This window comes from Pezoporus occidentalis, unplaced genomic scaffold (genome assembly GCF_034315485.1).
Source record: "Pezoporus occidentalis ecotype Australia unplaced genomic scaffold, CSIRO_AGI_Poc_V1 ctg235, whole genome shotgun sequence".
NCBI classification, from domain to species: Eukaryota; Metazoa; Chordata; class Aves; order Psittaciformes; family Psittacidae; genus Pezoporus; species Pezoporus occidentalis.
The window spans coordinates 481,757-547,183 of NW_026914233.1; the positions used below are offsets into that span (position 1 = coordinate 481,757).

Here is a 65,427-nt window from a genome sequence, read left to right on the forward strand (position 1 = left end):
TACTATAGGATGGAATAGAGGAACAAAAATATTTGCTGTGGGCAAACAGTGCATTTGTTGCTTCTAATCACATCTGTGACTCGGCTGCAGTGTCTATACATGCATGCTTGTGCATGGCCAGACACATGCACTCAGCTACTGGTCTCCAGAAGTCTTTGCAAGAAAGGGTAAGTTGTTTTGCTGTGTTGTATAGAAACATCTGATGTTTGCTTGCTTCAGATTCTGACATCTCTGATCTGTAACAAATTTTTCTTCCCTCAGGGTTTGTCACTCATGGAACACAAGTCTGTCTTTAAAGTTCTTTTGCTGGGAAAACAGAGCCAGGTCAGATGTGTGCTCTTCTTGAACTTCAGTGGAAGTGAGGCTGTGGAATATCAAACATGATACGCTCATTCTGGCGATTACCTTGCAGTAATGAAAGTTCATATCCACCTTGTTCTTTGTAAGAATCACAAGTGAGTTAATTTCCAACTTCTGAAAATAATGCATTTGCTGCTGTAGTGCCTTAGAGGTACATTTAGGCCTAGAATATCTTCACTGAGCACATATAAATATGAAAATAGGTGTATTCCTCCCCTAAAGAACAAGCAAAAGCAACCTATTAACAAAAAGACCTAATCTGGTTTATCTGACTTTCCCCTTTCAGTCTTTTATGCTCTACAGCATTAAATTACATGTATTTGTCACCTCTTTACCATGTTACAAGAAGAACATTGCACAGTAGACAAACTATTCATGTTTTTAAAATGATTTCCTAGGGTGAACATTTAAATCATGAGAACAAAAGCAAACATAGGTTTTCTGTCAATGTTCCAATTATATGAAATATTCTATACTAGATTATAAATTATTACAAATGGCCCTCAGTGATTTACATAATTTGGCTAAATTATAGAGGTCGCTAATATTTGATCTAAGCAGTCTTCTTCTTTTCATTATTTTTAAAGAGGCATACCTGGGGCTTTCTGTTTTGTGCTGCTTATGAATTGTGAGGGTGTTTCCCTAAGAGGCATCCTTCCTTTGAGCTCACCAGCGTTAAAAAGCATGTCTAGCTTCAACTTGAAAAGGATGGCAGAAGTGCATACTTGCAGTAGGAGACATAACAGTGATGATCTGATGGAACAGTTTCATTCTTGGAGCTGCAGCATGATTGTGTTACATTGAAGGAAACAGAAATGACTGGTGTGAGACAAATAATGAGGGAGAAGGCAATGAAGAAGTATATTTTCTAGTAGCTAGTGCAGTAGTTGGACAGAAGACAGTTCCCACAATGACTTCTGTTGATCTTCTGCTGCATACCAGGTTGAAAAATGCCAGTAATAGTTGTAAAACTGCATTAGTTTGCTCCTATAATTGAACAAGTGTTTCTTCACTAACTTATTTCTTTTCTTCTCAAGGATAGTCTCCTTTCTGACCACAGCAGTGTGCCTGTGACAGGTTCTATCACCATAGAAATTGCTGTTACGTGCTGTTCTGCAATAGGAGCAGCCTTCCACATGGCCAGCTACTCAACCCTCCCAAGCTACTTGACCCAAGCAAGAATGAGAAGGAACAAATATCTCTGAAGTATTGCCCCTTTCTGAAGTCCTCACAGTTGAAACCTTTGTGATTCCACAAGGTACGTGACCCCTTTTCCCTGTGTCAGTTAGGACCCCTCTGATCATCTGATCTTGTTCACAGCAGCTCTATAGTAATTTTCAGCTTCTTGTAGCCTATTTTGTGTCACTACAATGCACATCCCAAAGCACCAGCTAGACCTCTGATAGCTTTTCAGAAGAGACCTATGTTCTCTTAAAAAGTGCAGTTCCCAGAAGGTGGACTAAATAACATCAGTAGTTGTCTGCTAGAGACTTACATGGGCCTTTTATCCACACCAAGACTTATGTACTTTTCACATCATCTCTGATATGTGGCTTGAGGTAACAAACCTATGTTTGTGTAGCTAAACTAACACTACACTAAGCATCCAGGTCATTGTTCCATGCACCATCCTTCTCTAGAAGATCACTTAATACAAGATGATCCCCCTCCACAGCTTTGTGTTGCTAACTTTCAATTACATACTCTGAAAGATGTAGCTGCCTGTGCAGTAACTCCACAAGCTAGCGTGGTCTAAGGAGAATGGGAGGATCAGGAGGTTACTTTAGTACAACTCAATGGTATTGCCTCTCTAGTCTCTGATTTTCTGGTGAAAAAGAAAAATGTTAAGAGTACATCTTCCCTTGTTCCATTCTACTCCTCTGGGCATCCTCTGTGTTTTAGTCTACCTCAATGACACTTCTGGTTCCTGCCTTCAGTTTCCCAGCTGATTGGCTCAACAGGCCAGGTTTTCACGTGAGATGAAACTAACACATTTGCAGCATCTGCGCAGAGCCACAACAGCCATTGTGCCTTTGCTCTTTTGCTTTCTCTCTCTTTGTTATTTGCCTTGAAATATAAACTCTCATATCATGTTATCTGTGTGGATATATGTAGTCGCCAGTATTGGTTGATAACTTGAGGGCAGAGAGAATGGACACATAGCATTTTGTTATTTCCGGGCAATGTTTAAGGAGAATCCAGGGAACGCTGAGGGAGCTTTTATTGTTAATCTCCAGGCAGGGACTCGGGAAAACTCAGACAGAATAATGACAGATCCTGGCTTTTTTTTTTTGCAGATTTTAGCAAAAGGTGTGAAATGAAAATATCCAGACAAATAAGTATGACAACCAGAAAAGACTCCATCACAGACCAGCCTTTTTTAAAGGTATAGCAGGACAGTCAACACTTTTGGCCAGAGTGTCAAGAAAAAAGAAGTATTCAGTGCCTATAAATGAGTTAGTACAGATTTGTCTGCTTCAGCCTCATAATCCTTGCATCTAACTGATACTCAGTCTCTCCCCCTGTATAAGGACATTTAAGATCTGTTGCTGAGTGCTTGCATATATCTTTGTATTCAGAAAAGGCATTGCAGTACTTCCTAGCTCATGTTTGGCTGTCATGTGGAAATATTTCAGCTTCACTGAGCTATTTTATCTGTATTCATCATTGTTTCAAAGTCTTTTTTCTCTTTGTTTGTTGATCCTATTAGCATATTTTTACAGCTGAAAACCATCAAACAGTTACTATATGAAGGTCAGGGTATGATTATTGTGCTGTAGACATGGTCTCCTTCCTTATTGAATTGTGATGTGCTGTTTGTCCTTGATTTTGAAGTATTAGCCAACTGGTAATTTGGCAGTCCCTGTACTGCATTTCTAATCGGGTGATAGTACAATGGATATGTAGTGGGGGGGTTTTATGGCCACTGATACTATTTTCAAGCTTCCCAGCAGCTACTAACTGAAGCTTTCTCTCTTGAGAAAGGACATAATTATTCCACGTTGTGAGTAAATACAGTTTTCATTAAACAAATAACAGCTTGGTCCTCCCCCTCACACCCCTGAGAATAGAAACCTGGGAAGGGGTATAACTGCAGCACCTCTGTAACATTCCTATATGAGCTTTTGAAAAGCTTTACAACTGGTAATCACATCAGGATTGTCAGATTCCTGTTACACATACATCAGTTCCAGCTTACTCATGCGGAAATCAAGGCAAGAGGGGAGGTGACTTGTTCATGGATTAGCAGGAAATGAGAAAAAGATGAGATTTCAAAGCCAGCTTTGTTGCCTCCGAGTCCTCTCTCCAATCACAAAGGCTGTGGTGTGGAAGCCAGTCTACTTTTTCTACTACTTTTTTTCCCTTTTAAAGATATCCATGCTTTCACTTGCTGGGAATATGACTTGTGTTCAGTCCTGTGATGACTGATCCTGCACCAGACAGAGGCCAAAAGTTTAATAATATTTTAATAAGGAGGTATGTCTACTGTTTTATGGTTATAGGGTAATACTGGGTTTCTCATGATTACCTCTTACCCATCCTGTGCTTTTTAGATTGGTTACATTGACTGAATGCTCCATCCCTGGCAGTGTTCAAGGCCAGGTTGGACAGAGCCTTGGGCAACATGGTCTAGTGTGAGGTGTCCCTGCCCATGGCAAGGGGTTGGAACTGGATGATCTTAAGGTCCTTTCCAACCCCAACCATTCTGTGGTTCTATGATTCTAGACTGTCACACTAGGTAACTGGATTAGTTTGTTCCAGTTAAACACTGTTACAGTGTTAATTTTACCCTACTGAGCAGTTCCTCTGGAATTGTTAGAAGATACCGCTAAAGTAGTAAATAGGAAACTAAGTCAGGAATTCACATTCATCTGTTATAAATCTGCACAAATGCTGAAGAGCAGCCTGGAGCTGACCTTGCCTTGCTTTCTGGGCCCATAGTTAGTATTTTATTTATCCTTTGGCAGAAAAAGGCGACCCACTGTCAATAAATATTCTATGGGGAAAGTGTGACAAGAATAGGGTTTCTATCTCAGAGTTTTCTGTTGGAAGGGATGACATTGTGAAAATAATTATTGCTGTTTGTGGGTGAATTATGGCATATAAAATCAAGGTATAATGAAGCAAAAATGGTCATGGAGAAAGGCTGGGCTTGTGTAAGAGAAAGAGCTTAAGGAGAGTCAACACCAGAAGTGTTAATGGTGATGAGAGTTTATTGTTACTGAGCACAGAAGACCTGTGGGAAACACTGGTGCCAAAAAAAAGTGTCTCCAAGAAGTCAAAAGAGGATACAGAATTAGTATTGATTATTTGAAAATCCTTATTTACATGAAATAGAATGAAATAATATCTACATGAAAACTCCTAGTATTGGTTAGAACCTAATAGAAAAGAAAGAGAGAGAAGTTTTAACAGTGGCTAGACTGTTTCCAAATTGTCCTTCTTTTCTCTAATATATTCCCCAAAGGGCCTGCTTCTCTTCAGGGTTTCTTAACAGATACACAGACTAGGGTTTTTGTAGGGAGTGTTGGAATAACTGATCCTGTGTCTTGTCCAGTTTTACTCTTCACCAGAAATGTCAGTGCCAACATGTGCTGGTATCTCTGTCTCGCGCTCTACTAGTAGGAGTTGAATAAAAAACGCCCATTTCTGCAAGCAGCTTTATTTGGAACGCTTGAAAGGTTCTCTTCTTTTCTTTTTCTGGATTTTGTTATCTCCACAGAAATACAGTTATCAATGGCAAGACCCAAAGAGCTCACTGAGTAGTAGCAAGCCAGTAGCAAGCTTCCACTCCTAATTCTCACCAAAAAGAAAGGAAGAAGAGGCTTGATGGAGGAAAAAGGAGAAAAGTGGCATTGACAGCTGAGCATTTATTAGGTACTGCTTGCTCAGCCAGTGCTCATTTGGGAATACACTGGTTTACCACACTGAATCATCCTAAAACACACAAGCCAGGAAAATGGATCATCTTGATGCTGAGAAGGCCTATTTCATGTGAATGTAGTATCCTAACTATCAATACTCACAGAAAATGAAGCAGCTCTTCTCTACCATCAATTAACTCTTCTTTTTGCTCAGAATTAACTCTTCTTTTCTTCTTTTTGTACAGAGGTGCAGTTCGCCTAGTCATCCGCTGTGGACATATCTAAGGATATGCTTCTCATCCTTTATATTATAAAATAATCTATTGGCAGCGAGGTTTGAAATGCTTTACCCAACTTCTGCCATAAGGAAAAATTCCGTCTTCTCACCTCCTGCTTGACTGCTAAGGTGAGAGCTTTGAAGGCAGTGGAAACCAAGCAACACTGTGGGATTCTGGTCTGAGAAATGTTAGTTCCTTTAAATCAGCTAGCCCAGACGTCTGACAGGTACTGGTGGAAGTCTTGAGGAACTCCTTTTGCAGGGTGGCACCCTGGAACACCAGGTTTTGAGATGGATTTCTGCCCAAGATCAGAAATCCTGCAGTTCTCACCAAGGCTCACAAACTTGCTTCAGCAGAGATGAGGTGCTGCGCCAGCTGAGATTGAAGCTTCTGGGGATTTCACACACAGTAGTATGGCAGGACCACAGGCATTTCCAAGGCTTAGGTCACTCTATCTTATGGTGTGTCCCAGGTTAGTGACTATGAAGCCCATTGCATAGCCAGGGAATCCCACTTTTGATTTGCCTGAAGTTCACTATCCAAGACACTCTGGCAAAACACTGAAGTATCACCCAAGCAGCAATTTTAGAAGTGAAATTCTGTTTCACACACACAAAAGTAACAATAACAACTACAACCAGCTAGGTCTATGGTGGAGAGAGCTGCTGGTAACAGATGATGAGGGTCCCAATACCTCTGACAGTACTAAGGGTGGTAGAGTGAGGAGAAAAATAAGAAAGGTGTAGGCTGACCAGTCCTGCTCTTTTTTTTTGCAAAGAACTAAAATGTAACATATATTTCCAGTAGTTGATCTTTATCTTCCCTTTTGGGATAACCTACAGTGTTTTCCATACAGGTCTTTTCTGGCTGAACTCTAGCATCCTTGGTCATCCCAGAGTCTCTGTATATAGGACACGCATGAATAATCTCAGAACCATTTTTAATGCCAAAATCTGGCCAGAGGAGTTCAGTGAAAAAAAAACATGTGTTTTTTACTGTGTCTGAATTTGTCTCATAACACATTAGAGTAATGTCCCTTCAAGAAAGAGCTGGTGGGAAGCTTTGTTCTGCTTTGCTGCTGTTCTTCTTTCTGACATCAAATTACTCGGGGAAGATGTTTCATTTGAATATCTATGGTATAAATTACCAGTGTTGTTCTTCCCTACCATTTGCTTGACAAACTAATTACCAATAGTTTTGTGCAGCCTGTGCATTTGCAAGGCTGTGTAAGGTGGCAGCTGAGGGTTCTGCTTGTGTGAGTTAATCATAGGTGCAATTGACCTTGTGTGAGAGTGGCTGTGGCACATATAAGATTAAGAGCTGCTGTGTTAGGCTGCCAATCTGAAGCACCTGCTCATAGGGTGCTTTGTAGCACCCTATGATTTCTGATTGAGTCAGTGCAATGAGCAGGATTGTATCTAATATGCATGTGATATCTTCCTCTGGGAATCAGGAGAACAAGAGAAGGGAGGTAATGTGGGAAGAAACTGCATCTCAGGAACCTCTGCTACCTGATACCCATATGTAGAGGGGGTTATGCTCCAATTTTATTCCCATAGGGTGATGCATTTAATGGCATTCTGGAGATGTTAGGACTAGCCTGAGCTGCTGTGAGGGATGGCAGTGCTACATTGGAGTTGTGCTAGCTTTGCACTTGTGGGTGACATGCACTAGTTGATGGTACCCATGAAGCCTACTTAGCTCTCCTGATGTATCTGCCATGTAGGAAGGAGTCTTTTGGTCAAGGAAATTCAGAAAAGTAGAGGGGACAACGTAGCTCAGTACTGACTTCAGAGAGGCATGCATTGAAAGGAGCGTAACCAGCAGGTGGAAGGAGGTGATCCTGCCCCTCTGCTCGGCTCTTGTGAGACCCCACTTGCAGCACTGTGTGCAGCTCTGGTGTCTTCAACATAAGAAGGACATGGAGCTGTTGGAGCAAGTCCAGAGGAGGCCATGAGGATGCTCAGGAGCTGGAGCACCTCCCATATGGAGACAGGCTGAGAGCATTGGGGCTGCAGCCTGGACAAGAGAAGCTGTGTGGAGACCTCAGAGCAGCTTCCAGTGTCTGAAGGGGGCTACAAGGATGCTGGAGAGGGACTCTTCATCAGGGACTGTAGTGACAGGACAAGGGGTGATGGGTTCAAACTGGAACAGGGCAAGTTCATGTTAGATCTAAGGCAGAAGTTCTTCCCTGAGGCACTGTCACAGGTTGCCCTGAGGTGGTGAGGTGCTGACACAGGTTGCCCAAGGAAATGGTGAATGCCCCATCCCTGGCAGTGTTCAAGGCCAGGTTGGACAGAGTCTTGGGTGACATGGTCTAGTGTGAGGTGTCCCTGCCCATTGCAGGGGGTTGGAACTGAATGATCTCAAGATCCTTTCCAACCCAAACCATTCTGTGATTCTGTAATTATATGATCATCATATTGTCTAGATACTGCAGTACTTTGCTGAATAGGACTATCATCTGTCTACTTGTTTTTCAGAATGAGTTTGGAAAGGGTTACATGTATAGTTTTCCTGCTGTTCTGTTTTTTAGCTGGAATGGGGGAAGGTTTTCAAGGATGCTTTTTTTTTTTTCCCTGCAGGTTTCATCATCTCCTGCTTATTCCTCAACAGAAAGAATAATCTCTGAAATCAGTTGGTTGCTGCAGGAATGATTACACACCTTGGGATGATTGTGATTTCAGGTAGGGGATAAATGAAAGAGTCAGACACTTCTGAAAGAATAAGTAGCTTGTAAAATTTCAGATGTCCTTGGCAAAAATACATGGATAGTGCCCTAATTTCTAAGTGTGGCAGTGCCTTCTAAGTGTTACACAGGGCAGAATTACAAATACAGACATGAAAATTGTATGCATAAGCTTTACAGTAAGACCTGAAGCGCTGAACAGTGCTGAGGCAAGTGCCAGTTCCATGCTGTGGGGATGATGCTTTATGGAAAAACTTGGACAATTCGCTTGACTGGATGTGATTTCTAGCTACATCAGCATCAGCTGGAGTCAGGTACCTGGAGACAGTGGCAAGGGCAGTTCACTGGTGCTGAGTGAGGTGTGAAGTGAGAAGTTCATCTTTCATGTATAAGGAACTCTGCATAGTTTTTCCTGTTCTTCCTTCTCAGTCTGAGGAAATTCTCTTCTCACTCCAGTTTTTTCTCTTTTCTTTACGTCTTCCTTCTGGATTCCTATTCCTGGGCAAATGAGTATGACCCCTAAAGTAAGATGAAGCTCCTCTGCTGTTGCATGGATGATTGGTACAGAGGAACGTCCTTAAACAAAAAGACATTGCCCAGGTCTTGTTAGGGCCCTCAAAGCACTAACAGACTCTACTGGCTCTGAGCAACCTCACCCAGGGCTTCCACCCACACCCACTGATGCCTAATTTAAGCTCAGCCTTGGGCCTTTGGTCCATTCCCAAGCTATGCTGTAGGTTTGTCTGCCTCCTGGCTGGACCTTTGCCATGTACTGCAGGTAGGTTGTCTCTTGGATGAACCCCTTGGATGTATCTTGAAGCCTTATCTCTGGCCCTATCTTCTTTTGCTCCGGAACAGAGCCCCTGCTTGAAGCTTGCTCCTCATTAATCACTTTCTGGGGCTACTGAAGGGCCCTTTTACCAGTCATGGTCTGCCTGGTGTCATCAGACCCAGATGGTAAGAGCATGTCCTGCACTGGGATCGCCATCAACTCCTGGCTCCATTTCCCTGGCACTTGCTGCTCCCTGATGCTACTGGGGAAAGAGAAAGTCAACATCTAAATTAAATCAAAGCTGACTACTCCTTAAATTGTTTCCTGTGCCTGGATCTGGTTCCCCTGGTCATTTCCTATTACTCTGTTTGGAGAGGACATTAATTGGCAGAAATAGATTTATAACTGTTCCCATGTGAATATCCTTGTGCTGATCTTTCTCCCAGATGTGTTCGTATGTCAGTTCCAGACTCTAAACATTTGCAAATATTCAAGTGCCAGAAATCTCTGATAGGAATGTTCATAGGAAAAGAAGAACATGCTAACTCCTTTGAGAACTGTGTTGTGGTTTCCATGCACATGTGGAAAGGAAACCCAGGGATTATTCTGATATATGCACTGTGTTTCTCAACTGAACAATAATGTGAATGTTCAGAAGCAACATCCTCAGTTCCCAGTTGTTTGGTGCTGCCCTGGAGGAGGATGTTACAGTAGGTACTTGTCCAAAGGTAAGTGCTGAGCAAATGTGAATTCTGTGGAGTTTGGCATGGCTGATGCTCATTTGTTCTGATGTGTTGCTAATTTTTGTCACAGAAGTGCATGGTTTGGGTGATTCTGGGCTCTTTCCAGTTAACAGGACTGTTAGATCAGTATTTTATCTTCCCAGTATGTGGAAAGCCAAAAAGTTCGGGAAGCCCAGATGTTGTTTAGCAAAAACACCAAACCCACCAGCTTTGTACTGCTGGTTTATAGCAACCACGTTGAGTGAACTTCTGTCTAAACAGCATGCGGAGATGCTGGAAGAGCAGGCGATGAAGGTTTGCCAAAGCTGGGTTTGCATAGATGGGCAGTGTGTCAGTCGTTAAATCACCAGAGTTGAGGTTGTACTTCCGAATGAGTTTGGAAGTGCATTGGGGTGTGCAGATTTCTTAGGGGTGTGCAGGTCTAGATTTTCATATAAACTGAACATGGGGTTTGTACAAGGGAAGGAAATCTGTGTGATTTCCATATGAAAGGCCACATCAGCGATAAATAAGCCCTTCAAAATCAAGATACGTTTTGTGGCTTATTCTCAAAATGCTGATTTGTAAAACATGACATGTTGAAGAAAATGTTTGGAGGAAGTTTTATTTTCCTCCTGTCCTTCTTTGAAGGGCTGCAATTTCTGTGTCCAGATTTGTACCTACTAATTGTAAATCTATGTGCATGTATATACAGTAATATATACAATGCAATGCGTGGAGGTACTGTGAAACAGTAGTATGGATCCTAGAGTTGGGTTTATGACCCTTGTTCTCTGGGTTCTGGTGGTAACCATGGTTTTGCATGAGGTGACTTAGAGTTGTCTGGCCTCTGTTATCTGTCCTATTGCCTCTGGGGATTTTTCTTTCCAGAAGCACATGGCAATGAGTATTGGTTACCCAAACCTGAGGCATTCACTGGTCATTATTACTGGTGGTGGTTCATTTCTATCTTCTCTTTCTCAGGTCTTCTTGACCTTCTGTGAGAACTGAATTTGCTGTCTATGGCCGGCCTTTATTTTAGCTGCAAGCTCTTAAGCTGATGTAGCAGTGTACTTCTGTTTAGCATAGATTCTAGTCCTTTCCCATTTTGGAAAGAGAGATACTCGGGAATTTGGTGAGGTGAGAAGAGGGGTATTTGACATCTTTTCCTGTGTCCTATTCCACTAAAGAATGGGACTGTTTGAAAGGCCTCAAAAGTAGTAGTAAAAATTACTGACATTCAAGGGTTTGGGCTTTTTTCTTCTTATAAATCTCCAATTATACAACAGAAAAGGTTATTTTTAAGTATGATAACCACTTGGATAATATTTTTGAGATTGATCATGAAAAAAAACCCAAAACTTCTTTTCTTAAATTGAAATAGAGAATGTAATTTTGAGAAAAATGAATTTTTGTCTAAAGATTTGTTTGAATAACAGGGTGATGCCTTTTTTTACCCATGTGAAAAGCTTGCCTTGGGAAATTCTTGCCATTGCCCCCAGGATATAGATACACTCTGGCCTTACGCCTGGGATATGTGACTTTCCACCTTGGACCGTCTCTGCTGTTTTCATGCCCTTGTGTGCCCATGAGGAGGTGAGCAGCCCTGATTACAGCTCCACTTTAAAAAGTTAGTTCTATACAGCCCTGTTCACAAACTGGTTTTAACTCTTGAAATATTCTCTTGTTGACTCTGTTCCTTCTTTTTCCAGTGAAAGCTATTTAGTGCTGAATCTTTAGTAAGGTAGTGCTTTGTCAGGAATTTCTTCCCTTGCAGACAGTAAGTTCTTCATATTCTTCATTGCTTCTCTGTGCATGTTCAGTCTATTGGTCAGGGAATAGGGATTTTAATGTTCTTTCTTGGCTATTTCAATCATGGTCTCTTTAGATAATTGAACTTCACTCTTGTGGGAGAAGCTTATGAAATCACAGATGGTATTCTCCTGATAAGATCTATGCTTCACCAAGAGCTATGTGTAAAGTAATTGATGAAAATCTCTTTTGGGATAGCTTAGTGATCTCACGTCATCAGCCTCTTCATTTAATTCTGTGAATGAATTAATTAATAGACTGCCAATAATTCATTTGCAGGTGTTATGCTGCTGTCAGGTAGGCTCTGCGTACAATACGTAACTGGGTATAGAAGAATCTCTCTCAATGGAAAAGTGAAACCTCCACCTAGAAATCAAAATCCCCAGATATCTCAGTGATGAACTACTGAGGTTCACAGTGATTTAGAAGAACTGTTGGTTCTTTTTACTAAATCAAGGACGACATCATTATTTGGATTCAGACAGGAATGGGAGAGATCGATGAACTCTTAATGTCTTCCAGTAAAAATGACTTATTGTAGATGGTGTAATAATTGATGATCATCAGATGTCTTAGGGCAGTATTTCTATGGATGTCTGTGATAGTCCCTGTGCCATCTAACAATGCCTCTGACCATGAAGTGTCACTGGAATTCATGACAAATACACAAAGGAAGGCATTTAATAGTGTTTCACTATTGTTTTTTAAGGAGTTTTGTTCTGAGAGCAGCATGGAGCGCTGCCACTGGGTATTTATAACCTTGTGGCCAGTTGCCAGTAATGATAAGTTACCAGCAAAGAAAGGCTGGGAAGTTTAGCATTTGGTAAGAGTTAAGTAATGAGAGGACAGATAATAACATTGGTATGTCGGGACACAGATCTGGAATTGTAGCCAGGCCCAAATCTTCCCTTTCTCCACTGCTCTTTATGTGAGACATCTTAATTACCCCCTTACTTTCTGTGTGATGAATTAACTCTATAGACCACAGTCTCCTGCAGAAGTCTCTAGGGTGACTAGAATGGCTCTCTGCCCTCAGTAGCTCCCATTGAGTTGATGACAATTCTCTCTGAAGCAATTTTGTAACACCGAGATTTTATGTTTAATACTTTGAAATTGTCAGTTTTGGGTGGCCAGGAGTCTGCAGTGGGAGTTGGTGGTTGCAGCAGCAGGCTTGGCACTAGACTGAAGCTAAAGAGCTCCTCAGCAGTCATCCACAGGGCATTTCTGTGTGAATGCAGAATTTGGGCAGCAGCCTCCAGAGACCAGTCCTGAGGCAAACACCTTGGGAGAAACGCTCCAGCGGGTTTATTCCTAAGGAAGCCAATTCATATAAGCAGCCTGAAATAAATCTTTAACCTCAGGAGTTTCTTGTGCTTCTTTAAGCCTGACCTAAGTGAAAGCCAATGCTGCTGTTCGCACACTGCACGTGAGGCCACCTGCTTTAGACCAGTTCTGTCTTGGAGCCTGAGCAGTGATGTGCTCCTAGGGGTGCAGGGGCAGCAGTCTACTGTGCATGGACCTCACATAGCCTAATCATGGAATGGTTTGGGTTGGAAGGGACCCTAAAGCTCATCCAACCCCCTGCCATAGGCAGGGACACCTTCCCCTAGACCAGGTTGCTCCAAGCCCCTGTGTCCAACCTGGCCTTGAACACTGCCAGGGATGGGGCAGCCACAGCTTCTCTGGGCACCCTGTGCCAGCGCCTCAGCACCCTCACAAGGAAGAACTTCTGCCTAAGAGCTCATCTCAGTCTCCCCTCTGGCAGGTTAAAGCCATTCCCCCTTGTCCTGTCTCTACAGGCCCTTGTCAAAAGTCCCTCTCCAAGTTCCTTGTAGGTTTCCTTTATTAATGGTGCTCACTTTCATAGATGCTTCTTATTATATATATAAAAAAATACATAGGTAATGATCAAGATAATTAATGAGTAAATTCCATTTCCTCTTAGAGTCACAATTTGCTGATACAACCTGTGCCATTACATTTTATTTCTGAGGGGTTATGACTTGGTATTTAAAAGAGGCCGCTACAGAGCTCCCTCATTCCTGAACTGGCTATCCCTGGTTTTGTTTCTCTTACTAAAGTCTGTCCAGCAACTTTGAAATTGCAGTTTCTGGTGGTGGTGAATGTAATGAATGTAAATACTTTGATACTTTCTCATCAGACTTTTTCCAACTTTAGTTGCAGCGTATGGATATTGACATCAAATGTGGGAGAGTCACTGTTCTTTTGTCAGTGCGTGTTTCTAGCTTAGCATTTAATAAAGGGTTACACCAAGGGCCTGTAAGGATGCTGGGGAGGGACTCTTCATTAGAGAATGTAGTGATAGGACAAGGGGTGATGGGTTCAAACTTAAACAGGGGAAGTTTAGATTGGATATCAGGCAGAAGTTCTTTACTGTGAGGGTGGTGAGGCACTGGAATGGGTTGCCCAGGGAGGTTGTGAATGCTCCATCCCTGGCAGTGTTCAAGGCCAGGTTGGACGAGGCTTGGGCGAGATAGTTTAGTGTGAGGTGTCCCTGCTCATGGCAGGGGGTTGGAACTGGGTGATCTTAAGGTCCTTTCCAACCCAAACTGTTCTATGATTCTATGATATTTCACTCTAGAGAAGGGCTACTGATGATTTGTTTTGAACTCGGCATTTTAGGGAAAAACTTTCCTCTGCAGGCACACTTCCTGAAGAATGCCACCAGGTGAGCTAACGTGTCCAGCTAGTTTTGTGTGAGGAAGAAATACGTTAAAGGAACTGTGTCATCCTATTCACCTAACATAGGAAAACAATCTGTAACCACAGAAATTCAAACAGCTAAGGTTTTAATAGGGCAGCCAGAACAGAAAAAAATATATGTTCTCATCTTTATGGACTTCTATTGCTGTGCTCTTTGGCTGGTTCCCGTGAACACTAACATCAGGAGCAGGAGTTGTGGCTAACACAGGCTATATTTCAGCTTTATGGCAATCTCTTTCCAAAAGTGGTACTTGAAAGGATGAGGCTGTTAAGGATGGTCCTGTAAGGAAGATATGTGGTGTTTGTGACAGGGGAGGAAAAGGCTGTAAGTTTATCTAGCTATCAATATCAAATCATTTTATCTTTGAGCTAGTATAGCCAAGAATTAATGTTCTGGAGAAATACTTGCTGTATCTGTTATATCCCTGGAACACTATTATGCTGTCAGAGATAACTACAGAGTGTCATATAACCTTCATATTTTACCCACTGACTTTGTTTGTTTGTTTGTTTGGGCTTGGTTTGGTTTGGTTTTTGTTGTTGTTTTTTAATGTCTTTTATGTTCTTGATTGCTTTTACCTGTCATGTTTCAGAGCTTTGATTCGAATAAATATTTAGGAACCTAGATGCCTTGTCTTCAGCTTCTTCAAACTCCATTGTTTGGAAATATATTTCAAGGACCACAGGGCTGATCAGAGTTCTGGAGCATCTCTCTTATGAGGAGCTGGGCCTGTTTAGTCCAGAGAAGAGCAGGCTGAGAGGGGGTCTCATGAATGCAGACCAGTATCTCAAAGGTGGGTGCCAGGAGGACGGTGCCAGACTCTTTCCAGTGATGCCCAGCGGCAGGAGAAGGAGTAGTGGCCATAAACTAACACACAACAAGTCTCACCTCAGCATGAGGAAGAACTTCTTTACGCTGAGGGTGTCAGAGCACTGAACAGGCTGCACAGGGGGGTGTGGAGTCTCCATCTCTGTAGACATTCAAACTCTCCTTGACACGTTCCTGTGTGACCTGCTCTGAGTGGCCCTGCCTTGGCAGGGGGTTGGTCTGGGTGATCTACAGAGGGCCCTTCCAACACTAATGACTCTGTGATTTTGTGTCAGACTTCTTGGGTTTTGTTCAGCAAGGTCTGCCTTGAGGAGGGCTTTTTAACACTGCAGTACTTTCATCCTGTGAAAAGCACAAATACTGAAGTACAGCTGTGTCACCTTGAATCACACTCCTGGGAAAAGGTGTGCAAGAGCTGTTCAGGGCTCCCTTGTTTCCTCTGTCAGGTCAATCAGGCAAAGCTAAGGGGAAGGCTACAGCTATATCCTGCCTATGCCTGTGCCCAGCCATGTATCATTGGTGAACCCTGATCTGTAACTGTAGTTTCCAGCTTGACCTCAACATGCCTTTTTGCTATGGATTTGTCTGACAACCACAGGCTCAGTTGCTTTACCAGGTTAGCATCAGCAGCATTGAGCTCCTGCTCTACTTCAGGTGCCATGGGACTGCACACTTCTGTTTGGCAAGGCTGTGCTGCTGGCAGGCAGGGTACTTAAAATGATCACATGCTAGCTATATAACACGCTAACATGGATCGGGTATATATAATAAATAAGTACAGTAAAGCAAATCGGATATATATGTATAAGTAAAGTACAGAGGAAAATTAGCAGTGCATCAAATCATTACTGCATAGAGAGAACAGAGATTAAGAAATACATCACCAGTCACCAGTGAATCATCATCCAGGCCCACTCTTCAGGCTGGGATGCCCTGTTGCAGCCGATGCTGAGAGTCAGGTAATCAGGAAATGGGCATGAACATACACATGTATACTCTACTGAATACGCTGTGATAAAAACTTACTCTCTTATGTCCCTCAGTCACAAGAGGGAATCAGCTCTCAGCTAGGTTCCCACCCATTACAGAGGCCGCTTCCTATTGTCTGCTTTGGTGTCATCTCGGGCTCCTAACTCTCGTCTGCTCAGGGTGCAGCTCTCTCCTGCGCCTCCCTGGCAACAGACACCAAGAGATTCTTCTGGTCAGGTGAATAACTTGACTTTGTGTATAGAATAACCATCCCAAAATGATGAGGGATGCTGCACTAAGCCATCTTTGAATGATACGTGTTTTATGGTTGACTGCTGTTATGTAGCTTGAATTTATCAGCTAGCTTGTTTTGATGCCAAAAGGGGAGGAAAAAGCCTGAAAGCCAATTGTATCTCTGGTGTAATAAAATATTATTGACTTCAGTAGAACTATATTGATTACAAGACAGCAGAGTTTAGACTAGTGCCAAGCTCAACAGAAATACAGTTTTATTCAGGTACTGTTTATTTCAGGGAGGATAAGAAATGTCCAGGACAATTTGTTTCATATTCTTCAGAATATGAAAAATCCTGGTACCATACACACTTAACAACATAACTGCAATTTCCAAACACAAAACCTAATAATAAGAATTCAGACTACTTTCAGTCTGTTGTTTCAGTGTTTCAGCTTATTTCTCCTCGTGAGAGCTAGCCAGGAGAAGGCCTGGTTAGAGTGAAAGGTCTGTTGGGATCACATGCAAACACTTAGGCAAAGACCTGTAGTTCTCATGGCCTTTTACCAAAGGCAGATTTGGAACTTCTGTAATTGCCAAGCACTAATCAAAACTGGGGAACATCTGTGTTGGGTTTTTCTTGCCAATCTTTGGTGTAAGTGCAGTAGTTAAGGAGGAAAATCTCGACTTGTGAGTCTAACTTACTCTATGTCTCTAGAGAATTTTAGCTTCCATTAGCTCTAAATCAGTTTATAGTGACATGTCTTGCAGATGGTCTACCAGCAACCATTTAGTGCAGCTGTCCATATCTCAGGCATTCAGGTGCCAGGATATAATGTCCAGTTTTGTTTGCTGGACATTCAAATAACGGAACAGCTGGTTAGTATCAGTGCCATGGCACTCAGGCGAAATAGCTCTGTCATTTCAGGTTCAGGGCTATAGCCAGGTACACAGTGGTGTTTAATTTAGCTGTCTTTTAGGGATTAGCACAGTGTATTTGCCTTCTATAATGATTAACATAATATTGAGGAGAGACTCCCTCACAAACTGAGGTGTCAACAAAGGTAATAGAGACCGTGACACCAGATGGAAAGAAACAGTACTTGCCACATGAAGGGGAAAAAGGCAAAAAAAAGTTAACTGCTATTGATTGTTATGGCACAGACAGACATTAAACATACACAGCAGACAATTACAATTATAGAGCTGGCCTCTCACCTCAATTAAAAGGAAACCTGGTGTGGGCAATGTGAAAAGGAGAGGAGCTGTTCTCTCCTTTCATCTTGTGAAGTGCTTCTTTCTCTGCTTCCATGGACTGCTTAGTCTGGTCTCTTGTTTGCCTTTAGTTGAGATGTTAATTCTTCCTGCTTTCCTGTGGGAAAATCCATGCTTAAGAAGAAGAAAATAGGAAGAGTCTGAAAACTGGGAAGAAATTTCAGTGGGGATGTGGAAAGGAACAAACGGTATCTCAATTGCTATTACCTGTTGCAGGTCTACTGACTTCAGTAGACTCCTCCACAAATCTATTTCTTCTCATCCTTCAGAGCCAAAGTGACTTCCCATCATTGGAAGAATTAGAAAGGGCCTGGATGTTGACATCTGTGATAGCTCCTTGAATCACTGTTCAATTCCTTTCCAAATGAGCTTTGAAGATGGACAGCAGATCTCCAAATGAAGGTACTTAGTAGTACAGAACAGCTGTTTCTCACCACTACCCAGGGACATATTTAGCATCATATCCAGTTATGTATAGAAATGTCTTTTGTTATTCTTAGTGCTGAAATATAACCTAGTAGGTCATCTTGTCGCTTCTCATCCCCCTGTCAGTATCACTCAGCAGCATCTCGGTTGTTGACATTGTGGGTGAAGGAAGGATGGATGTGTTTTTAATAAAGAGGCAGTGCTGAACCTAGTGTTGAAAATTGAATGAATCATAGAATAGTTTGGGTTGGAAAGGACCTTAAGATCATCCAGTTCCAACCCCCCTGCCATGGGCAGGGACACCTCACACTAAACCATCTCACCCAAGCCTCATCCAACCTGGCCTTGAACACTGCCAGGGATGGAGCATTCACAACCTCCCTGGGCAACCCATTCCAGTGCCTCACCACCCATACAGTAAAGAACTTCTGCCTTATATCCAATCTAAACTTCCCCTAAGTTTGAACCCATTACCCCTTGTCCTGTCACTACAGTCCCTAATGAAGAGTCCCTCCCCAGCATCCCTATAGGCCCCGTGCTTCAACTGCTAAGGTAAGTTGTCCATTTGACTCCGTACTTATGACATGATGGATGTCTGAGAACAAAAGAGTAGTTCTGAACAGAGACTGAACTTACCTACTTATTCATATGACACTTTGTTAACTGTTGGTTACTGGAAGTCACTCCCATCAAGTAAGAGCAATATATCTGTACAGGAGTTAACATATACCAGAGTGTAAACATCTATATGTATGTGTGTATATATATGCAAGGGCACCTTCTACATTCCATGTGTAACACATGCTTAACCTTGGCATGATCATAGTTGGGTAAGAAACTAATGGTAATGTGTTATTTGTAAAGTAGATGGGAATACTGCTGAAAGATACAGCAGGATAATTTCTGAGCTCAGTGCAGGTGATACCATGACTCTTAGAAGTTTTCTTCCAACTCTTGCAAGGTCCTCACAGCGAAACTCTCTTTTTCAGTTTTAAGATTATACGCTATTTAGCTCTTGTTGCAGGGGCCAGTTTGTTTTCTGTCTATATGGACTGTCAGTGGTTTTGATTTTCTAGACTGCTTTATATCCGACCTGTTTGATAGAGTGTTTCCTTTGGTGTGCAATGGCAGTGAATAAATGGAAATTGAAGTCAGTGAATGAATGCCAAGCTACCTCTGGTGAGCAAAACCCAAACCCACCTGTTATTTACATCTTAACATGTTCAAGCTTATTCTTGTGGGATACTGCTGGAAACTAACATATAGCTTTGGTTTAAATGGATTAGCTGAGTGTATTTATTAAAATGAGCATTATTCCATCTTCCCATGTTTTGCATAAGGGCATCTTTGTTAATTTGGTTTTCTTTTTAAGGGAATAAACTCTTTTTAGTGAAATCTTCATTTCCTTTAGCAGCGGATGACATGAAACATGAAAGATGTACCTTAATGTTGCAGGTGGCTAGTGTATAGCTCAGTTGATCTTACTTCACCTTTTACTAATAAATGAAGGAGGTTTTGCAGGTATTTGCTCAGCATAGGCGATTGGAAATATGGGTACCAATTTCATCAAGGCCAATTAGAAACAGACATTCTTACAAGCTGCAGATCTTCTGACATTAAGACTTTGCATGAGATTGGTCTTGGGCCACACTCTTTGCTTACTCAAACTCCTGTAGGTAGATGAGAGGTGGTGTAAGGTGTACTTTAATAAATGTTTAGGATCCTATATGAGTGCATGAAGGCTTAAAGATTTATTATTTTTTTCTATTTTGGGGACAACTGCGTATTCTTGGCACACAACTGAGTTTGCAGTAATGGAGACTGGAGAGCTCTGCTTAGAGCCTTCGAGCAGTAAATCTGCTGTTCATCTGAGAACCTTCAGTGTGACACACAGTGATGCAGTGGATGCTCCATCCACATCCAGCTCTCTTTAAAAGTTTATGAGCTTGTTCACTAGAATACTGTGTCCTTAAGGAAAGAAGCCCAAATAAACACATTTAGAGTTAGCAGGCTTTGATTCTGCAAAAATCCTGTCTTATTCTTAGTGAACAAAGGTCAAGAAATGGACTCTGGAAACATCTGTATCCACAAGACATTCCAGACAAGGGCTTGTAAAGGTCATGAGAGATTTTGTGCCCACAGAACAAGTTGATCTTATAGAAATACTACTGTGTCTGGACTTGATTGACTGGTGAATAATTGAAAAGGAAAGGGAGTTTGTCTTCTCTGATTGTGTGAGGGAAAAATGCTGCTCAAACTTAGATTTGTATAATGATTCTTATGCAAGTATTTTACTTATTAATAAGATCCTTCAGGAAGTTACCCCAAAGCTTGGAAAGTGATCATGTAGTTCAAATGGAACCTCTTGACTCAAAAATCACAGGAGAATGGTTCCAATACCTAATTTCTAGTAAGAGCCTTGTGTTGTATTCACGTAATGATAAAGACCCTTCACAAGCTGTCAGACAGCTATAGCTGAACTAGTTAGGCAGTTTTAAGGTAGAAGAGCAAGTCTGGATCCTGATATGGGAACACCAACCTAAACATAGAATCATAGAATGGTTTGTATTGGAAAGGACCTTAAGATCATCCAGCTCCAACCCCCTGCCATGGGCAGGGACACCTCACACCAGAGCAGGTTGCTCCAAGCCCTGTCCAGCCTGACCTTGAACACTGCCAGGGATGGGGCAGCCACAGCTTCTCTGGGCACCCTGTGCCAGTGCCTCAGTACCCTCACGGGGAAGAACTTCTGCCTTAGATCTAACCTGAACTTCCCCTGTTTCAGTTTGAACCCATCACCCCTTGTCCTATCGCTACAGTCCCTGATGAAGAGTCCCTCTGCAGCATCCTTGTAGCCCCCTTCAGACACTGGAAGTTGCTCTGGGGTCTCCACACAGCTTCTCTTCTCCAGGCTGAACAGCCCCAAATTCTGAGGATTTCCTGAGAGAAAAACAAACCAAAACGAGAAATCCAACCAAAGCAACCCAAACTGATGCCTGAAGGGATGGTGTGGGCTGAAATACTTTACCCTTGACATTTTGCATTGCAATTAATCAGCAGCATGGATATGTCTTCTCTGCTTCTATGGTGATAAGCCTTGGCAGGTGAACCTTCTCTAAACGGAAAAATTTCCCTTCTGTACAACCAGTCTGTCACATTTTGAAGAGCACTAACTTAATTTTTAAAACAAACATCTGGAAATAGAAATGTAGGTGAGAAGAAATAGAAAGATGGGGTCAGAGGCAGCAGCCTCCCCCCAGCAGTCTGTTCTGAAAACCCAACAGTTTAGTTTTCTAATATTGACTTCACTCCTACAAGGAAAGCTCCAGGTTAGTTTTCTGATAAGGATGTGGGAGGTGGAGAACCCACTGAAGTGGTTCACTGATCAATCCGGAATGGCCCAAAAACTTAGGGTGAAACTTCATGCTTCTGATGCTTAGTGTGGAAAATGTGGTTTGTAAGATGGCAGGAGCACTCTGCCAGGGAGAGGGGAAGGGTTAAGATCAGTGTTAGAAGTTTACATAAAATAATTCCTTTCTGAATCTGGTAAATGCCTAGAAATGAAACTGTGATTTCCATGAGGCAGTGTTACACATGGAGCTTGAGTAGCATCGTAGTTCCTCTGCCAGAGGAAAGTAGAGTTGCAGGTAGATGACAGTTATTGAAACTAAAAGGATGTGATTTGTTTGTAACTCCTCAAAGCCTATGAAGAGAGGATGAGTTTAGTGTTTGCATGGGACTGTGTTAAACATTTAATTTCCTGATGATCAGGCAATTTGGGTTGCACAAGACAGGAGCAAAGACTGCTGCTCATCGTTGGACTGTAGGATTCAGCAGAGTTAAGCCAGGACTGGTATTTCCAGTATCTCCATTATTGTGGCCCCTGCTCAAATCAGTTCTGTCACAGGAAGAATTTGGGTTAGAAAGAAGGGCAAAACAGTCCACTTACATGGACCTTGTGTGAGTGGTATGGCTGCACGTGCCACCTCTCGTCATAGCTTTGCGCAATACTCTAGGATGCCACAATGAGCTTGTAGGCTCCTTCTTCCTCTAAGCTTTTCCATGGGACTGATAATGCTATGTGCGTGGGGAAGAGGGAGCCTCATCTTTGATACAATCCCAATGAAGCCACTGGGCATATCAGGTATGAATTTACCTATTTTGATGTCCCGGAAACAATAGGCTTTCAGAGTGTGTAGGTACTTTTACCATAAGTATATAGATATACTATATAGATATAGATGGATATAGAAAGGTCACAGGTGGTTGTGGGAATTCGATGCTAGATTAATGAGACAAATTGAGTTTTCACTCACTGTAAAATGCTGAGGGGTTTGGGAATGTCAAAAGTACTTTGGCCCTTAAAATGATGTGATGTAGCTTATTCCCTGCTGGAAGAAGAACCAGTAAAGCACTTTCTGAGTAGGTGCTGGTGGGAACTTTGGGAAAAATGCAGTTCATCACTACTCAGCACTTGCCTTCTTAATTTTAGTGAGTAAGGAAGTTGCAGGCTGCCCTTTCAGTGATCTCAGCTATGCACAAGAGATTCAAAGCCTGAAATCCAATAGTTTGTGCTCTCCTGCTTCCTGGCTAATCCTGTCAGATGCAGTGGGTTGAATGGATGATCTAATAAGAGACCATAACTGCAGTCAGCTCAGTCGTGTACAGAAATTAATAATGAAAGCCTGATGAAATAAAGAGAAAGAAGCTAATTTAGGAAGGAATAATAAAATAACATAGTCAAACTGGAAATTTGCCTATTGTCAAATCAGATCTTGTAAGCAGCTGCCTTAAGTATAGCATATATCCACCATGTCCCATGCACATTGCAGTGTTTCCCGTGACTGTGCCTTCTAGTAACCACGTTGACAGAAAGTGCCTCGGGGAGGTGGTTCCATGCAGGACATCATTCAGAAATTTTGGGTGCAGAATCATTTAGAATCAGAAATACATCTGAGAGACTTCCTCCCTGGCCAAGGAGGTTTGCAGACCAAATTGCTACCATAGACACACGAGTAAAAACTCTACATCTGCAGAAGGAAAGAAAAGGTAGACATGGAATTTCAGAAGCTGGTTATTGGGTCAGTTACTAAATTGTTTCTCTGTAGCTCTGTTAACTTCCTCCTTGCTCAAGGACTTGCAATCCTCCATGCCTTCTCCACCTCATCTTCTCTTGTACTCCTCTCGGCCCCCCCCCCCCCCCCCCAAACCCCTAATGTTGTTCCAAGGTGGTGTAGAAGCCCCAAAGTGGAATGGTATACAAAATGCAGGTCATTCTTCACTGCAGCTTCTTCACCTTCTGCTTTGGCAGCAGCATGATGGAGCTGTCTAGCAGTTGGCAGTTTACCATACTGCAGATACATAGATATACTGCAAGATAAATCAGGGGCCAAGACTCATCAGCTTTTCAGTAAAGTTAGAGATGAATTTCCCTGGAAGGAAGTTCAGCCCATGTTGAGGGACTGTCTGTACCAAAGCACCCTGAGGCATTGTGCACTTGGAAACTTACTAGGAGCAAATTTAACTTCCTTTGTGGAAATTTTTCAGGGAAGTTTGCATCTGCAGTCACACATTTCTCTGTGGTGCATTGCAACGTGTACGTCCCTTCCACAGACCTGCAGCTGCTTGCCTCGGTGCCTGTGGACCAAGTGCTTTTGCTCTTCCCAAGGAAAAGTGAGTGGTAAATAGCTTCCTTTTCTTTGTGAGGATTTGTGAGGAGACCTGGGCAAAACAGCAAAGCTTTCTCTCATACAGAACTCAGTTTTGGCCACATTTCAAGTGAGGAACAGGTTGAAAACATCTCACGTAACTATTGCTTAAAATCAATCTGACAAGCCTATCTCAGTTACAGTCCTCTAACAGAGAAACAGACTCCACTGAGTGTAAAGGCATCCCTGAAATATTGCTGATCTCTTATTTTGTGCTTCAGGACCCTTTGAGCAAGGGCTCTCACTGATTTTGAGCAGTCTCCAGCGCACAGGAACTTTGATTTGAATGTAACACTAAGACCTGTGACTGTACATGGGTAGGCTAATGACACATGAGGGTTCATTTGCTGGACCAGAAAACAGTCCTACAGTTCCCACTTTTGCAGCAAGACCTCAGAGCCCCAGGGCTCTTCTCTCCCATCAGCTGGATGAAAACCTGTCACTGATCACCAAGAAACTGAGAGGTAAAAGAGGAGTCCCTTGTGACTCTTGGCCATGCTTTGTTGCCTGTCCATCCATAGGAGCCTGGCCATCCATAGGACATACTCTTATCCAAAATGGCATCAGATGAGGTACAGTTTAGCATGACAATATTCTCTGTGATGAGTCAGTTAGACTCCACTATCTTACAATTTCATAGCTACAGTGGATCAGTAATAAGTTTATGTTTTAATTCCTGATATTATACCTGTTCAGGTTCTTGAATATCCTGAGGACTTTGCCATTCATTGCCTGAAAAGCCACTGTTCAGAAGGAGATCACTATGCCAGGCAACAGCAGTGTTCATGTTTCAGGCGGTACGTACTCATAGATGCTTTTTATTGGAGGCTCTTCTGAGGCCTGATCTGTTATGTGGAGTGATTCCTCATCTAGTTTCTGGTTCTGCTGTTGTTTTTAGATACAATGGGATAAACTCATTTGTACTCTAGCTCCAGGTTAGCCAGTGGAGGTTCACTTGGGACTAATTAGGAGCAGTGTTTAAACTTCAGGAGTCAGAAGCAGAGTACTTAGCTATAGGTTGTGTTACTCCTGGGGCTCATTCTGTACCTGCCAGAACAGTCTTTTAGCCAGTTTTTGTCTGATCCTTAAGGATGGGATTGGAAGGAAGCAGACTGGTTTGTGGTGCAAATGCTGTGTCCTGCAGGAGCTGATCAGGTCACAAGCACCTACTTGCTTTCTATAGGCAATCACATACCTTGTCATTATCACAGTTAACGCTTTATTTGAACCAGCGCTATTGCTCTGAAGGGCTTTTATATCATGGCTGGACTCTGCTCTTTCCTTTTACTGAAGGAACTGAGATGTCTTTGGCCTGTGCCAGCTATTGCTCCCACAGACATTAGCATCCATCCTGTAGTGATGTCCTTCTGGGATTTTGTTTCATTTTTCTACAAGTCTTTCCAATTGTATGGGGCTTTTACCTGCAGAACAGTGAAGTTTGTGAGTGCAAAGGACAAAGTTGAGCTTAGCTGTCTGCTGCATCTGATCTTAAACAGCAATGGCAGGACAGCAGTGAACACATTCACATTAGCTGCTGATACCAGGACCACTGGGTAGAAAGAGTACACTTCTGCTTGTGTGCGTCCCTGCAAGGGATGGGCACACTCTACATCTTAATAAATGTGTTTTCCTTCTTCGTTTATATTAAGATCTAAAGAATGAATCACAACACAGGCCTGGTGCCTGTATTATACTCCTACTGCATACACCTACAGCTATCTCATGATAAACCAGCTCACAAATCATGGCTTTCTCTCTGCTACTCTGTGGCACTGGTACTGGTGTTAGAATGCTAACTTATTAGCAGGCAGTTGTCTTTAATCCAGTAACAGCAACAACACTAATAAGTGAACTGCCTGAGGGCTGATTGAAAGCTGTCAAATCTGCTCCTGATTTCAGGAAGAGCAGTAGGTTTAAGGTTGATAAGAGAATAATTTCCTTGATAAAATCAACCATGAGATATCTTCCTTTTCCTTTTTTCCTTTTTTTCCTTTTTTCTTTTTTTCCTTTTTTCTTTCTTTTTTTCCTTTCTTTCCTTTCCTCCTTCCCTTCATCCCTTCCTTCCTCCCTTCTTTCCTTTACAGGGACTGTTAAATTACGCTATTTCCTTGTGTATGTATTGTCACTTCTCTTGATGTTTTCCCAAAGATAGCCCATTTAGGGGGAAACGTGTTCAGTCCAGCATCACTTCTCTTCCTGTGCACTAAGGGAAAACAGACATATTGTATCATGAAAAACAGCATCGCCTGACAGCCTCTAAAAATACACATCACACATCGCTTGCTATTTTAAATAGCTGGCTAAAGGAAGAAAACCTCCCCAGCACATCTCTGGTATAAAGTATTGACACATTAACATCTTACATAAGGGAAACTGCTCCTTATTACCAGAAACTTATAATGAAGTTGCAAAGCATTTTTTAGCCATTTTGAACAACAGAATAGAGAGCTACCTTAGACTGCTTAGATCCTCTAAGGATACAGATTTGGGAATTGTTCACAGAGAAATTAAGTGAATTGATACTCTAGGTACTTACTCCATCCCCTAGAGAACATAGGCCAGTTATTATATGAGCTCAAAACAACCGTAAATGACCCAAGATCAGACCATAACACTGAGCAAAAATCAGTAGTGAAGGTGAAGGAAAACCATACACATCATGGGGTACAGTCATCCTGAGGGGCTCTCTACTCCAGGGGAGTTATTTAGCATTTATTCTGAAATACATGGTGAGAAGAACAGCAGCTCTTGAGGGTAGATTTTGCTCTCTTCAAACTTGCCTGGATTTTGAAGCTGGTAGGAAGCGCAGTCTCCATAGACATTCCAGCTGGCAGGATGGGGTTAGGGACCTGAGTGTTGCTGTTGCTTACTCTATTTACTCTTACAGGGTACCTGACCAAGCTGTGGGGTATGAAAATGTGCTGCACCTTTCCATTGACCACACTGGTATCCTTTCCATCTCAGCTATTACCTGACAGTACAGGAACATCTGCAGTTCGCTGTACTCTTATTGGGGGTAACACCTCGATTACTGTCTTTTGCTCAACAAAGGGCACTTTAGCTTTTGAGTGGGATCAATTTAATCACTTTAGAGCAAGTCAGAATGCTTCCTTTCGAAAACCCTTCCTCTTAAATTTATTGCATTGATTTTCTGCACCTCCCTACTTTGCAAGTGGTCACCGTAATTTTTGCTCTGAGAGGTTGGCAACAACAAGTTACCTGCAGTCCAGTATAACTTACAGGGCAGCAGCACATCCCTGTGGGCTCTGAATGCAGCTCGACTGTCAGGTTCAAGGTGCTTATAATATCCCTCAGCAAGGATCTGATATCAGGGGTCTTCTGAGGGTGTCCATCTGATCTTTATTGCTCAGAAGGCTGAAGCACGTTATTAGGATGTGTCATGGAGTAAGAAATCCAGAGCTTTCATTCTTTTGAACTCTTAATCTCCCTCAACACCATCCTAAAATAATACTTGATTTGAGATTAGCAGTTTTTCTGGATATTCCCAAGGTTTTATTCTGTTAAGAAATATCTCTTGCCGACACCATGTTAACAAGGAGACAGATAACATATGTGGAGTGATCTCCGATCTTCTTAGAATTGCATGGTATGGAATGGTAGGGGTTTTTCAGGGCCCATAAAAATAAATCTCTCCTTTGTAGACACTGTAGTCACCAAAAGTAGGGCCTGGGTTGTGAATTAGGAAAGTCTTCTATTATCAGCAATGCTTTTGACTTGCTGTGAGATCTTTGCCTCAGTTTACCTCCCCAGCCACTTCTCCGTGTGCCTCTTAAACATTTGGACCACAGATTGTCCCTTAAAGGAAAAATAAATAAGCAAATCTGTGTCTACAACAGCCTTGCGGTTGCAGAAGGTTGCAAGAGGTTGTCACTTGTTTTTTCTCACTTTTGGAATTGCTAAATCCATAGAACTGAAATACATAGACTTTACTCTCTATACATTACAGAGCATAGGGAAGCCATATGAGTTACCCAGCGGTAACAAGCACACAGCATGTACCTGTGTTGTTGGCATGCCAGTGATTATTGTCAGTGGCTGGTGTTAGATGAATGAAAAACAATGTGCTTGACTAAACCTGGTTGATCTGCTTTGCTAATGGATCAAGTGATCCATTTTTCTTAGAGAATGACTAAGAAACTCACTTTAAAAAGCCCCTGAAGTTCTAGAGTACCTGAAACTTTGCATTGTTGCAGCTTTAATGTAGTTTTCTCTTAGTTTGAGAGAAAACATTTTCTCTGTTCTTCTTTGCCTCCCTCTCTGTCTCAAAAGAGAACCTTTCCCTGGGAGCCCCTGTATCTGCTCTTGCTTCCTGCTATTATTCAGAGAGCATGCAGGGAAGTTTTACTGTCTGCACATAAAGGTTTAATAGCAAACTGCAAACCAGCATAACCTGGTCATGCTCTGCTTCATGTCTCTTGATGTATTCTTGGGACAGCCTCAAAAAGTGCTGCTGTTGTGCCAAAGAGGTGATGTGAAATGTGTTCCACTCACTGATCGTATCCTAAGCTCACTTTCTGTTCTCAGAACCGTGTGATGTATTTACAGGAGGCTTAAGATTTACCCAGTGGAACTGGCATAACTTATTCCTTTATAGAAGGGCTGGAATATTTCTCTCTGAGAGCTCTCTGCTGCAGAATGGAAGTTAGGGTACTGCAGAATGCCTCTCTCCCTTTAGAAAGAGAGACATAATGGTTTGGAAAATGCAGTGTACTGTACTCAGAGATAATTATCCTGAAGTAGGCATCCCTCTGCCCCTCAGTTTCACCAGGTAGGTGTGCCCTGGTGGAGTCATAACGTGCAATAACATGCAATCCATTTTAATCTGGGCAGATCTATGGGGACAACACTATCAGTGTGTAAGGTCAGCCAGGAAGAACTAGTGGGTCATGTGAGCAGATAGGAGACTGGTTATCTTCTTCCCCAGAAATTTGTCTGTGAGCTATACACTGAGTCCTTTTACAGCATCTTTAGGGTTAAAATGAAGTCATGAGGGTTTTCCTGTTTAATTTCTGTAGCACTGAGAGTGGGAAGTGTTTTCCACATTCAGGTCTGTGTTTTATGAATAGATAAATACCTTTGGTTAGTGGTCAGATAGAAATATAAAAGTAAGGATATTTCAGAGTCACTGAGGCTAGGGATCTGTATTTCAGCCCCCATCTGCAAAGTGCATGCTTAAGCTGTATGATGGAGTGGTAGCCACCTCTCCATTTTGACTGCTACAGAGTTTTGGCTTTATTCTTTATACTCAGTTGTGGGTTTCTGGATGTCGGAGAGGGACTCTTCATCGGGGGCTGTAGCGATAGGACAAGGGGTGATGGGTTCAAACTGAAACAGGGGAAGTTCAGGTTAGATCTAAGGCAGAAGTTCTTCCCTGTGAGGGTGCTGAGGCGCTGGCACAGGGTGCCCAGAGAAGCTGTGGCTGCCCCATCCCTGGCAGTGTTCAAGGTCAGGTTGGACAGAGCCTTGGGCAACCTGGTCTAGTGTGAGGTATCCTTGCCCATGGCAGGAATTTGGAGCTGGATGATCTTAAGGTCCTTTCCAATCCAAACCCACATAGTCCCTCTCCAGCATCCTTGTAGGCCCCCATTGGTTGCTGGCCCAACTCCAGAGTCCTTAGGGTCCTTGGCACCAGGTTTGGAGATGGGTTGGCCAAGAAGGGGACTATATCAGAGAGGTGGTTGGTGTGGTGGATGTGTTCTTCCTCTCTTAAGGATGAAGAGCATGTTCCAGCTGATGGGCAAATCCCTGGATGAATCAAGACATCCAGTGCTCAGGCTGTATGTAGGACAGATGTAGCTTCAGAACAGTTGCAGTTGTACAGACACTGAACTGTGGCTCACCTGATCCTGTGCATCTTGACAGGGCTTTTACAGAGACCTCTGTGTGGCAGATCCTGTTGCCTTTGCAGCTAGGAAGGGTGGACGTCACAGAGCTGGGAGGGAGGCCCCCTGGATGCAGTCAAGAATAAAGACTGGACCAAATGGGAGCAGGAGAAGAGATGACAGCTGCAATACCTTCATGCTGCTTTTATCCCATTCAACTGATCCCTTTTATTTCTTCCTGATGATCTGTATTTGTTTCTGTCTGTAGCTGGGACAAATAACTTCCTTTATACTTCAGTCTGAGAGGAGAATCTCTCGTCCTCTACAGTCAGGAATGGGATTTTTTTTGTTTAGCCATCAGTATCAGTGTCACCAACTCTTCCAGTGGGTCTGGCATTTACAGATTTTATGGTGATTCCTGTCAGGGTGCTGCAAGGGCCATCTACTCCCTAAGGGACAAGGAGCCAAGGGAACTTCCGAGGGCAGCAGAGCAGAACCTCACAAGCCAGGGCCCATCTCACTGTCTCAGTGAGGAGTGAAGGCAGCCCCAGCCCCGGGCATCAGGCAGTTCCCTGGTGCTTGATGGGATGGGATGTGGGCCCAGATCAGTGGGGCCCATGGCCAGGCAGAACTGTGGGATGCTGGAGACTGGCCCTGCTGCATTGTTGCTGGGGCAGGGTCTGACGGTGCTGGGGAAAGAGCAGGGTGAGGAGAGCGCCAGGCTGAGGCAGTCAGGGCTGGTTGTCCCTTCAGGGCCTGGCTGTTACTGTGGACTGCCTCCAAGGACCTGGAAGGACTTCACAGAATCAGAGAATGGTTTGAGTTGGAAAGAACTTTAAGATCATCCAGTTCCAAGCAGTTGCTCTGTGTGTGGCTAGAGTATAGCATGTAAGAAATGACAGGCTCTTTCTTAGCTAATGATGACCCTTGAGGGGAGTTTGTGGACAGCAGATGATGTAGGCTTCCTTCCAGTAAGCAAGCACAGAACTTTTGACAGGAGCTTCTAAATCCTTTGATTTATCACTGATGAATTTGCTATGGGAAATAAACACCATGACTAGGTAGGACTCAGTACATACGGTCAGTAGCGCTCAGGCTACTGCATGTCACAAGCTGCCTTTTAATGGGAGCCTTCCTGGGGACCACCTTTTTCTGGAGTTGAGCCAATTTGCTGCTCAGGCACAGAAGGGGATTGGTTTCCTAATTGCCTTCAGCAGTACAGCAGGTGTGTAATAAAGATTGTTAATAAAATGATAAAATATGTCATTAACGGTAATGTTGCTAGTCCTGAATATCGTTTGGAAAGGAAAAATAAACCCAAACTTAAGATGAGTGAATCAAGCTGGAAGAGGAGAGTCAGTAGATGGGGGTGAGGAAAGAGACAGAAGAGAAAACAATGGAAGCCCGGATGAAGTGCCAGTGGTGAGATGCATGGAAAGAGGCAGGATAGGTACAGAGAAGATAAAAAAGAAGCCTATAAAGGATAGACCAGTGAGTTTCTGGTTTGTCCATTGGCTTCCTGCACAGTGTCAGAACGGCTCTGAGGCATCGATACACCCATGTGCCCTTTCCCTTTGGTCATGTATGAGAACCTCAGCTACCATTTTTGGTTTAAGCAAGGTGCTATATCAAAATGCTTCTAGCAGGTGGTTGAATGTCTTCTTCACAGGTAAACTGTTCAGGTGCATCAGGGTAGAGTCTTGGGAATATCTGTTAACTTGCAGAGAAAAAGAAAATACAGTAAGAGAGAAGTTGTTGCAAAGGGGCACAGCAGGGATAACCCTTCCTCATTGAAACTGAGGGGTAAATTCATGTGAAATTCCTCTCATTACCTTCAGCCTCCACCTTCAGCAGCTATACAGAAAAATCTCAGCTCAGCAGTGTTAGCCATAGTACAAAGGAAAGCCTTCCTGCAGGAAATCTAAGGATTCCTCAGCCCTTTTATTTATGATGCAAAATGACTGAAACACAGGAACATCACAGACCCTGGTTTTGGAAGCCCTGTTACACGCATGCACAGCAGTCTGACGATAGGAGGATGGCATTCTTTTTAATACACGTGGATGGACTAAAGTCAGGTAGGATAAAAGTCAGCACTCTGGGGAAAACCTAAAGCAGCAGCATGGAAGAGCTTTCATGCTGAATCAGACCGATGCTTCATCTTGTCCTGACATCTCTTTGTGAGTGGCGACACTGCTTCAGTGGGTAGGTGATTAATGTACAATAACCTATGCATAGGCAAAATTTCTCCCTAGTCTTGTCATGTAGAAGTTGGGCTTTGCTGTGTTGTGTGAAAATCTGCATTCTTACACAGAACAGTCATGGGTTCTGAAAAGTGTGGTTGCAAATATAGTGGGGAGGGTGGATTTCAAGCCCTTGCCTTGACACGTGATTTGTTGTGACTGCTTCCCATTGAATTCTGCACAGCCCCCTTGTCATCTGACTGGGCAGGAATCTCCCTGTAAGGGGCACCTTATTCTGGTTTCACTCAGCATGGTTTTATTTTCTGTTTGAATTTCCATCGCTCAGACCTGTTTGAAACACTTCTCCTGTTGCTAGGAGAGCAGAGAGAACGGTCAGCACCTTGCTTCACATGTTACTATTCAAAAGAATTGCAAAGAGCACATTTCATGCTTCCTTTTGTGTAAAATGCTTTTAGAGTGTGTTTTCATCACCCCTGAAGGCCCCTTCCATCCTTGCCACTGTGGTAAGTCTTTCTCTTAGCACTAGCCACAGCAGCTGGCAGAGTGGCTCAGGATGAATCTACTTAGATCTTACATCCTTCTCGCCCTGTCCTTGCTATAGCTCTCCCTCACCAGAGGTGAAAAACACATACTGTGCACACACATTTTGTGTCTCCTGTAAATCCAGGGCTCACCCCAGTCTAAATTACTCACATCATCTTGACATGTTCACTGGGATAGCTATGCACTTCAACTGTAAAGCTTACCCTTTCCTTGAATAAGGAGCAGTTGCTTCATAGTAAGTACTTCCCTATGCTCAAAACGTGTGGGTGGGTTGTGATCACCTGGTTGTTCCTGGCAGCACACCAGGTGCTGAACTGGGAAGGGGTGATCGGAAGCTATGGATCTTCTGTTGCCTCTGACACTGGTTTGTTAACGAATCCTTTCAATAGATCACTTCACCTGTGCCACTGTGCCCTCTCATGTCCACCTTCTCCATTCAGCTGCTTTGGGACAGGGACAGGCTGCTTGTTGTATTCCTGTGAAGCACCAGGGAGTGGTGGGAGGCTTTTGTTCAGCTGGGATTCCTGGGTGCTACTTGTAATACCGGTATTCAGCAGTTCATCTCACCAGTACATGCTTTGCAGAAGAAGGCATTTTTATCTATGAACCCCTGAAGCTGTCCATTTGGTGGCTACTTTGCTGGAAATATGCTTTCTCTTACCTGTTCCAGGTGACCAGCAGTCTCTTTAAAGATTGAAGGGTGAAAAGCAGAAGCAGCCGTGTGTAATAACATTGCAGATGAACATACTGATTCCATTGCACAACACAGAAATGAAAACCAGGCTTTGCCTGCTTCTGGGTCAGCTGTTGAAGGAAGCAGGAAGACGTGTCATTGTGACTAGTCTGTGAATGACCACAGCCAGAAATTGGTGAATTTAGTTCTGATTCCTTAACTGCTTTGCAAGGGTTCTTGATAAAATGATGCTCTTCACACTTTTGCCTGGCTGGTTTGCAGGGAATCTTAAAGGCTTTATAGCTTTGCCCGTGAAAGAGAGGAAATACGCCAGGGTGATGTTCCTTCTCCTCCAGTAGTGAAGTCAACCCTTCCCCTGCTCAGAGTACCACCTTCACAGCCTCTCTTTTCTTGCCCTGGCCACCACAACTGGCTTTCCACATCAAAGGGTAAGAAGATGGAAGCAATGGTTTCTGTGATCATTATTGCTAAAAAGAAGGCATTGCTTAATAGCATGACTACAAGAAGGTTGCACTAGAGGTAATTTTGGCCTTGGAAAGCTGCTTCTGACACTTAAAAAAACTAGAGAATGTAAGAAAGAGTCAAATTAATGTTTATTTCTGCAGTGAAATACTAAAGAATCTTACCAATAAAACTGGAATTCATCAGCTACATTAAGCTGTCCCCTTACTGTGTTAAACACCAAGCAGAGCAATTAGTGTCTTCTGATGCAGAGCTTAGCTTTGCATCAGAGACACTGAACTTACTCTTTTCCTCTGTTTCTTGTTTAGAGGGTATGCGTAAGAGGAGTTCTCTGTTGTGAGGCTACAAACCTGATTTTACATTCATAGAGTGCTAGGTTATTATAGAGAACAGGCTTAACAGTATCTTTAAATATTGAAGATAAGATATTTAAGGGTTCTGAGTGTGCTTTTATTGGTAAATTCCCTGTTGGTACAGTACCTCCTTATTCATATTCTCATAAAAACAATAAAATTCACTATCAGTAGCATACAGGGAATATGGGATATTAAATATCTTCTATGATATCAGGGCTGTCAGGATCCAAGGTACCTTGTAAAGAAATACCTCTGACCGTGATGGTAGGGACTTTTTATTACTGAAACACTGAGATAGTCTCCTGCTGCGTGTGAAACTTCAGCACAAAAGGAGCTGGGTGTTTTTAAGCAAACCATTATTTCTAACAAAAGATGCTTTTTCTCTCTCTCAGCCAATTGTCGAGAGAAAGCGACAGACACTTACTGTTAAACAAGCTTTAGATTTTTCTGTTTCAAGGAAAATAGCATGAGGCTGGCATAATCAATTGCTATTTGACAGAGTGACGGAAAAGCACATGCTACGCAGCAGATAAAAGTCTGTGAAGAAGCAGCCAGAAGGGCAAATGACTGAGCACATAGCAGCGACAGGATGGCCAAAGTGTTGCATGGAGCATCATCTTTCCCTTTCTTAGCTAACGGGTGCACAAAACACAACTAAAGTGAATCATAGAATCATAGAATAGTTATTTATCTTTATTTCTAGGTGAAATGTTGTGTTTCATTCAGAAAAAATAAGGCTGTGGTGGATTCTCAGCTTCTTTTAGGCTCTGACCTTTTCTCATTCTCTACTTTGCTCTAAGGGCAGCAGAAAAAATTATTGTGGGCTACCAAAACAAGAGGCTGGTAAGAGAAAAAGTATTGTTGTATTAGTGTATCCTTGCCAATTATCACCAAAGTATATTAGATGAGGCCTACTGTATTTCCTTCCCCTTCTGCTACTGCTAGAAGGATTGACTTGATGTCACTAAGCAGTGCTGGCTTTGTGAGATTGCATAATAGGGATGCATACCCTGGAGAAGGGTATTCATGTACCACCCATGGCAGAATGGTTTGGAGACCCCTTAGCAAGCTGGGCAGGCAAAGCTGAGGCGATTTTGTGTGCCTCGGAATCTTCAACCTTTATCACTTTTCTTATTACCTTCCTTTTAAAATCATTTTCTTCAAGACAGGAACCTTTCAGAGAGAAAGAAGCAAGGATATCTTTGTCTTTTTCCCATTCTTCCACTTGGTATCACTTCCCAGAGATGTCAGATAGCTCGGCAGATAGCACTGAGGATAGCACAATCTTGCCAAGTCAGTGGCATCGATTCTGTGTCAGTTATAGCTTGTGATTGTCTTGCTTAGAATAACTCCTGTCTCCTGGGAGCCGGTGGGCACTAGTCAGGCTCCTTACAGTTATACCACGGCATGAGTGACTGTGATACAGCAGTGGCAGGCAGCAAGAGATGATACCACTTAGCAAAGCCAAGGGAGCTTTGCTAGAAAGCACGGTGCCTGCCTTCAGGATAATGTATACCTTCTCCTCTATCCCATTACTCAGTACCACATTCTGCTGACAGCAGTGGTGTCAGCTTTACGGCCATTTGGTGCCACAAAGCTGTGCTAAGGGACCCCAGAATAATTAAGGATTGAAGCCAAGAGAGTCCAGTAATGGTTCAAGTACTGCCACATATCACAAGATCACCTGGTTGGTTTGTGATGCCGTTGGGACTCAAAGCTACAGCTCTAGCCTAGTGTTTGGTGGATTTCTTTTTCTTTGTTGTAATTCCTGCATTGTTCTCATCTTCTTTAACATGTTTTATAGCTCCAAGTCTTCTGAAGATAACAATGTGTTGGCAGAGACTCTTGGGAGCTGTTGGTTAAAATGCTGCTGCTGACATGATGAGAGTTTTAGGGTAATTTCCTGGACTGGGAGATCATCTCCTCTCTGAATACTATCAAAGCTACCAGTGTGTGTCTATTGTGCCTATCTATGACACACATAAGGACCACATACAAAGCTAAGAATAGCATCACTGCTTACAAGAAAAAGAACACTCGGTCTCTGTGCCACCCACTCACGATGACTATCGTACACACAGATTCATAACTCTCAATCTCAGGAGAACAAATCTTGCTTCATTAAGGATAAATTCATAGGAGGAAATGGAAAACTGGAATTGTTCCTATGTCAGCAGAGATCAACGATGAGTTTTAGGGCAGCATATGTGATTTCTGATCCTGGAAACGGCCTGAAAGAACCCAGTTTTCAAAAGGCAGATGAGCTGAACCTCAGCCTTCTTTCACATAGCTAAGCTTTAAAACAAAGGGGTTCCACCTCATGGGTCCTTGTGGAAATCAAGTATTTGGTCTCTAGTGGGATTAATCCAAGTCTTTTGCAAGCAACAGTGTCAACCAAAGGTGGTTTCTGGGCATTAGTTGATGAAGCTCTATTGTGGCTGTGGTCTCAGGCTTTACAATTTAGTCATATGGGCAACTGAACAGTACAAGGCACTCTCTCAAATTCTGAGAAAATCAAAGTATGCTAAAATCAGCACAAGAATGGGCTTTGTATTGTCATCTTTCATAGCCTTAAGAAATACTGGCTATGTAATACTTTGCAGGTAAGGCAGTCAGTCATTTAGCTTTGGACATTAGCACTTTTGTGCTTGAGAGTGCATATTGGCGTGGGGGAGTGCACTGACTTGTCTCAGTGTGATAAGGTCTTTACTATACAGCTACCAGAAACATGCATGACACTTGTAACATGGCAGTTTAAAACTGCAGGACAACCCTGCTCTGGTTACAAGTGGACACCTTCAAGCTGTAGTTTCTGATATCCTGGCTTGCACTTACTCTTCTGCGTCCTCTTCGACGGCCATGGCAATTCACTCGTGTTCATCAGTTTGAAGCCTACATGAAAAGATAGGCAGCTACTGCTGGTGGTGATAAAGTTCTGATTTTGCTGAAGCTGTAGAAGCCGAGAGCTTTAATTATGCATTTGCATCCTCCTCTTGTGATAACTGCAACGTACACAGGGCATGGGCATCGGTTGTGATAGAGCTTTCATAGTCAGAATAAAAGGGGCTTGTGCAGTGATGCTATTCCTTACTATTTTATAGAACAGTTCAGACTGGTAGGGACATTTGAAGGTCATCTAGTCCAACCCCCAACATATATACAACCTCTCAGTGAGCGAAACAGCAGCTTTGAAGTGTCTCATATAGAGCAAGTTAGGTAAACACCTTTAAATAAAGCTCAGTCACCCTCCAAATCCAGGCAGGATAGTTACGGCTCTCTTTAGCCTGTGCTTTGTGCATCTTCAAAGCGGTCTGTGAAATTAGTGATATCTTTGCCACTAAATTTCTTTCCTTTACAACACTTTGTGACAACTTCCAGATAACTGGGAAGTAGCACAGCAACATCAACCAGAACATCCTCCCCTCTCCAAAGGCAAACTGCACAGCTTGGATTTAATTTGGATCTATATGCTTGCGTTTTCCAGTTTAAAGCTAAACGTGTGGTCTAAGCAAAAACCTCAGACAGTCTCCACTGCCTCATCCAAACTACTTGGATTCAGTGGGACTCACGTCCAACTGAAACAACCAGGACCCCACTTGGGCCCCGAAATCCCTTTACTTAGAGCAGTTTGCTCTATAAGGAGCTCTGTAATGCTCCATTCAAAGATGCACAGTGCTCAGAAATCTTGGTGGAAGCTGTATTGAAAATGCTATAACCCATTCATATAATGTAAAGATCTGTTGGTTTATATGAGCTCCCTAGAAAAAGCAGGACTCGTGCTGTAATGATCATCACTGTAGGAGTATCATCCCTCTCCTCTCTCTTGCCTAAACAAGCCTTGGTCCACTGAAGATATTCTGATGCCACCCGCAGGAGGACGCAGGTACTTTCAACGATTCTGTCCTAGTTTATTGCAGCTCTCTGCCCTGTGAAGGGTTCTTCAGCAATACTAGCAGACCAGCAGGCAGAAACATCAAGGCATTGTAGCTGCATGGGCTTGTAACTACAGGGTGATGTTCAAGGCCCTTACTGTATCCGTGCCTCAGAAGGGGAAGTATGATTTGAGTGATGGAGCAGAAACCTCACACTTGGTGTTATCTGGACTCAGCTAAGTGCAGATGGAGGTTGAATCCTGCTTCTTCCTCTCACAGCCCCATACCATAGGTTACCCAAGTGGAAGCCTCCAGCCTAGAGCTAGACCACAACGAGTTTCTGTGAGAACCTTTCCAAAGCCATGGATGTGTGAGGTCTCTCCCTCATTCCTGCAGGGCATCCGAGGGTTCTTGCTGTTCTCTCGAGAGCCGAGCTGAACACAGAATCACAGAGTCACAGACTGGTTCGTGTTGGAAAGGAGCTTAATATCATCCAGTTCCAACCCACTGCCATGGGCAGGGACACCTCACACTAGACCATGTTGCCCAAGGCTCTGTCCAGCCTGGCCTTGAACACTGACGGGGATGGCAGATCTACCACTTCTGGGGAGCCTGTGCCAGCACCTCACCAGCCTCACAGTAAAGAACTTCTGCTTTATGCCTAACCTGACCTTCCCCTGTTTCAGTTTGAACCCATCACCCCTTGTCCTATCGCTACAGCCCCTGATGAAGAGTCCCTCTCCAGCATCGTTGTAGCCCCCTTCAGATACTGGAATGCTGTTATGAGGAATGCTGCTATGAGGAAACATCCCACATCCTGGTGCAGAGAGGCTGTGTGCTTCTAGCAGGAAGCAAACCCAGTGTGCTGTCATAGCTCCCAGCCATGACACCGCATGCAGTCTAGGAACTGAGCAGCTTTGCCCAGCAGTTATCCTGGGACAGCACAACCTGCCTTTGCACTGATATAAAGGTGCAAAGGTTTTCCATGAAGGCATCAGCAACATATTTCAAGTGCTGTATGGTTCTGCTGTTGTTGACCTCAAAGAGTTGTGAGATCCAAGGAAAACTAAGGGAAAGCCTGGCTTTCTGGAGAATTTGGTTAGTTCTGTGGTTAGGCTGTTATGCACTGGGTGCATGAGGAAAGAGAAAAAGTCACAGCTTTACTGTTACAGAAATAGAAACAGAGAAAAGGTAAGCAGAAAAGACATGGGAAATCATACTGTTTACAGCAGTAAATTATATTTAGATGAGTTTTGTGCAGATTTCACCGGGCTATAAAAGTAAATGAAGTTTATTTCTGTGGATGCATAAATAAAATGACTTTTTGATTTTAATGCGATGAACAAATTGCTGATGAACGATACTTTTTGCGTAATGTACTCGGTAAAATGCTGCTTTTTCTTTGCACTTTATCACAGGGTGAAAAAACACCATGTTGGCAGTGTGTTTTTCTACCACGTGCAGTGGTATGATGCTGAAGCCTTTAATTAGAGAGTCAGGGCTTTCTGGCAGAAGATTGCAGCTACACCCAAGTAATAGTTATTATTTTTACTCTGGAACACTTGTGATGAGTGTTCCTGGCCTGGGCTAGCAAATGTGTTTGATTGCCTACTCTCTGTTTCACACCTTGCAGTGCTCAGGAGCTGGAGTCCAGGATTTGCAAGCTCAGCAAATACCTGACATCAAATTCACAGCCCCAGACTGATCTCTTTGTTTCGTGGTCCTTTCCTTTCCCGGCAGATTTGCATCACTGGAGATACCTTCTTTTCGAAGCTGTTTTGTGTATGTAGCTTTATGCCTATCTGGGGGAGGAGGGGATGCCAATGCAGCATCTCTCTCGCAGCGGATATGGTCCAGGAGCTCTGTCATTGTCGGATCGTCGTGCCTAAGAGAGGACAATGTATTTGTCTTCATGGATTCTTGCAAGGTAGGGAGGGAAAATTAGATTATACAGGTGGGGAGCTACGGCACAAAGATGCTGTATTCCACAAACACTTAGGCACGTGCCTAACGGAGAAGTGCAGATCCATCCTCTGCGTAATCCGAGGATTTCTGGGAAGCTAGCCAGGCTTTCCCTAAGAATACGCATCGGCACTGCCACAGCCGTTGATCCACAGCCGTTCGGTGGATCAAGAACGGAGTGGCTGACATGGGTGGGAAAAGTCAAACCAGTGAATCCTAATATCCCAAGTCCTTGTGCTGCATTCTAAAGACTCTTTTCTGCTTAGTTAGGGCCATCCTATCCCTGTGAGGACATCCAGAGAGGCACTGCAGGCTCAGCAATGCCTGCATGGCAGGAGGAGCAGTGGCCCATCAGCAGCCATCTGAGCCATCAGGCAGCTTCTGCAGGGCAGCACTGCTGCTTCCCTGCCTTGCTTGTTGGCATGTGGATGTTGCAGCCTGAAGTTAACGAAATGCTTATACTCCAGACTGCAGGCTCACTGAAATATTGGTTGGACTTAGTTATCCCTGTGCTTGTGGCATGCAGTTTCTCCCTTGGTGACCAGGTTAGCTGAGGTGGCCACAGAGAAGAGTTCGGTGCCCCTGGCTGGAAGGGTGGAAATCATAGAATCAGAATGAACCAGGTTCGGAAAGCCCTTTAAACTCATCCAGTCCAACCGTTCCCAGCACTCCAAGGCCACCACTAACCCATGGCACTGAGGCCTCATCTCCACGCTGTGTGAACACTTGCAGGGACGGTGACTGCAGCCCTGCCCTGGGCAGCCTGTTCCAATGCCTGAGCACCCTCTGGGGAAGGAATTGTTCCTCAGCTCCATCTAAACCTGCCCTGGTGCAGCTTGAGGCCGTTTCCTCTTGTCCTGTCCCTTGTTCCTTATCATAGAATCAAAGCGTGGTTGGGGTTGGAAAGGACCTTAACAACACCTACTTCCAACCCCCTGCCATGGGCAGGGGCACCTCACACTAGACCCTGTCACCCAAGGCTCTGTCCTGTGCAATCTGGCCTTGAACACTGCCAGGGATGGGGCAGCCACAGCTTCTCTGGGCACCCTGTGCCAGTGCCTCAGCACCCTCACAGGGAAGAACTTCTGCCTTAGATCTAACCTGAACTTCCCCTGTTTCACTTTGAACCCATCACCCCTTGTCCTGTCACTTCAGTCCCTGATGAAGAGTCCCTCTCCAGCATCCTTGTAGCCCCCTTCAGACACTGGAAGCTGCTCTGAGGTCTCCACGCAGCTTCTCTTCTCCAGGCTGAACAGCCCCAGCGTTCTCAGCCTGTCTCCATACAGGAGGTGCTCCAGCCCCTGATCATCCTCGTGGCCTCCTCTGGACTTGCTCCAACAGCTCCATGTCCTTCTTACATTGAGGACACCAGAGCTGCACACAGTGCTTGGGAGCAGAGACCGACCCCACCTCACTACGACCTCCTGTCATGCAGCTGCAGAGAGCGATCAGGTCCCTCTGAGCCCCCTTTTCTTCCCCGGAGCCCCTCCAGCACCTCCCGTGCCGGGGAGGCCCCGGGCCGCCCCCCTGCGGCCGCGGTGGGGATCGAACGCGGGGCCGGGCCCGTGGCGCCCCGCTCCATCCCCCGCGCCCCACCCGGCCGAGGGCAGCTCGGCCCCACCGCAGCCCCCAGGGGGCGCTGCCGCGGGCTACGGCCGCTCCGGCACGGGGCGGGGGAGCGGCCGCCATCCCGCCTCCTCCCCGCGTCCCCTCCCCTCAGCGGTGGAGCCGCCGGGCTCCCGCGCTCCTCTTCACATGGGGCTCGCCCAGCCGAGGGGACCGCGTTCCTGTCCTCCCGCCCACCGCTGAGTGACGCGGCGCGGGGCGCTCCCGCCGCCGGCAGCAGGCAGGTAGGGGCGGGCGCACCTGAGGGAAACTTGGGGAGCGGCCGGGCCGGGGTTTGCCGCCCTGGCTCCGCGCTTCCCGCTTGTGGGGCACAGTGGAAGCGGGGAGAGGCGCAACTTGGGGCAGCAGCCGAGCGGGGAGGCCGGCGGTGTAGTTCTACCGGCAGAAGCGCGGGTCGCCCTCCGCCCGTGCCTCTCAAGGGTCGCCGCCGGGAGCAGGGCGGTTGTTGAGGGAGCTCTTCGGTGTCGGTTTAAGAGCGCTCATGAGGTGAGTTTCTGCGGTTGGGAGGTTAAAAGCAGGGCGAATTCTTTATGCCGTTGAATCGGGGGTGACAGACTCGCCGAGTTCATCTGATCCGCTGTTCCCTTAGCGCAAAATGAATCTTTTCGTTAAAAGGGAGAAAACCGGGTGCCGTTGTTGCAGGTTTTGGTTGTTTCGAGCTCCCTAAAGCCAGAAGGGAGTTGAGCCGGATGAAGACCTGTGATATTGCCCTGAGGTTCGTTACACAACTGGCTGTGGATGTGCAGTACGGGCTCAGTTAGGTAACTTTGCATCTGGCTCTTGTTTCTGCCCATCCGGCTAAAGTACTTCCAAGTCGCGTTAGTTGCGGTGCTCCACTTGAAGGAGTCGGCTCCTTCCCCTTGCCATGTTTCACCTGCAGGTTTACGAGTAAACCTGATGGTTAAACAGAGAAATAGGTGATGCCCGTTATAGCGATTCGAATCTAGATATGATGGCAGTGAAGTGAACTGCTTTTACCCTGACCCTGTTTTGTGCTTTATTGCTTGTGTTACAGCTGAGCCTCTCAACCCATAGCCAGGAACCAGGGACCCAGCTGTAAGAGATACACAGGGGTGCATGTAGCTGTAGTCTCTCTGCTGAAGAGCACTGCTGTCTGGTGTGATTGTTCAGAAATGTTACAGAAGACAGAGCATTGCTCCCAGAAAAGCTTGCAGTTTTCACACAGGAGCTGACTATTCACTTCTTGCTGTTTCGTCTTTCCTGTGTTCCTAAAATACCTGACAGTAGGCAGATCAGGGATTCTAGTCATTTGTTTGTGGAGCTTTTCTTGTTGTCGCAGCTGCAAATGTTGCTGTCAGATTGCTTTTTTGGAAGGTGAGAAAGTCAGTAAAATTGAATGGAAACTTTCTTGTACTTTAAATAGCAGCGATATAGGAGCAGACTCGGGGAGGGCAGAACAAACAAAAGGCAACACTTTCTCTGTGCTGTAACTACTTTCACATGAGAAAACTCCTTTGGGATGGTGTTTATCAAGCTTGTTCTTGGGTCCTTGGAATTTCAGGTTGCAGGTGATCTAGCTCTTCGAATAAGAAAAAGGCACTGTATTGTGGTCTTTGGAGTTCCAATACACGTTACTGGAAAGCTTCACATAGCCTTAGGTTAATCCTGACTGGGGCAAGTGTGTTTGCTATGTTTGGGGCAGTTGGATTTGGTTATGGAAGAAGAGGTGGTGTTTCGGAAGCAGAGGATACCAGCATAACTCTCTTAGCTTAGGTACATCAGTACTGGTGTTCCCAGTCTGAGACCATGATCCAGTACGAATATCCAGTACTACACTCAGAGTCTGTAGATAGATGTGTTGGTACTGCTAACCTCATGGCCAGGCTGGAGTCTTGGATACCTAGTATCCTTAAGGACAAGTCTATGGAAGAGCTCAGGTGTGTGCTAAACAGCTTTCCTGGGCTAGGGTGATAGAAAACAAGTTGTGTATCACTAAAGTTAAAAGTCTTCAGGGAAAACTGTTAATAACATCCCAAAAAGAGTATGTGCATGAGGAGAGCATTATCAGTTTGTGGGGTTCAGTAGCCAGCATGTAGCTGGGCTGTCATGCCTATCTTCTGATCACCGGGGAGAGATTTTTCTCAAATAGGGTGCTTAAACCTAGTTGAAAATACTGAAGTGATGTGAGTTATAGTGAACTAATTCTACATACAGGATTGGATGTTTGTACCTTGGACAGAAAAACTAGCTTCTTAGCAGCATGCCGAAGCTTGGAGCTCGCCATACACAGAGAAGCTAATGGAGTATGTGTTGTAGTGTTCTGTGTTCAGTGCTGGTTTGCATTTAGATGTCACCTATCACTGATACATTGCAACTGCTGATCTGTCTTCAGAGTTCATAGAGGTGGGACAGGAAAGCACCATGGATGTAGAGACTTTTAAGTGCCTTGCCAAGTTAGGAAGTGTGAGAGCAAGAAGTGGAAGCCAGATGGAAGCAAGGTCTAGACTGCAGTTCTGCTTGCCTTATCTGCCTTGTTTGCTGTGGACTGTTGGAAGTATGCTGTAAAATTAAGATGTTTCCAGGTATTGCATCCAGTAGTTGGCTGACAATGCTCAAAGTTTACAAAGTGGTTTTCTATTATATGGCTTTCAATGCCTTTGCATGCACATGGTATTTGGTAGGCATTGTTATTTTATTATGCTGTCGTAGCTTCCCTTTTCCTAGGTTTGCTATTGTAATGTTTTAAAATCATCTAGTAGACTGTATGCAAAACTAGCCCTCTGATAAAAGAATGCTAGGGTGGGGAATTTGAAAGTGAGCTAGCCAGCAGTCAGCATTATGTTCCCAATGCAACCATTAGTCAGCAGCACTTCACAGACATACCCAAGCTAGAATTTAGTATCCTCTGCTATAGCATACATCATCAGAAAGGTGATTTTAAGCAAGCAGGAAGTTCTAACTTGGGGACAGAGAATACATGGGTACAAAAGGCTGTGCTGAGGTTGCTGTACAAATGGTAACTTTGGGGTTTAAGCGTGTGTGACTCTAAGTCTGTTTTTGCACTTAAAACCTGCAGCATGCAATCTTTAAGAGTGGCTAAATAGTATTAGTTTCTTACACGATGCCTGAAAGCAAAACCTCAGCTGCTCTGAGGAGCTCTGCTTTTCCCTGCACTTGGAACTGAAGTGTCCTTTGCTGGTTGAGTTGCAGATGCTAACTCTTGGCAGTGCAAAGCATTTATTCTGTGAAAACTCAGGTCTGAGTAGCTGCAGCCCCTCATGTTGTGTCCTGCTGATCAGCCAAATGTGATTCCTGTGTGCTTACTGCAAATCAACAAAATGAAGTTGTGTTCATTGCCTTCTGCTTGCCTTTTTATGCTGCAAATGCTACACAGCTGTGAAGTTGCCTTCCAGCTCTGGTTTAGGAACTTGCTCTTCTTCAAGGTGGTGTGCACATCCTTAAAGAGCCCTGATTCTCAAGGAAAGGTAGGCTTGAGAGTGGCATTTGTGCCCCAGAAAAAGCTATACAGAGGTAAGGGAAGTGATGTGCATGCTGAAAAATGAATGCATGCCCAAGTGTTTTGGTGAACAAGCTGGAGTGCTTTGCTGAATCACACAGCTCTGAGCATGCAGAAATACTGTATCTACGAAGGCTGAGTACAGCCCTTAGAATTCAGTGCAGGTGTTTGGAGACCATCTGAACTGCAAAAATGAACTAGGAGTGGGACTGTATCAGGCAAGAATGGGAACCTAAGACTGCAAGTGGCTTAATTCAAGCTTTGCTGGGAAATCTTACCTGGGCTTCTCTCCCTGGTACCCATTGAGTACTGCGTGAAAACTGATGCAGTAAAAGACCAAATTCCCATTGATTTCCTTAAGAAAATGACTATACAAAGGGTGCAAGTCCAAGTAAACTGCCTTGGCAGTTCCACCAGCGCCCTGCAGAAAGTGTAGGATTTGCCTGATACTAACATTTTTGTGGCATCCTGATTTGATTTGTGATACTGATTTGATAAGCAGGACTAGCAGTGGGAGCGGCAGCCCCGGTACCGGCCTCTTCACTGAGTTCATCCACCCAAGACCCCCTTCCCCTTCCCCTTCCCCTTCCCCTTCCCCTTCCCCTTCCCCTTCCCCTTCCCCTTCCCCTTCCCCTTCCCCTTCCCCTTCCCCTTCCCCTTCCCCTTCCCCTTCCCCTTCCCCTTCCCCTTCCCCTTCCCCTTCCCCTTCCCCTTCCCCTTCCCCTTCCCCTTCCCCTTCCCCGTCCCGCCAGGGGGCGCCCAAGGACCGGCGGAGCGCGGTGGGTCTCCCAGGGCTGGGCTCACCCGCTCCCCCCCGCCTCCATTCTTCCCATGGGAATCCCGGCTGGGATTCGGAGCGGAGACATCAATCCCGATTTACCCGATCCCTTCCTCTGGTAAACTGCATCCTCCTCTGCTCACAGTGAGGGGCTGCGTTCCTCTGGTCCGAGCTCACTGAGAGTAGCGAGGTGGAGACCGAGGAGGCAGTGCCCAAAGCGCGGTGCAGCAGGTTCTCACCGCGGTGTAACGCCATCCAAGAGACACACTTGAGAGCTGGGTTCAGGTGAATTTGTGCTGCGTATCCCAGCAGCCTGGTGCTGCAAGGCTCTGAGTAGAGGGTATCCGAGCACCCCAGCTGGTTCCCCTGCATTGGTGGGAGAGCTGCTGGATGGGGGGGTTGTGGGGCAAGGAGAATGCTGCTTTGGCAGAAGTCCTTCCACAGCAAATCCTTTCATTATGTGTCTGTTTATAGACAGGGGCTTGTCTGGCCAGGAGGAGTTTTCTCCTCTAATTTAAATCATTGCCCCCCCCCCCCCACCACTGACATCTTCAACATGCCCAGCTGTGGCTATGTTCAAGGCCAGGTTGGACGGGGCTTGGAGCAACCTGCTCTAGTGGAAGGTGTCCCTGGCTGTGGCAGGGGGTTGGAACTGGATGAGCCTTAAGATCCCTTGCAACACAAACCAGTCTGTTATTCTTACCACTAAGAATGAGCCCTCCTAAGCTGGAAATGAACTGGCTGACAGCTTTTTTGATAGCCTGACTGAATTGAGTGCAAGAAGCGCCTCAGGATCTTTGGCCAGACCAACCTTGTATGACTAGAGCAGTGATTCCTAGCTGTAGCTACCCATGTTGCATTGATTCCTCATTTATTTTCAATAGGCACATGATTGACACGGGGGAGTATCTATGACATTTAATTTGCTAGTGAGTGTCATTGATGGATCAGCAGTCTGTAAGTGGCTGCTGTGGAGGGGTGGGGTAGTACGGAATAAGATTCCCTTCAGTTGAGCAATGGACAAGTGGGAAACGGATTGGTCCAAAGCAGGAAATGATTTCTTGGAGCAAGGACTGTGAGCTGTGGAGCTGCTCTGGCATGGCAGCTGTGCTGTTAAGCCATGCTTTCCTGACCTACTGCCTGCTGTAATTTCCTCCAGTGAATGATGTACTGTAAACTGATTGCTAAATGTGACATGGGTTGTCAGGCAGCAAGACAGACAGACACACATTCTCTGTATGCCTGGAGAGGGCAAAAGCCCCTTCTCACAGGTTGCAAAAGCCGGTCATTTGCCTCTGGGGTGCAGCTTGGACATGGGTGGTATTTGGGATTGATTTCCAACTCTTTTTGATTGTCTGTTTACCCAAGAGAGTTTCTTCTCTTGCATTACGTTGTCTATATGATGAGAAAATGAACACGAGCTGGCAGTGTGTGCTTGCAGCCCAGAAAACCAACCGTATCCTGGGGTGCATCAAAAGGAGCATGACCAGCAGGTCGAAGGAGGTGATCCTGCCCCTTTACTCTGCTCTTGTGAGACCTCACCTGGAGTATTGTGTGCAGTTCTGGTGTCCTCAGCATAAAAAGGACATGGAGCTGTTGGAACAAGTCCAGAGGAGGGCCACAAGGATGATCAGGGGACTGGAGCACCTCCTGTATGGAGACAGGCTGAGAAAGTTGGGGCTGTTCAGCCTGGAGAAGAGAAGCTGTGTGGAGACCTCATAGCAGCCTTCCAGTATCTGAAGGGGGCCTATAGGGATGCTGGGAAGGGACTCTTCATTAGGGACTGTAGTGACAGGACAAGGGGTAACGGGTTAAAACTTAAACAGGGGAAGTTTAAATTGGATATAAGGAGGAAATTGTTTCCTGTGAGGGTGGTGAGGCATTGGAATGGGTTGCCCAGGGAGGCTGTGAATGCTCCATCCCTGGCAGTGTTCAAGGCCAGGTTGGACGAAGCCTTGGGTGAGATGGTTTAGTGTGAGGTGTCCCTGCCCATGGCAGGGGGGTTGGAACTGGATGATCTTAAGGTCCCTTCCAACCCTAACTACTCCATGATTCTATTCCATGATTCTATTCCATGATTCTATTCCATGATTCTATTCCATGATTCTATTCCATGATTCTATTCCATGATTCTATTCCATGATTCTATTCCATGATTCTATTCCATGATTCTATTCCATGATTCTATTCCATGATTCTATTCCATGATTCTATTCCATGATTCTATTCCATGATTCTATTCCATGATTCTATTCCATGATTCTATAGCTTTCAGGCAAGATTGTTACCATGGCTCAGCATAATGTGAAGGACTAGGATAGTTAGTGTTAGTTGCTACCTAGAAGGATTCTATCAATAAGCAACTGGACATCCTGAGGCATGGAGAATTGGCTTGCTGAATTAAATAATAGGTTGTGAAATGTCTGCAGTAAGATAAATATCTGTCCAGTTACATGAGGGCTGAAAGTGACTGGCACTTTAATGTCAATGCCAGTAAAATACTTGGAATTGTGGACAAATAACTAGCACACAGCTAACAGTATGCTCAGGAATATAGACAGCTGATTCTTGTTTGGGTTAATGCTCATCGCTGCTGCTATTACTGCTGCGTTAGAGTTGATGGAGTTATGCTTCATTTGTGTACTTTGAGTGGAAGTGTTGCCTTGGTACATCGTGTGTTAGTAACAGATAAAAGCAGATGCTTTCACTTGGCTGTTAATTTATGGAGAAAGTTTTATGGGAACATTAAGATTCACTAAAAGATTGAAAATGACTTGAATATCTTGCCAGATGTTTGGCCACATACACTCATCTTTGCTTAGAAATGAGGAAGAAAAAAACCTCCCCCAAACCAAAATTATTTATAGAATCACAGAATGGTTTAGGATGAAAGAAACTTAAGAGCATCCAGTTCCAACCCTCTGCCACAGGCAGGGACACCTTCAACTAGACCAGGCTGCCCAAGGCTCTGTCCAGCCTGGCCTTGAACACTGCCAGGGGTGGAGCAGTCACCACTTCTCTGGGCATCCTGTGCCAGCGCCTCAGCACCCTCACAGGGAAGAACTTCTGCCTTAGACCTAACCTGAACTTCCCCTGTTTCACTTTGAACCCATCACCCCTTGTCCTGTCCCTACAGTCCCTGATGAAGAGTCCCTCTCCACCATCCTTGTAGCCCCCTTCAGACACTGGAAGCTGCTCTGAGGTCTCCACGCAGCTTCTCTTCTCCAGGCTGAACAGCCCCAATGTTCTCAGCCTGCCTTCAGACAGGAGGTGCTCCAGCCCCTGATCATCCTCGTGGCCTCCTCTGGACTTGCTCCAACAGCTCCATGTTTTTCTTATGCTGAGGACACCAGAGCTGCACACAGTGCTGCAAGTGGGGTCTCACAAGAGCAGAGCAGAGGGGCAGGATCACCTCCTTCCACCTGCTGCTCCCACTGCTTTTGATGCAGCCCAGCACACGGGGGGTTCTGGGCTGTGAATCCATTTGTATGTATGGCATTTGTATGCAATTAGTGTATGGATGAAGGAGAGAAGAAGAGTAAGGAAAGGGGAAATAGGTAATAGGAGTAACCTGCCTGTCAGAGTGGTTTAAGTAGGGTCCAGTTCCCTGTGAGGGATTGCAGGCAGCTTGTAGAGTGCCTGGGTATGTTCCTTTTGAACTTGCAGAAAGGCTTTCAGTTTTAAACTCGTGTTAATGGTCTGAGCTGAGGCTCAGCTCCACTTGTGGTGAGGAAATAGAAGAAGGTGAAGAAATAGAAGAAGGTTTGCTATGCCGCAGCTTGGTTTTTGGTTGTTGTGCAGATGTGTAATATACAATGTCAGCCCTTGTGTTGGGACTGACAGTACATGCTGGAATTGGCCACTGACAAGCAAAGAGAGCAAGCAGAAACTTTTAAGGCCCATATAATGTTCTCTGAATTAAAGACCTTTTGTATCTTCCTCTAGAGGAATTGCTGCTTGACTAACTGTAGCTTTAATTTTGCTTCTCTTTGTGACATAAGCAGCCATATGCTAGAGATCCTAAATAATTATTTCTGTCAGGTTTGATTCGATATCTTGAATGCTCAGGTGCAACTTACAGGAAGAATGACAGTATCAGTCTTTGCTTCTCATACCCATCCAAGTTTGGTCTTCCAGAAGAAAGAATTGTGCCATAGGACTACATAGCCTGACCTGGGGAAGCTGGTGAGCTGTATTTGAAACTCACTTTCTCTTCATGAGCTCAGATACTTTCTATCTCACAAAGCAAATTAAATGTTTGTTCTGTGCATGTTGTAACTGCAGTTTGAAATGTCAGATGCAGCTTATAATTAGAAACAAGAGATGGAAGCTTCATCTCTGAACATGGATTTGTAAGGAATGGCTGATTCAGAGCAAAGTATACACAAAAAGGCATGAGAAATGTTTAGACAAATGTTTATAGGAGATTATCCCTTAGTACGGAATGAAGTATTGTCTCACTTCTGTAATTGTAAGTGCCAAGAATGATATAAAAGTGACATTATACAAGAAAGTCCTTTTTTGGGTGGAATTTTATTAATGTTGTTTATAGGTGAACTATGTGGACTAAAATTGATTACAAGGATAATTTTGTTGAAGTAGTCTGTAGGAAATTAATTCATAGATATCTTCCATGGACCTGGTAAGGGAGATGATATTCTGGGTTTTGCGCGCAAAGACAAAATGCTTAGTTTGTAGGGACTTATTATGAACAAGGGCTTTCTTACTTCATCAGTGCGTTCATAACAGGAGAACTTTAAGAACTATTCAGTGTACTTGGTCAGCAGCATAGGCCCTGTTAGAGAGCTTGGTAGCTGCCCCCATAGGGAAAGCCAGTGCAGTCATCAGCTGTAATGCTCCCTCTCAGTCACTTTGTTCACCCTTTCCTATGCACAAAATGACTAGGAAAGCAAAATATACCTAACTTTAACCTGGTCATTTTTTGACTGAGATGTGTGGTAGATAACTAGATTTAGCGATCAACCAGGCAAAGCATTGACATACCACCTCCAGGGAAGGCATCTAGTTCACAGGATCACAGAATAGCTGAGGTTGGATGGGACCTCTGGACATTGTCTGGTCCAACCCCCTTGCTTAAGCAAGGCCACCTAGAGCCAGTTGCCCAGGACTGTGTCTAGATGGTTTCTGTATTTCTTCAGGGAGGGAAACTCCACAACTTCCTTGGGAACCTCAGGTTGCTGTGCCAGTGCATTGTCACACAGGGATGAAGTGTTTCCTGATGTTCAGGGGGAACCTCCTGGGTTTCAGTTTGTGCTCATTGCCTCTGGTCCTGTCACTGGGCACCACTGGAAAGAGTCTGGCTTCATCCTCTGTGTGCTCTCCTTTCAAGTATTCTACACATTGATAAGATTCCCCCCCTGAGCCTTCTCTTGTCCAGGCTGAACAGGCCCAGCTCTCTCCAGTTCCTCCTTCATCCTTGTGGCCCTTTCATGGATTCTCTCCAGTACGTCCTGTATGCCCAAAGGGTGATGAATGCTCCATCCCTGGCAGTGTTCAAGGCCAGGTTGGACAGAGCCTTGGGTGACATGGTCTAGCAGATGGTGTCCCTGCCCACGGCAGGGGGTTGGAACTGAATGATCTCAAGCTCCTTTCCAACCCAAACCAGTCTGTGATTCTATGATCTTATGTCTAGTTGCAAATTCGCTGTCCCTATGCATTGTGGCTATAGCCTAAGTACTGTCACACAGCTTTCTTGCAAGCTGGCAGCTTCCTTAGAAGTTTCATCCAAGGTTACTCAGTTCTGCTGTGTTAGAACTAGGCTTTGGATCGCAGGCAGCTGAACCCCTAGGAGGAGGATTCACACAAAGCCGAGGTGTGAAATCAGTATGGGCTGTGGCTTGCCAGCTCCCTTAGGAGGACACACAGTGAACAGTAGCTGCAAGGTTATTTGAACTGCTTTCAAAATAACTGGATGCCTGCAGGAGAAGCCTTGTAACTTCAGCCTTCTCTGTGCTGGGCTTTTACCCATCACTGTGGTTTTGTACGTATTTCTGACACTGATGTGGTTTATAATTCACTCTTTGCCTTGTCTTACACAGTGACAAGTGGTGCTGATAGGGGTTGCCGATGGTGGGGAAAACTCTTCTGTTTTGTTGTTTTTTTTTTGTGTCAGGGGAGGTTTAGGTTAAATATTAGGAAAAAATTGTTCCCCAAAGGGGTTGTGAAACTGGGAGGAGCTGCCCAGGGCAGTGGTTGAGTGTAGAGGTGTTTAAAAGACCTATAGATGTGGTGCTTAGGGACATGGTTTAGTGGTGGGCTCGGTAGTGTTATCTTTATGATCTTAAAGGTCTTTTCCAACCTAAATGATTATTCTATGATTTAGAAAACCCCAAACCACAAAAACCATCAAAAGGACTAGAGGAAGGGGAAGCACAAGATGTTGACACGAGTTGTGAAGGAACGATTGAGGGTGAGAACCAGCACACTGTTATATGCGGTATGATATCAAGGACTGAGTGGTAAAGTAGGTAAAAAACAGAGTGAAGGTAAAAAATCAGAACAGGTTTTATAGAAGAGGAGAAGATACTTTTGATACTTCCTGAGGGTTAGAAGGATCCAAGTTACAGGTGGGTTTTAATGACAAAGCACCTAGTAAACTCAGTGCAGGACATACATTGCCTTCAGCGAGGGTGGAATGATTCCTGTCTTGAATGTGAGCAAAAAAAAGTAAACCTAACTTTGTTGTATTTCTAAGTTTAACAGACCTAGAGCTTCTGTTATCTGCAATGGAAAATGAGGTCAAACACTGGGAGAAACTTTCTCATTGGGACTATAGTGTAACTGGGAAAGATTTCCGAAGAAAGTGAGTTTTTAATCATCTGGAAGTTTTAAGATCAGAGAGTCTCTACCATGAGGTTTTGAGATACAGTTAATAGAATCTTAGAATCATAGAATGGTTTGGGTTGGAAAGGACCTTAAGATCATCCAGTTCCAACCCCCTGCCATGGGCAGGGACACCTCACACTAGACCATGTCACCCAAGGATCTGTCCAGCCTGGCCTTGAACACTGCCAGGAATGGAGCAAGCTCAGTTTTGAGAGCAGTTGTTTCAGCAGCACCCTTAGTGATTTTATAAGATTTTCCAGGAAGTAGACTTTCAAAGATGTTTGATCCTTTCTACGCAGGAGGCAAAGCTTTCTTACATTCTTGATCTCTATGCAGCGTGTCAAGGAAGCCAACGTATTTCTGACATAAAATCATGAGAGTTAACAAGCTGTGCAAATAGTGTGGTTTAGTTGGTTGGGTTTTTTTTCTTTCCTTCAGCTAAGCTCTCTGCCAGTGTGCAGCAGGTCGTGGTTCTGATTTCTAAACTGGCTGTTTATCAGTGCTCTTTGATCTTTTTGCTGTTGCAATTTTAGATACTTATTTTGACAACCGGAAGTGGCCGCTACAACTTGCTGTTGTGTCCAAGTACTGGGGTGACATCCTTGAAAAGTGCTATCCCATCTTTTGCTGCTAGACAAAGCTACACATCAAAAGACAAAGTTTGATGTGACTTTCCACTCCTTCTTTTGAATAGGGACAGGGGCTGTGGTCTCTTCATTTAGGAGATGACACTTAAAGCTTCAGATGTTGCAGCATAAGCATTCATCAGGTGTTATCGAAGTGACTGGCGCATCAGTCATCTTCTAACTACTTTGGCAGTGAAATATAAGTAATTGGATTGTTGTATTTTACACCCTGGAGCGGTGGTGTGGGTGTTTTGTTTGGTGTGTTGTGTGGTCTGTTGTTCTGTTTTGGCTGTGGGTTTTTAGTTTTGTGAGGCAGTCAGTTGGAGAGCAGTTAAATTGCTTTTAAATTCAGCAGTTGTCTTTACAGGGCAATCGCTGCTAGCTTTGTTTTCAAAATCAAGTGAGTGCATGACAAGACTGTACCCCTCCTGAAATCCTCATTTGTATCAGAACGTGATGCAGAGGAAGGCTTTTCTTCCATCCATCTATGATCTTCCTGCTGCAGCAAACCAATAACTTGCAATGCTTCTTGCATTCATTTGGAATTGTTTCTTACAGCAGTGTTTTTTCCTGGTGTTCATCTAATTATGGGTTGAATTTGCTGCCTAGGTAGATGGATTTGCATTGTTTTGAGCAGTGAGTCTCAGGAGGGTTGACTCTGTAAAATTAGCTATTCTGGTGTGCAGTGGAGATGGCTTTGGTTTGAACCAAGGTTAACCAGTTTAACAAAGTTAAACTGGTGTTCATAGAAAGTAGTTTAACAGTGAAGATGCTTTCTTCCTTCTTTAAACGAATGCTTTAATTCCTACACCTTGCTACTTGTGATGTTAGTGTATTGGTTTCCTGTCCTGACCTACTAAGCTACATTTGGCCTTCTTTACTGAAATAAATCTGATCCTGGCACTTTTCTTACATAAATACTACCTACATAGTATTAAGAAAGTCTAAACCTTGTCTGTACTGAGTGTAAGGTGAAGCATGACTTTTGTAAGTGATGATGATGGCAAATGTATTCTGTAGGCATTTAGGATAATAACTGGCCAAAAGCAGATTTTTATATGACTTTATTGCCTTCTTAGATATAATGCTTTTCACTGTGAGCACAGCTACTATATAATCACTCTCTTTAGTGAGTACCTGGAGTCAGTTTACTTATTTGTACTTATGTCTTGGTGGCATTTTTATTGTGGAAACAATTACGTTTAACAGCCCATTTAGCGGGTGAATAATTCTTCCATGCCATTGTAGCCATTTCCTGGTGACCATCCATGACTTGTCAGATAGTAATTTTTCCAAAGGGTGCTGTTGTATGTCAGTGACCAGAGGCTAAATTGTAGTTCAACAAAACAGCAAAGAGAGAGCGTTGAGGGTCTGATCAATGTGAAATGGCCCATTTCTCCTACAGCTTAGAAAAATGAGGGGAGGTGGATGCAGCAAGTGACTTGCAGTGTGGCTTCACTGACAAAGCAAGAGCTGCACTCAAGCAGAGTTCACCAATCACTGCTGGGGAGGTTGCCAGCAGAGTGCATGAGATCTGCAGAAGTGGCAGTGCCCAGTGGTTTCTGAAAGATAGAAGTAAAAGGGAGAACAGCTCTATTATTTTTCATGCAGCTGCTGCCAAGAAGCTCGAGTTGAACATAATCTCTTCTTGCTTGTGGTTTCTTTGGCTTAGGGATGATGTAAGTTAGACCGCAAATGCAGTTTTGCTAAACTGATTCTGATGTGACCTATCCCTGCCTCTGGCAGCAAAGAACTTTTGTAGTGTGGATTTTGTGCCTTGTTGTTTTGTTTTTTAACTGAGTATGGATACTGGAAGCAGATGGAAACCACCTACTGGAATTGCAGATGGGAAATAAGGTAGCCGTTCATGCTGCTCGTGTGTTGGAGGAAAAATCAGTATGCAGCTAAGAGCTTATGAGTAAGTGAAAGGTTGCTGTTAAAGGTTCTTAATAGCCATAGGATTATAGAATTACAGAATGTGTTAGGAGAAAAACAACAGGAGTTGACCTCTGTGGAAAAGGTCTGCATTACTGTATATATTAACAGCATTATATATGTATTACAGCATTAGCTGTCACTATCAAAAATCCTGTGAGCTTGTAAAGAGCAAGGCAGTTACATCTGGTTTAGTTGGTTCAGAATCCACCATGGAGGGTGGGTTGCCAGGATTCCTGCTGCAGAGTGTGACCCGTGAGCTGCAGAAGCTTTGGAGCAGAGGACTGAAAGCTGTTGGTAGGAGTGGAGGTGAATGGAACTACTGAGGTCCTTATAGGAAGTCCTGAATTGTCTCTTAATACCTACTTACCTGTACATTTGGGCTTATATAGATGGTAAATGTATAGATGAAATGGGACCCTTGTGTCACCAGGGTGTGATTCGTGAGAGCTTTTGTCATCCCTTTCCTGATGCATGATCTCTGGGGTTTCTCTTTAAGTGTCCTTGGCAAGTGTCTTGAAGCTGTCTCAATCAGGATGTTTTACAGCTGGGAAGGTTGGCCATGCCTGTTCTAAATAGTTTGCTAGATCATATTTGACGCTTGCAAGCATCCAGATATGTTTCCAGAGATGCTGTCAGACCTTAAACAGAAAAGGTTAAATAAGCTTTGAGCATGAGTATGATTTAGCAACATAGGTTTCTCCACCTGTCACTTGGCCTTGTCTCTGTGCTGCACTAGTCACCAGCCAGGTATTAAGGGTACACAGAGAAAGGCTGTGGGGTGTAAGGACATTGGTTTGGTGTCTTTGCCTTTCCTAATTAGTAGAATAGAGATGATCAAAACATTTCCTTGTTGCAAGAAAGAAGCAAAGATGCTTCAAAAATTAAGCCCAGTGAACAAGGAAATAGGCTAAGGCACGAAGTATTTCATACATGTGGAATGCTTTGAGAATGGAAAGTGAGACAGGAAACAGTATTTTCCAGTATGTTTTTTTCCTCTGGGAGTTTAAGGCATCATTTGGGGATTTGATAGTTGCTTTGTGACTTACCTGCTTTTCCTACCTATTCTAGGATACAATGGCTGTTGGTGTAAATTGTGAGCCATAAGGTCTATTGATTTCTAGCTATTATTTTGAACAATAGATACCTAACTTTGTGCAGAACTACAGCACTTGCAGGGCCCTTTATTAGGCCCTTTAGTTGGGACTGACTTTTTCTTCATCAAAAATGCTCACAAAGCATCAAACAGAACTGAGCTGGGTAGAAAAAAATGGGGAAAGCAACCAAACTATGGCGTGCCATAGGTTAACATTAGACATTGTGCTCTTAGCTTGATTTCTTGTTGGAAGTGGAAATTAAAATGAAAGTTATGAGCAGTGTCTTAAAATGAGGTGTAAACTTCTGGAAAATGAGGATCTTTATATTCTGTTTAAACAAATGATTTTTAAGGATTTTCAACTGAGTATTGGGGGTTTTTGTGTTGTATTCCGATATAAAAGTGATCGGTTTTTAGCGTTAATTTAATATCTAGCTTTTGCTTCTACCGAAATCTTACTGCTAGTGCATTTGAAAATAGAATTTAAGGGGTTTATAGTTCTTTATCATTAAGGGTGAAACAGTTTATAAACCAACCAACCAAACTTCAGAATTTTATAATAACTCTTTTATTTTCCTAATCCTAGAGTTTTTAATCCATTGACCTGAACGGAAGCAGATTTGCTTCTGGTTTTCACATGTCAGGAAACATTTGTCTTTGCTTGCAGGGTTGGGTGAATAAAGCATTGTATTTGTTTATTTGGCTGCTGAACCAAGTAACCACAAATGCTCATTTGGTTTGTTCTGATACAAATCTTCATCTAGCTTGTTTTTCAGTTTGAAAGGTGCAGTGCCTCTGGCTTCAGCTTGGTTTCATGTCGTATGGGAGTGCATCACTTGCATGGGTATGCTGTCTGTGTGCCAGGCCAAGGCAGGATCAGTAAACTGAATTAATAGCACTCACTAATGTTTGGAAGGAGAGAGGAAAGCCTTGGAATCCTCTTGGTTCCTGGAAGGACTTGGATTTCATTCTTGCCTGGGGCAATATCCTTTAGACAGTAGCTGGGGCTGGCAACAACCCTTCCCTGCAGATTGTCATTTGATTTTTAGTTGAAAGCTTTGATTTAGTCCATTCACTTTAGCAGAGTGAGTGGAACTCAAGAACAATTTGAGAGACAGAAACTCTGGGAGAGTTGGGGTTATTGTTTCTAGTAAATATATTTGGTACCTCTCGCCCCATCCAATCCCACTTGATCGGAAACTTCACACAGTATTGCTGTTGCACCCGGTTATCACTGGCTGTCAGCGAAAGCAGTGGCTCTCTGCTTATTCTGCTCTTGTTCCTGAAGAGAGAGACTGAGGTATCTGGGGAAAGCAATGCAGAGTGACAGATCTGCCTTCACTCCCTGCCACAGTGTCTCTTCTATGTGAGGTGTGTATCTAGGAGCAGGTTTTAACCCCCTGGGAAGGAAGAAGCAATGTGAAAGGCTTAAGCAGGAAGAAAAGGAAGGGAAGATTAAAAACTGCCTTTGAAGTCGCCCTTTGAACCAGTGTATGAATTCTTACAAATGTAGTGTGAAGGAATTGCAAACATTGCTGCTGTGCTCTCTCAGTTACTGTGTAAAGAGAGGAAGTAATGCTACTCCAACTCTTATAATTGGGATCTGAGGGACAGCAGAGCTGCGTGAGTTGTCTGCAGCCACACTAGGGATCTGTGGCCAGGAGGCACCAGAAGAGAGGGATGTTTGGTCACCAGTCCAGCACACAGCTATATGCATTTCCCCTAAAAAAACAAAAGCACTTGTGCAATATTTTGTGTCTACTGGAGAAAAAGAGCAGTGTTTGATCCCCAAATTCTGATTAATTTCTAGTCAGACAACTGAAGTGACAGGCAGAAGTAGTTGCTTGTGATCTCTCAGTAGCACAGGAATGCTTTTGGACTGTGCAGAAGCACTTGTGGAAAAAACTAGTGTTTATGAAGATATTTAGAGCTATTTCTCTTCCATGAGCTATTTGCTTCTTCAGCTGAGCTAACATCTATTAAACATTCATTCTAAGTAAAATACCCTCAAGAGTCAATTTAGGTAAACTGCAGTACCTCTTTCTGGACTAAAAACTGCTTTGCATAATGCACGTAGAAAAATCCATTAAATTATTCCCTTCCTCTCAGTCCTTATTATATGTTGAGATTAATTTTATGTTTCTTAGGAGAAGTAGGGACAGAGGGAAGAAAGCTACTTTGTCAGCTGCATGAAGGGACACTCAGAGGTTTTGTTTGTAAGTTGGGGGTTTTTAATCATGTCTTCAATTTTCTTGAGTTGAATATGTTGTCATGACTGCAAACTTTCACACTCCCATTGTCATTACCAGTAGGCTAATAACCTGTAGAGCTTTGGCGTTTTCCAGCGTGGCAACCTGTGGAAGAAGGTTGAAGACAGTGACTTCAGTCATGTACACAGGTAGCTTGGCCTTCAAACACTGTATGGCATGTGCCATAAAACATGACTAAAACCATGTGCCTGCAGCAGTGGATGATGTTTGAGAATTAGCATCACTTCTGGTTACTGTTTTTGTGGTCTCCAAGCTTTGTCCTGATGCCACTGGCACTGTCTTACAAGTCAGCTTTACTCTGCATTTGGGTGTTACCAGCTGTTTAAAACCCTAAAGTTTAAGACCTACGTGTTGAAGGGATAGGTCATTAAGTGACACAAAGAGCTGGTGCACATCAGAAGTAGAGAGATATCATTAAGGGTCGGGACCAAAACCCGCTGAATTCAGGGTATGTTTTTTCCTCTGTCTCTAGTTTATTTTTGGTGAGATTATGCAGTTTTGCCCAGGTTGGATATTCCTGTGCATAACATTTTGTTATGAGGACCTTTTAAAGTGATAAAGCCAAAAATACCACTTTAAGACTTTGTGCAAGGTTTCTTTGGTCATTTAAATGTGTTAATTCAACTTAAAACAGTTCAGCATTGCAGGGGAATACCAGAAGCCTATCAGTAAATGGTAACATTGCTTTTGTTGCTACAGTTGTCTAGTAAAGCTAATATTTACCTGTACTTCAGTGAATCCATTCTCCCCCTCAGTTATTTCTAAACCTAAGAATGGGATTGAAGTAATCAGTACCAGGCTCTAAACTCCGGGTCAAGGAGAGCATGCATGTTACTGTGAGTCAGGAGAGTCATGCTAGCTCTCCATGTTTATGCTTTCAACTCTTAACTGCATCTCATTTAGTCTACTTTAGTTGAATGTTGGATATAAAAAAAACTCTGGCTGCAAACATTTATTTTGCTGGACTATTTGAAGTTGGTGTCACATCCTGGTACTTGCCACGTTGCCAGGAATTGTTCCTCTGCAGCTCTGCAAGCAGAATAGATGTGTGAGAATCATATAATCCCAGATTGGTGTGGGTTGGAAAGGAGCCTAAGATCATCAGTTCCAACCCCCTGCCAGGGGCAGGGACACCTTCCACTAGACCATGTCGCCCAATGCTCTGTCCAGCCTGGCCTTGGACGCTGCCAGGGATGGGGCATTCACCACTGCTTTGGGCAGCCTGTTCCAGTATGCTAGTCCTGTTCTAGTCTGCTTCAGACTAAATCTGTGAGACCAGTTTACCCACTTTGCATGTGGGAGCGGGTTTGAGTTAGCACACTGACTTTGCTGGAAGGAGATTGGAGAGTACTTTCTACAAGCCATAGGGAAGGGACAGTGACAGGTAACACAACTGCAGAGGACTTCTTTGTAAAGCCTATGATTCATTGTTACAACAATACAGGTTAAAGATGTTAATGTAAAAGTGCTCAAGGAGGTTCAGACTACACCACCGGTTTTGGTTTGGTTTATACCTGTTGTGACCGTTGTGGAGGAGTTCTTACATTTTGGTGTCCCAATAAAGTCCTTTGAGTGTAGATAAAGGCACAGTGTTGCTTCCTCCACCTCATCTCGCTCTACTTGAAAAAGCTCTGCTTGATAAGAATCCACCCTTATCAGGTGATGCAGCAGCAGCAGTTTGCTCAACTCCCAGTCCAGCTGAACAAGTTTAAAGCTATTTTCAAGCAGGCAGTTCTGTGTAAGCAAGGCTTATCTCTGTAAGCATCCAACAAGCCCAGCCAAGCTGGCTTGAGATGATCTTAACTGTTGGTGGGTTCTGTTGGTTGGGTTTTTCCTCCCTCTTTCCCCCTCTACCCTGTGTACTGTACTGCGCTGGCAGTATTCAAACTCCAGTTCAAAACACAGATTTTGTTTTCTACTTGTTCTTTTCTCACTGATGACACTTTTGCCATCCATCTTTCTTTATAAAATACTCAAATTGTAGGAACCAGACTTTCCCAGCTAAAAGTCAGGTTTTTTTCTCAACAGGAAGCGGAGGCAGAGTATTTATTGCCATGTAAGAGTGTAGTTGTAAAAGGTGTCTCATATTAATTTTTTTCCCTTGGTCTTTCCCCTTACAAAAGTACACTTTAAAACAGCAGCAATCTGGAAGTTTGGTGATTTTTTTTTTTTTTTTTTTTCCCAAAAAATAGTTGCTTAAAATTCCCAATTTTTGTATTTTCATGTTTCTGTACATGAATGATATTATTTAAAGCTGAGAGACAGCAAGAAGTAGCAGAACGCTTGGCAAACCAAGCTCGTATTACATTAAATAAGAAAAGGAAAATGCAGAACTTTTGTTGTAACCAGTTATGTACAGCTGAGCATACGGAATAAAGCAGTCTTGCAGTAAGGTGTTTGTTTTAATAATGAGAGTATTTAACCTTTGGAAGTACTTATTATGGATGCAGTGAATTCACTGTTATTGTAAGTCTTACTCATAATGCCTGTCTTTGAAGAAGTTTGTCCTGTCAGTGATAAATCAGAGGCTTGCTTTAAAACATAGGCAAAACCATTATTTATTCACTTTTTGATGCAGAGTTTCGAGCTGCTTGTTCACAGTGTTCTTTCCTGCCCTTCAGATAAGAATCTGATTGCAGAATGAGGACTCGAGTTGCTGTCTTTGTCAGGGGTTGGATAGCCTATTTATGTTGTATTCTATACGTGTTGTACTGCACTCACCTGGCTGCATCTATGCCTGGGGTTTGGTGTAATTAATATGCCCACTGGTTTCCACAGTGTACAGCAGAGTCTGGCAGGTGTCGGTGGAAAATGAAGTTAGGGAAGGAAAAGCTCAGTATGTTGCACTGCTCAGGTGTTAGGCGAGGGTTGAGCTGAGGGTTTAGCAGCAGTGATACAAGCAACCGGAAAAAGACTTGTACAGTGATTCATTTTCTCATCTCTGGCAGCCATAGAAACAGATCCCGGAGCCTGTATTTCTACTTACACTCTGATACTGTGTCTACACTATATTGGATAATAAAATGTGAAAACAGGTCTTCCCTAAAGACTACTAGTTTGTAAAGAAATGAGATTTGTGAATATACATAGATACATGTATGTATGTGTATTTCCTCCCTGCTGACACTTGAGAATTGTTTCTGCAACTCTGTTCTCCACATCTTGTGCTTTGCTGATGGCAGTAGAGTGAAGTGAGCCCGCCTCAGAGTCAGCAGTTTGTTTATGGGATTGTGCCACAAAGGGCTATGGGGAAGATAAAGCTGCCAAAGAAATCTCTATGTATGTTTCCATCAAAGGTTTCCAAAGCAGCACGAAAACAAATGTGTTTAAGTCAGGTCTCTTTGAGGATGTGCTGGGGGGGTGCAGGGGCACTAAGTACTTGTTCACTGTGTTATGTGTGTCAATAGCATCTCATTTTAGACTTGCCCTGACCTGAATCTGTCATCTCTATGAAAAGGCTGTTTTAAAGAGCATGGAGTCCAAAGAATGCTTTTCCCAGCCTCTCCTGTACATCGTTTAGTTCTTTATATTAATAGATGCAAGTAAAATACAAACAGTACGCAGACTGCAGTAGCTGAGTAAATGTTACGGCTGGTGGGTGTTCTAAAAAGGAAAAGCAGTTTTAGGAAGGGCTGTTTTCTTCTTTGTGAAATTATAAGTTGCCAGTCGCAGTGGGTATTGTAGCCCCGTCAGATGCTGCTCATGAATCAGAAAAGGAGATGGGAGAGTTGTTGGAAGGGCTAATTCTGAAAGACTCAGTATGTGCGAGATGAATTTTGAATGACGAGGTAGAGCTCTGCTTCAGGTCACTGGTGCTTGTATGGAGGCTCGTCAGTGTTGTGCAATGAGTGACTTTGCTTGGTGCAGGAGCTCCTTGTGGTCTGTGTAGGAGGCTGCAGAGGGTTGCTTGTAGGTTACCTGTCAGCAGGCAGCTCAGCTGGCCCTGATGCTTTGCTCTGATGGATGTGAGGCACTGTGATGGTGGTACGGCACTGGTGCAGGTTGCCCAGGGAAGTGGTACATGCCCCATTCCTGGCAGCGTTCAAGGCCAGGCTGGACAGAGCCTTGGGTGACATGGTCTAGTGTGAGGTGTCCCTGCCCATGGCAGGGGGTTGGAACTGTATGAGCTTAAGGTCCTTTCCAACACAAACCAGTTTGTGACTCTATGATGTGTGCTGTGGCATCCAGTGAGGCTGCTGCTGAGGAGTGGCATGTAAAGAACCTGCACTCAGTAATCCTTGAATGAAACAAGGTGTCTCACCTCAGGACAGCACTGAAGTGCAGGGATTTGCTATGTATTTAAAAACACAAACTAAGCAGGTAAAAATCCACAAACTCCCCCAAAACTGAAAAATGTCCCTGTTTCCTCTGAATCTCCCTCCCTCCCTGGTTCTTGTTTTGGCCTATGCTTCAGAAAGTCTGCAGTTCCCCTTGTGCCCATTTTATGTCAAGCACCATCTTCTCGGCTCTGCAGTAGTTGAGTGGCATGCTCTGAATGCTTCTAGTGCTGGTATCACGTCTCTTCTCATGCAAAGCGCATCTAGATAATGATCACAGAATCTTAGGTGACCGGTACAGTAACTGTTGTTACTAATGCACTGCTCATAATACTACTAAATTGCATTGCCCCTACATTAACAATGGAGAGAACTGCTCCTAATTCACACACTAAAGGATTGTCAGTGTGGTCATGCTTGAATTGACCTTTGCTGGCACTGTCAGTGCGTTGCTTGCTTTGCAGTCCTGTTGTCAGGGCATCTTGGATAGAAGTTGGAAATGTGGAGGATTTGAAAATGGCAATCTGGAAATATTGGTGTGAATGCTTCAAAGTGGTAGAGCGGAGGGAAATGGCCAGAAAGTCCTTGGTTTTACCCTATTTCCCTCCACAAGAGGTACCGGTATATCTCTGAAGTGCTGGTACGGTGGGTATCCCAGCAGACTCTGTCCTTTTAACGGAGAGCAAGCGCATGATTATCATCTTTTCTATTCAACTTACGTGGGTGCTTTCTCAGTTCAAATTCAGCTAACTCACTCATGCAAGTCCTTGTGATTAGTTATTGCCCTTATTGAGTGTCATTTTGAAATGAAAAGGCTGAAAAGCTCCAACACAGGACCTTTGCTGGGCCTTTTTATTGAGCAGCCCAGTCCTTCCAATCCAGTTACTGAATTGCTCTGTTCCATGAGGCGTGGCTTGGTCTCCTGAGTCTCAAGGAGCTTGGTTGCAGGGAAAGGGGAAGGTTAAACCTATTCTAATTTAATAATCTATGTTCAGAAAAGGTAACATTGCTGTTTAAATAAATAGATAACAAGAAACCCATTTGTAAAGGAATTACTAAGTTTCCAAATACGCTTTGTCAATTTTTCATAGCAAATCCAAGTATTAAGGTAATACAGTTTTCAAGGTCTTGATTTATATGGCCAATTTTACAGTTCTGCTTTACTGTGTAGAGCAGGGTAAAGTGCTGTGCAAAAGTCATCCCGGGAAGTTTAGTCATTGTGGTTGTCTGAAACTGAACTCTCAGCCCAATAAACACTGCTGTGTAGAGGCTGTGGACCCTTTTGGGGACAAGGGGACCATGTTGTCTGCTTGGTGCTGAGTAAATGGGAAAAAAAGCCTTACTGAAACTCCTCAGTGAGATATAGAATCTGTTGGGAAGTTGCACTGGGAATTTAAATGGGACTTTCCCAAATCTTGTTCCACTGACCTATCATTCTGAATAACCTTTCCTGATCGAAGCTAACGAAAAGCTAACAGCAAGCATCTGTGGCACTGGATACTTGAATCCTCTGTTGGCATTGGTGGGTATCAGTGAGAAGCTGAGCACCAAAATGAATGTGGAGCTGTCCTTAACTCTTTATTTAGTGTTATATTTCATTTTAAAAAGAAAAAGAAATAGCAGTTACCTAAAGTTAATAGCATCAAAGTTCTACACTGAGGTGTGCATTGTCGCACCTCATGCTGTAACCACAAGAGGAGGTAAGTGCTAGGTATAGAGGTGAAGTAGCTTAACTGTAGTTGTGTTCTCTCTTGTATAACGTGGAGGAAGAATGTGAGCAATTGCAAACATGCAGCTTGATTCTATGGGCTTCTTAGAATTGCTTCACCTTGAAGACTAGATCATTTTAGGGGACTGTATTGATGCTAGTATGCTAGAAGGTTTAAAATAGTCCAGAACTTCCAGCAGTCTCAGATCAGAATGGGCATATGGAATTAATCATGCCAGGAGATTATGATGAGTAACTGAATACAGAAATCTGTTTAGGAACCTCTAATGAAAGAGCATACAAAAGATGGAGGAGCTCTACTTTAATGTGCTATGGAGACTTCAGTCTTAGCTCACTGACATTGGTACATCAATCTGTTAAAGTAGCTTTTTTAGAAGAATTTAATGAATAAGTGCTTCTATATTAAGATTTCTCTCTGTGCCTGCCTAACCCCTAGATCTTGCCATTTCCCCATATTTAAATATAAGCAACGCACATCACATCCCTCTCTAGAATGCCTTAAATAGAGCTGACAGAACCGATCGTCCTGCTGCCCACTGTGTGGCAAGGGCTTTTTCATGTTTTCTCAGTTTTCACTGTGACTCTGAGGTCTGGCGAGATAGAGCTGGCAGAACAGAAAGGATGTAGGCTGCTCAAGGTTAATTCTGTCCTCATTTCCTGAAGGTGCTTTTATCTGGAGAATGTTTGGGTTTTGCTTGTTTTCCAGTGGCCGTTCTTGAATGCAAATGCCTGGATAAACATTCTGGTAATTCTAGTTTAGTTATTTAACCTAGGACAGTAATTAGGCCTTGTGTGCTTTAAAAACTCTCATAGCTGGGTCTGGAGCACAAGTGTGATGAGGAATGCTTGAGGGACCTGGCAGGGTTTAGTCTGGAGAAGGCTCAGGGGGGACCTGATCCCTCCCTACAACTGCCTGAGAGGAGGTTGCAGTGAGGTGGGGTCGGTCTCTGCTCCCAAGGAACAAGGGACAGGACAAGAGGAAACGGCCTCAAGCTGCACCAAGGCAGGTTTAGATGGAGCTGAGGAACAATTCCTTCCCCAGAGGGTGCTCAGGCATTGGAACAGGCTGCCCAGGGCAGGGCTGCAGTCACCGTCCCTGCAAGTGTTCACACAGCGTGGAGACGAGGCCTCAGTGCCATGGGTTAGTGGTGGCCTTGGCAGTGCTG

General features: G+C 43.9%; 2 long non-coding RNA genes across 2 annotated transcripts; both read left to right on the forward strand.

Annotated features, from left to right (window-relative positions):
• Window positions 1–264: 264 nt before the first annotated feature.
• Window positions 265–3,546, forward strand: LOC134165268 (uncharacterized). Its single transcript, XR_009965453.1, has 3 exons — window positions 265–455; window positions 1,483–1,618; window positions 2,658–3,546. It is a non-coding gene; the product is annotated as an uncharacterized LOC134165268 (long non-coding RNA).
• Window positions 3,547–17,145: 13,599 nt separating this feature from the next.
• Window positions 17,146–26,611, forward strand: LOC134165270 (uncharacterized). Its single transcript, XR_009965455.1, has 3 exons — window positions 17,146–17,932; window positions 24,361–24,461; window positions 26,552–26,611. It is a non-coding gene; the product is annotated as an uncharacterized LOC134165270 (long non-coding RNA).
• The last annotated feature ends 38,816 nt before the right edge of the window (window positions 26,612–65,427 follow it).